This window comes from Vicia villosa, unplaced genomic scaffold (assembly GCF_029867415.1).
Source record: "Vicia villosa cultivar HV-30 ecotype Madison, WI unplaced genomic scaffold, Vvil1.0 ctg.000685F_1_1, whole genome shotgun sequence".
Taxonomy (NCBI): Eukaryota; Viridiplantae; Streptophyta; class Magnoliopsida; order Fabales; family Fabaceae; genus Vicia; species Vicia villosa.
In genome coordinates this window covers 126,965-199,053 of record NW_026705307.1, presented here as the reverse complement: position 1 = coordinate 199,053, position 72,089 = coordinate 126,965, and the positions used below count along the sequence as shown (strand labels likewise).

General features: G+C 34.4%; 5 protein-coding genes across 8 annotated transcripts in view; 1 reads left to right on the top strand and 4 right to left on the bottom strand.

Moving 5' to 3' along the window:
* Positions 1 to 1,906, bottom strand: part of LOC131630504 (uncharacterized) — a 2,755-nt gene extending 849 nt beyond the window's left edge. For 2 of the 3 annotated variants that reach the window (XM_058901282.1, XM_058901284.1), the window contains exons 1-3: positions 621 to 1,906; positions 294 to 545; positions 1 to 80 (exon numbers count right to left, since the gene is read on the bottom strand). The exon at positions 1 to 80 is cut by the window's left edge. In XM_058901282.1, coding sequence (XP_058757265.1) covers positions 1 to 80; positions 294 to 545; positions 621 to 1,343 — 1,055 coding nt within the window. In that variant the 5' untranslated portion in view covers positions 1,344 to 1,906. The remainder of the gene's footprint in view (positions 81 to 293; positions 546 to 620) is intronic. The other variant, XM_058901283.1, reaches the window with a different exon arrangement.
* Positions 1,907 to 26,259: 24,353 nt separating this feature from the next.
* LOC131630474 (probable serine/threonine-protein kinase At1g54610) lies at positions 26,260 to 30,509 on the bottom strand. The gene is made up of 7 exons (XM_058901244.1): positions 29,872 to 30,509; positions 29,493 to 29,777; positions 28,383 to 28,700; positions 27,681 to 27,908; positions 27,503 to 27,603; positions 27,307 to 27,424; positions 26,260 to 26,801 (listed from the first exon to the last, which is right to left on the bottom strand). Exons 1-7 carry the CDS (start codon positions 30,166 to 30,168, stop codon positions 26,478 to 26,480), a joined length of 1,671 nt encoding a protein of 556 aa, XP_058757227.1. The 5' UTR covers positions 30,169 to 30,509; the 3' UTR covers positions 26,260 to 26,477.
* Positions 30,510 to 51,081: 20,572 nt separating this feature from the next.
* LOC131630473 (ubiquitin-conjugating enzyme E2 27-like) lies at positions 51,082 to 55,804 on the top strand. Of its 2 annotated transcripts, XM_058901243.1 has the most exons (6): positions 51,082 to 51,208; positions 51,337 to 51,521; positions 51,629 to 51,677; positions 54,217 to 54,376; positions 54,582 to 54,671; positions 55,475 to 55,804. In XM_058901243.1, exons 2-6 carry the CDS (start codon positions 51,344 to 51,346, stop codon positions 55,574 to 55,576), a joined length of 579 nt encoding a protein of 192 aa, XP_058757226.1. In that variant the 5' UTR covers positions 51,082 to 51,208; positions 51,337 to 51,343; the 3' UTR covers positions 55,577 to 55,804. The 2 variants fall into 2 exon arrangements, with proteins under 2 accessions (XP_058757226.1, XP_058757225.1); XM_058901242.1 differs by lacking the exon at positions 51,082 to 51,208 and having other exon boundaries at positions 51,215 to 51,521.
* A 1,522-nt stretch (positions 55,805 to 57,326) lies between these two features.
* LOC131630472 (uncharacterized) lies at positions 57,327 to 58,508 on the bottom strand. The gene is made up of 2 exons (XM_058901241.1): positions 57,761 to 58,508; positions 57,327 to 57,668 (listed from the first exon to the last, which is right to left on the bottom strand). Exons 1-2 carry the CDS (start codon positions 58,469 to 58,471, stop codon positions 57,504 to 57,506), a joined length of 876 nt encoding a protein of 291 aa, XP_058757224.1. The 5' UTR covers positions 58,472 to 58,508; the 3' UTR covers positions 57,327 to 57,503.
* A 6,208-nt stretch (positions 58,509 to 64,716) lies between these two features.
* Positions 64,717 to 65,481, bottom strand: LOC131630503 (uncharacterized). Its single transcript, XM_058901280.1, has 2 exons — positions 65,327 to 65,481; positions 64,717 to 65,242 (listed from the first exon to the last, which is right to left on the bottom strand). Exons 1-2 carry the CDS (start codon positions 65,409 to 65,411, stop codon positions 64,968 to 64,970), a joined length of 360 nt encoding a protein of 119 aa, XP_058757263.1. The 5' UTR covers positions 65,412 to 65,481; the 3' UTR covers positions 64,717 to 64,967.
* Positions 65,482 to 72,089: the final 6,608 nt, after the last annotated feature.

Below are 72,089 nucleotides of genomic sequence, written 5' to 3'. Positions count from 1 at the left end.
TTTGTATCGGCTGGCATGTCACTTAAATCATAATTGCAGAGGAAGGTGTGAATCGGTGTTCTCTCTGGATTGCTGAGAACCTGCAGTTAGGTCAGTCAGTGTCCAACACAAATCGGTAATTTTTATACAACTTCAAATGAATTCAACGTGTTAATTGTGAACATAAGTTATGAATCAAGTTTGCAGCCATACGCTCAAGCGTTCTCTTGCTACATATACATGAAATCTTATAGACAAAACAGGAAAAAATATTCTCAACTCAACAATTTTAAAGGTCTTCTAGTATATAGTACCAGTTGAATACGCCCTTTTATAGGTATTCGTATGCGTCTCTTTTCATATCGCGGTTCATCCATGCTTAAGGTTCTCTGACATTTAGTTACTCGAGACTTGCTTGATAATGACTTTCCTGACAGATTAATTGAAGAATAATAAAGTAGGTATTTGTCTCCGTCTACACTCGTTACTGCAAACGGAATCTTTCGTGATTGAGGTGAGAAATTTCCTCCGGTTACATTCAGCATAGCAAGAAAGCCTTCAATTTTCTGCAACATTGTAGGTAGTATAAATAACAAGAGTAAAACAACAGAAACATCACTCCAATTTCATATAAGGCCAACCTGACTAACTTTCTCAGACAGTAAACGACCGGATAATAGTGATTCCTCGAACGAACCGACTAGAGACCTTCTAGTTGGCAGCCTACTCGCGGATTGACATAACCTAGCATGCCGAGGAGGAAAGCTAGCAGGATAAGTCCAATACTCATTCATATCAACAATATCATCAGGAGTACACAGTTTGACATCGCTCAAGACAGTAGCGAAATCTCTACATTCTCCCGATTTTTTATCTGGACAAGTTCTTTTACCCAAAGGAGATAAAGGGATACGGGGCGATGACGCCTTTCTTTGATAAAACTCACCTCCAATATCCATGCAATGATCACCCTTAAATTGATCTGCAAGCAACGTCACATCCAAAGGTGACAATAATCGCTTTCTTACATTAGACTTGGAAGCTTCATTTGGCGAATATCCATTTGCACCAAAACCATTAACACTAGAAGCTAATGCTCGTACTTGAAAACCTAAAGTCCTAGAAATCAGTGTCTGCATACTTTGCTCTGCATTGAATTGACCATCCTTATTACTCATATTTGAAATAGATGATTCTTTTGAAAGCTCAAAAACATTTGTATTGCCGAGTTCTTCTCCTCCAGCAATTGAATTCATGTCATAGTTGCTTACGCCAGCAATCTTAGGCGCAGTTCGCACAAATGTGCCTAATGAAGTTGCCACCTCCTCAGCAATGTAGGCTGAAGATACCTGTGGCAACCCCATATCAATTTCAGGTGTAGATTTCTTCCAAATTTTCACAAATACAAAGAAATGTCGCTACCAAGGATTGATTCGCACTCGTTTATCTCAACTAACACATATCAGTTAAGCTACCCCATTCACCCGGAACAAGAAACAAACACCCTTGAAGAAAACCCCCGATAATTAAACTCCTATAAACCCATATAACAAAAGATGAAAAATCATTTTAAAGGGTCATTGAATATATGATGAGAAAGACACACCAGAGCTGTTATTTCAAACGCCAATCCATATGAAATCTCAAAATTTTCAATCTTGTTTCTATAACTCACCGATAAAAGGAACAAACTTTGTAAAACCCACATCAAAATACATCACCATTGAGGAATTTTCATGTTCTACATTCTCTATGGCAAGTGTTGCCATGTCTTGGTTTCCAAGGGTGTTGGATTGAATGGATGATGATGATGATGATAATGATTGGTAGGAAAAAGATGCTAAAAGCAAAGAATTTTTGTGGGGCAAGGTTTAGCCAGAATTCTTTGGTTGTTTGTTTTGAATTGAAAACCACAAATTGTGTTGTGTGTTTGTTTTGAGTCCAAGTTGCGGTTCTATGACATGTGCCAAACCATGTTGACATTTTTTTCTTTATGTTGACATCTTAGGACATTTTTATATTTATTTATAGGATCATTTATGTGCGTCAACTACACTCATGGCTTTGAGAAACTTGATACACAACATTGTTTCTCATTATTAGCCATTAAGTGTGGTTGCATAACATCCACTTTTAAAATATTCTTTCCTTTTTATTATATTTTACTTTATATCACTAATCTTATAACAATATATGCATTTGATAACTCAAAAATGATTTAGCATTTGTTTGATTATATGGTGACGAAATTAATTTGGAGTGAATTTATTTAGTAAAATTGATTTAGATTGTTGTCTATAACTATAAAAATTAGATATAAGACTCACTTGTGAGACTCAACCAGTTATACTTGAATTTAACAATTTTATTACACGTGTGAGTTTTTATCCTATAAGAAAATTTATATTGGATAAAAGTACAATGAGTGTGACAACTCCAATAAATAAGGGCTGTCAGATTAGAGTTAACTCACACAATAAAGTGAGAAGCTCTGTATAGGCGGTTTCTCAGTGTGTTAAAGATTAGATCTCCCTCAATATCAAAGTGCAAATATATTTATAGCTTTACAGGGGCCTTAGATCGAACCAGCAAAGTCTCCCTATAATATAGCGACTCTCGTGAGAGTGGGTGGTTAATACCCAGAAATTCATGAGAGATAGTTAGACCCTATGACCTCCTAGGTACTCATTATTGTCTGAATACACGCAGCACACGTTATAGACGAAGGAATGGGAAGTTGGGCGACTGATCCTGGCAATGGGCGATTGAACCAGATGAAGGACACTCAAACTAATACAGTGGTGACTCGGGAAGAACAGCGCATACGCCTCTCGCCCTCACCCCTAAGGTCTTCCTAAATTATTCCACTACACAGTCTCTCAAGCACGAGTACTCGCAGAGAATGAAGTGTTTTAATCTTTCACCTTTGAACCTTTCGAGGATCCCAGACAAGGTGTTAACCCCTACCCTTAAGTGAGGAGTGGTTGCAACTCTCCTAACAAGGTCTTCTCGGGTCCTTTAGTCGAGACTTATTGAGTCTCTCTAACAAGACTTTGTTAAGTCCCTCAAGTAAGACTAGGTTGAGTCCCCCTCACGAGACTTTGTTGATTCCCTCGGGCAAGACGATGTTAAGTCTCTCATGTGAGAACTTATTGAGTCCCTATGATGAGACTATGTTGAGTTACTCTAACTAAGACTTTGTTGTGTCCCTCTTACGATACTTTATTGAGTCCCTCAAGCGAGACTATGTTGAGTCTCTCAAGCGATATTATGTTGAGTCCCTTTGACGAGGCTTTGTTGAGTCCCTCTGACGAGACTTTGTGGAGTCTCTCAGGTGAGAATAAGTTAAGTACCTCAGACGAGAATATGTTGAGCCTCTCTGACGAGACTTTGTTGAGTCCCTCAGGCGAGACTATGTTGAGTCCCTCAGGTGAGACTATGTTTATTCCCTCTGTTGAGACATTATTGAGTCCCTTAGGCAAGACTATGTTAAGTCCATCTGACGAGACTATGTTAAGTCCCTTTGATGAGAATTTGTTGAATCCCTCTTACAAAGCTTTATTGAGTCCCTTAGGCGAGACTATGTTGAGTCCCTCTGGTGAGACTATGTTGAGTCCCTCAGATGAGACTCTATTGAGTTCCTCAAGCGATACTATGTTAAGTTCATCATGTGAGACTATGTTTAGTCCCTCGTGGACGATTCCCTTAAGCATTTCTTGAAGCGAGTTCAATTATTTGTTTTTAGTACGTCCTTTGTAGTCTCCCCCTTTGTAGGACATTTTGTAACCCCACCTTTTAGGGGCTATTCTTTAATGACCATGTTCATGCCTTTGGTAGTTCATTTATGAAATTGGCAACATGGTTTCCTTTCTACTATTCACAACATCGGTGAATGAGCAACATATTAATGCGTTGAGGATTCTTCTATGAGGGTTTTGCGGTGTATTCTCCTCGTAGGACACAATGATCCTTGGGTGAAGGTCCGACATATTTAATCACCTTATGAGGTAGCAAGAATCTTCATTCAGAAGTCCATAATATAATTACTATGTAGGGAGACAAGGATCTTCTAGTGGAATTCCAGTAATATGATTACCACATAGGGCGACAAAGATCTCCCTGTAGAAGTCCATAAATATGATTATCATGTAATGCAGCAAGGACCTCCTTGTGGAAGTTCAGCAATATGATTACCCCGTAGGGCAACAAGGATCTCCCTCTAGAAGTCCAACAATATGATTAACTCGTAGGGCGGCAAGGATCTTTTCGTGGAAGTCCAACAATATAATTACCCCACAGGACGACAAGGTCTCCCTTTTGAAGTCCAACAATATGATTATCCAATAGGGAGACAGCGATCTCCCTGTGGAAGTACAGTAATATGATCACCCCATAGAGTGGCAAGGATATTCTTGTGGAAGTTCAACAATATGATTTAGTAGTGCAAATATAAAAACTTGTTGCAAATATTGTAACTCATTACAAAAAAATTTTACATGGGTGATTCTCCCTATACCACTTAACTATAATAATATCTTAGGTTGGTTGAATTCCATGTTTTAGGAATTAGTCGTCCATCCAATTCATCAAGCTTATAATCCCGATTAGACAGTTTATTACATACAGATATAACCTCTCCTAGTTAGGTTGTAATTATTCGTATTGGGCGGACACCACGACCCGTCGTAGTATTAAATTTACTTTTTACATGTCTCTTTGAATTACCTTGGAATTGCATCTCTTGGCTGCTATCCATTTAGTGGCGAGTTCTCGGATGTGAGCGAAAAACTTGGTTTTATCCACTAGGTCGGCGTAACATCCAAGCCTCTATTTTTTCTCCCTATTGAAATTGTGAGTGTCACTATGTTGGCGTGTCAATATGGACTAGTAGCATGGTGTTCGCCTCGTATACTAATGTGAAAGGAGTTTCTCCAATGGTGGAATGAGGGATTGTGTCGTATGACCATAATACTTCATGTAATTTCTCAGCCCACACACCTTTGACCTCATCCAGTTTCTTCTTAATCCCTTTCAATAATACTTTGTTGGCTGATTATGCTTATTCATTCTCTTATGGTGAACGACAGATACGGATTTTTTTTGTATATTAATCTTTTATAGAAATAAATCACAGTGGGACTAGCGAATTGCGTTCCATTGTCTATGACAATGACTCCTGGTAGACCAAACATGCACATGATCTTTTGCCAATAAAAACAGCAGACCCTTTTGTCGTTATCTTGGACACAATCTCTCCTTCTATCCATTTTTGTGAAGTATCCAACTCTGAATATCAAGAACTCAAGTTGGTCGGGAGCAAGAGGAAAGGGTCCCAAAATATCCACACCCCACAAATAAAAATGCCAATGTGTTTATATAAAATGGAGAAGCTCGGAGGACGCGTGATGTAGATTGGCATGCCTCTAGCATTTGTAACATCTTTTTGACAAAAGCTATGTAGTCCTTCATTAAATAAGGACAATAATAACCCGCTCTTAAAAATTAATGGGCCAAGGCTCGCCCACCAATATAACTTTCATAAGCCCCTTGATGAACTTTGGCTAAAACAAGGGCTGCGGTGACTCGTGAAGGACAATGCATGCGCCTCTCACCCTCACCCCCGACCCAAGGTCTTCCTTAATATTCCATTATGTAATTCATTATAGGATCTAATTCTTACTTCCTCAGCAAGGCAAACCATATATCTGATATCATTTGTTGGAAAAATAAACATTGATAAAAATGAAGAACACAAATATAAAGTAGAAATTCCAAAACCAAAGGAAAAAACTATGATTGTTATGTAATTTTTACAACGCATAGATTACCATCAACCACCCACAGTTTCACTATACTCACACTATCCAAAGTAAATATTTAATACATCCTTCACAACATTCTAACACGAGAGTATAAGAAGAAGAAATGAGATGTTAAATACACTTAAAGTGTTTCTAATCGGTGCATTATTTAACGAAGAACTTTTATTCATATATATAGTATTATCCTATCATATTCTTTTACAGTATAAGGTAATAGGAGACTTTTTCAACATGTGTTTTTCAATCAACGCCAACAATCTCCACTTTAACTGAAACTGATTTGTCTGCTTCTGTTATCGTCATTGACAATCATAGTTTGAAAGAACTATCATAATTCATCATAAATATTATAATCACTTGAAGTTACACCACTTTAATAATTTTTACATCATCTTCACTAGAAATATTTATTCAAAAAAATTATGATACTCCACAAAAAAGAGTATAACTTCACTTGAAGATAAATCATTCTATAAAATTTCACTTTTTAAAAATCAGTTTGAAAACTTATTGTGCAACTTTCATGTTGGCATGAAGCTCTTCAATTACCTACATAATTTTATATCACGCCTTACATTATTGTCAGTTGTTCTTGTTCTTGTGTTAATCTGACAGCAATAGTTCATTTATTTCCATGACAAAAGAAATATCATAGCGCGCGGTTCTCAATTTTCAAAAAATATCACCATCTTTCATAATGATTGGTTAAGTGTCACATCAATTATGAATAGCTGAAATATTTTATATATAAAATATGTGACTCATATACCTAATATCTTAATATTTTGAATAGAGGTGTGGTATCTTTATCTCTTGTGGTATAAAAGCATTGGATCATTGTTACTCTTGACTTTCTCGGATTCCTTAGCAAGTCGTATAATAGATTTGGTTCAGCTTGGTGAGCTCGAAGCTAGCCATATGTTGGATCTTGTTATAAGATGTATGAAATTTATACTTGTGGTGAATATTATTGGATTCAAGTGGTAAAGTCTCACATTGATTAGGAAATGATAAAATATTAGATTTATAAGAGAAGTGACTTATATATCCAATGTCTTTAAGTTATTGGGATCAAAATTGAAATTATTCCTAATAATTAATTTTAATTTTTAAATTATGTGGCTTTAAAAATATTTAATATTAAATAAACTATAAAAAATTGAATCTTGTCTATTGAATTTTTTATTTTGTCCATCCTTTTTTAAAAATAAAAACTTTGTATCTATAATATATTATTTAAAAAAAGTTCAAATGCATCTCGTGAATCGTCATTCTTTATCTTTAAGCATTTTAACATTTTGGTCGTTTAATTAAGTCACCAAATATTTTTCAAATTGGCACAAAAATGTTGACGTGGTTGTTAGCATTCTGATGTGGTCATTTGCACCATGCCAACACATCTTTTCTTGACAATGCGATAGATGACTTATCATCTTCTTCCCGTGACAACATTTTTCCTCAATATTTTGAAAACATAAAAAATTATTAAGTGACAAATAGACACTCCAAATCTTGTTATTCTAAGTCATAGATTCTAACTGTAATCATTTATCAAAAACAGTTACTCAATTCTCTAAATCTTATCATTCAAGAGTTCGGCTTTAAAGAATTTTGAAACGTACATGTTGGTGTGAAAAGAAGTTGTTCTTCGCACCATAGCCAAGTCGGGATCTAACATTAGGAGAAGATTTTGGGGTTGTAGATATGTTCTGTTAAGTTCTAAAAAAAATCATTTAATTATGGATATAAGAGTTTAAGATGAACTTGCACAATCACATAGTTTTTGTTTGCAACACGGTCTTAACTAGGGGTGTACACGGGTTGGGTTGGACTGGGTTTGGCCTAACCTGTTACCCAACCCGTTCAAACTTCAATGGGTTGGGTTCACCGTCCAACCCGCAATTTCATTATCAAAACTAACCCGAACCGACATGTTCATTTATGGGTTGGGTTGTGTTGGGTTCGTGGGTTGTTTTCAAATTAAAAAATAATAATTTTTTTCAATTTAAAAATATTGTAACACAATTTAATATATTTATACTCATTTCTAACACATAAAATGGATGAAGCACATCATATAATATCTGATAATATTCATCAACATGACATAACACTAGATAATAGTATATAATTCCACAAGACACATCATTGTTATAAAATATGTAAGTTCGAAATGATACAAAAGAAAATAAGAAATAACATTTAGTCTTAAAATTACGTAAACTCATTGATTTAGTAGTATTATTGGTAAATAATAAAGTATTTTTAGAAAAATTATGGTTAGTACAGAGCTAATAATTTTATATTTATATTTAAAATAATAATAAAAATAAGAAATTACTAATGTAACATCAATGGGTTGGGTCAACGGGTCCGCGGGTTGTAAAACTCAAACCCAATACCCGAACCAAAACTATATGGGTTGTTGCAGGTTGGGTTGGGTGTACCCGTAAATGAATGGGTTCGGGTAATTTATGGGTTGGTTCGGTTTGGGTTAGCGGGTTCGTGGGTTGACCCGCACCCATGAACACCCCTAGTCTTAACTTAAAGAACTATTTTGCTACAATTATTAAACTTGAGGACTGTATTTAATATATATATATATATATATATATAATACTTGCTAAAAGTATAATACGAGAAAATCCCTTGCAGTATAGAACTATTAGAGAATTTTAAAATTGTTGTCGTGTTCGAGCAAGCACACACAAGGATAGTGATGAGCTATGTATATTTTATTTTGGGTAATGATTAGGCTCTCATGTCAACCTCAGGGTTAATGTATTTATAAGAACCTTGTGGACTTGGGTCTCAGATCCAAAGAAGATAGATTTCACACTTTCCATCTTGGAAAGAGTGTAGTTATTTTTCTTGTTTGTTTGGAGAACGTGGTTACCTCCATTTGAATTTGTCTCTCATACCGTTAAGAATTAGGAAACTTACCTCCATGTTTCACAAGAAGGTGAGTGATTTAAGAAAGGGGCATCATAACCAAATTAAGGGTGTTTGTTCCAATAAACAGACGAATAAGAAGCTGGTATGGGAGACATGTTTCGTCGCCTCCCCTTAGCGAACATTCTACGTCATAATTTGTGGAACCTTTTGTCGCACGCTCGCGAAAAATGAACAGAGTCGCCACCAATATATTTATCCCACAAGGGAAAGGAATATCAGAAAACCTAACGAGGGAAGGAACAAGGTCTTGCGACCAGAGAATCAAGGTACGGGAGTCGGTTACGCAAGGGGAAGGTATTAGCACCCCTCGCGCCCATCGTACTCGATGGTATCCACCTATGTTTGTTTCTATCTAAAGGGTGTGTACTATGTCTATGTCTACATGCGAATGAATGCGAAAGAAATACGGGGAAAAGAAGGAATTATTTACAAGTGTGCTCGTTCAAGCCCCGCGACTTGATGCCTACGTATCCTTTTCAGGAATCAGAGCGCCGTAGTTCGGCTCCATATTTTCTGTTTGTTTTTGTGTTTTTTAGTTGGGCGGCGTTAACGTTCACGCTCTTGCACAAGGGGACAGCCTAGGATGCAATGGAGCGGAAATAACGGTGCCCTTAAGAAAGCGAGAGAAGAGAGAGAGAGTTTGAGTGTTTCGAGGAAATCCCTTAAGCAAGGGAAACTCGAATTACTCTTTGGTTTGTATTTTTTAACGTTGGGAACTTACGCCTGAATGGGACCCTTAAGCAAGGGAAACTCCAAGCAACTCGAACATCCCTTAAGCAAGGGAAGTTACGAGCTTCCATTCCCTTTTTATTAGTCAAAGTGTTTATTAGTCATTTTTTAGGAGTTTTCTTGGTGTTTTTTATGGGAGATTTATTCAAGTATTTTTAGATGTTTTAATGGTTGAAAAGGAAAAAGAAACTAGCCTAAGTATGAAGGGAATTTCTACCTAATGTTATCATGGTTTCTACCTAAGGTTAGGAGAAAGAGAAACATGAAAAATAAAGCGGTAAGGTAGAATATTGAAAATGACATGAAAAGGACAATTCAAAATATAGCACAAGAAATGAATTAACAAAACGATTATTATTTTTATGGTTTTATGAAAAAGTGTGGTAGAGATCAAGTAGAAAGGACCAAACAAATAGTCTAAAAAAAAACTACTATTTTTATGTTGATTTTATTGAGAAAATTGGATTAGAAATTAAAAGAAAATTAGTCCTAAACTAATATCTTTTTATGAACAAATTTTATGAAAGAAGTTTTGTATTAAAAGTCTAAGAAGAAATTTCAACTAAAATTGGTAAAAGGATTAATACTTTTTATGCATTTTTTATGTCAAAATTGTGTTAAAAGGTTAGTAAAAATCTCAAAATGATTAGTGAAAAGATTAGCAATTTTATAACAAGGGACTAATTAAAATCTAAATCAAAAGGAGATATGAACAGGGGGTGTAAAGGTGAATTTCGTGGTGTCAATAGAAGTTGGGGCGCAGGGCCCAAAATGGTTTTTTGTTACAGTTTTCCTTCAGCCAAAAAGTGAATGGCTCGTGGGCCTAGAGGGGGTATGAGTGGCAGTTTTGTGAGGAGGCCCAAGATTGGAGAATCACATTCACAGATTAGTGTTATTATTAAATTTCAATTATTATTCAGAACAAAACGAAATTCAATTAAAAATAAAAAGGAAAATAAAAAGATGAGAGCAATTGGGATTTAGGGTTTACGTGTTTGCGCCGTTTGGCCTCTCACTCTCAGATTCTTCTCTCTCCTTTTTCGTTCACGAGCGGCGGTGACATCTAGCCATTTTCTCCGATCAAATTTCGATCAATCCCGTGGACAACACAGCTCCCCCTTGTATCTCAGATGAACATACTACTTCCGTTTTATTTCCGTTCGGATCTTCCTCAATTCTTCGCTAAGTTCCCTCTCAGAATAACTCCTCGAATCCGAACAAGCGTTGGATGTCAAGATTGTTCGGTTCAGTGAACTTGAACGTGACGAGTTACGACGAAGGTGTGGATGCGTGTTATCATTCTTGAAGTCGACGATGACGATGATAAATATCGTCGTTCTCAGATCCGAGGTGAAGCTGACGATGATAGGAAGTCCAATCGGAGATAATGATGTTGTGCTTGGAGTGAGATGAAGATGAGAAGGGTGAGAAGATGATGAATGTGTATTGAAGGTTGATGCTTGATTGAGCTGTTGAAGGAAAGATCAATGATTCTGAGTTGTTTTTTTTTTGTTCTTGTAGGATCTGTGAAGTTTGACAATGATGAACGTGGAGGATTGAAGCGGTTCAGAGATTGAAGATGATGAGGGTGAAGATAGATGAAGATGTGAAAATGGTTGAGCTTCTGAATTGTGAAACTGATGGAGGAGAAAGTGAGAAATGGTGGAGAATAAATGAAGAGATGGTGAAGATGGAAGTGAATCTGGAAAAATGATGGAGGACGGTGAATGCTTGAAGGTGAATGGTGAAGCGTGTGTATGAACTTTAGACTCAACACTTCTTCTCTCAAAGTTTGCAAGCGAAACAATGAGAAAGTAAGTGATTGTGCCCTCCTTTTTTTTTGGTGTGTAGATTGTCTTTTTATATGAGCAATGGTTGGATAATGATAATGAATCCTTGAATGTGGGACTCGAAATCACAGCTTCCAATGAATTTTTCTGATTTCTTGAGTGTGGGACTTGTTCTGTTCTTCTGATTTTTCGCTTCTTTTTGTGTATGGGATTGATGTATTCTCTTTTGCACTATATGCAGGTTGTTTGGGATTTCTCTGAACAAGGCTGCAATCGTATGGCCTACTGGATGCGTGCATCACGAATATTGCAGCTCTGTAATCGTTGCCGGTATGCGCTCGATTGAACTTGGTTATCTGAGGCTCTTTTTTGTATTGTATATACTAGAACCCTGTTTAGAATTTGGAGAAGCTGGCAGTGTGGTTTTATGTCATGTGAATGTTGATTTTGTTTTTTTGTTAGGTAATTGAAAGTCTGCTGGCTGTTAGTGTTAATTGTATGAGCTTTGTTCGAAAATTCTGAACTGGTAGTTAGCTTAGGTGGTTGAGATTAGGTTGGAATATTAGGAGATTAGTAAAACATAGCTGTTAGTTTAATGTTGGAAGAGAGGGTTAATTCTGTGCAATGTGTGGATGTGTATGGATGAATCATAGGAATATGGATTGGTGAATTTAGGTAAATGAATATTAGCTTGTTTAACTGATGCAGCCTGTGACTTTGTAACGGATCGAATTGGATAAGGAGACTGAGACTGCTTCCTTTTGTATTGAATCGAATCGGATGAATGAATGATTTTTTTTGGAATTTTCTTTTGGTTTAACTTGGTGTGATTGTGATGGCTGAACATGTACCTGGCTTTATTTCTGTTAGAAATTTCTTCTGGTTTATATAGAATTAGAACTGATGTGTTGGCAGCTTTGGTTTTTGAATGTCTTGTGGATGGTTTAGTGTAGCATGAGGGTTCAAAATGTTGAATTGTTAGAACTGAGGTTGGAATTGAACTGGTTTGATTTAACTATGACAGCTGGGGGGTATTGTTAGAAATGCTAGTTAAGTGTGAATGTTTAGTTAGGATATAAGATGTTAGATGTGTGAAACTGAGTTGGGGTTTAGAAGTAGTTGCATAAGTGGTGGTTGATGGTTCTTGCCATGCTAGTGGTTAGGGACTGTTTGTATGTACTGATGCCCTTTTCTATGGAGATGATAATGTTGATTTGGAATTGAAAGTTTTGTTTAGCCATGTATGCATGCTGCAACTGATTATGCATGATTGCTAACTTGAAATACTGATTGATGCAGGTTGGTTCTAAATGCATGGAAGTCCAGAACATATGTGCTGCAAGTATCAAAGAGGTCTACTTTGGCATACATGGAGTCTTTGTAAAAAGGAGCCTAGTGTAATATGGAAGCAGCATCATGAAGTGGGCCACGGATGGAGGCTTGGAGATAATCATGGAAACTTTAAGTTTTAGGGACAGACTTAGGATGAGTTTATGATGATTTTTCTGTTTTTGTAATTTTGCAATGAAAGTTTGAATGGGATTTTGAACTATTAAATGATGAATGGTGTGATGGATCTTTTTAATTGGAATTTTGTTGAATGTTGAATGATATTTGCAACTTGGACATTTGAAATTGGTCTAGAACTTTTGAAATTGGATGAACGTTGGAACTTGGATACCTCGAGTTCCCGCCATACGACTTTGAATCATGAATCATGATAAACTTTGATTTTTTAGTCTGAACTCCAAGCAACTCACATCTTAATCTAATCGAACTTGTACATTAATAGCCTATGGCCCCAAGTAATCACTTGAAATGAATATTTCATGATGATGAATTCAATCTCAATTCAATCTTCGACGTCCACTTGTACCAAAAACAATAAGCGAATACCTTGATAATATAGAACTCACAATTTCAGATTTTACACCATGACAAAGTCCTTCCTCAATTAATGCCCTTAACATAGCCATAATGTCGTAGAGACTCTTTTGATGAAGATGAGAACTTAAGCACATAAGGACATCTTAACATGAGATCCAATCAACCTCTGCTAATGAACCAGTCTTGTACATCTCAAACCAGAATGAAACCCTGACTTTAATAATCTTTGATCCCCAGTTAAAATCTAATGATTAATGATGCATGATATGCTAGATGACCTAATGGAAGGTATGTACATGAATGCAAAGTCTAAGCCAGATAGAAATAACGGGGTAGGACAAATTTGGGGTATGACAGCTGCCCCTGTTTAATCGTCTTAAACCTGAAGGTGAGATTGGCGCTAGCCTTTCGAACATTCAAGGTAGAAGAAGATTAAATATCAAAGTACCAGAAATTTGTCCCGCAAAAAGTTGGTGTGATTGTTGTCCTTACCTCTTAATGTGTGAGTTAGTGGTTTTTTGTTTTTTGTTTTGATATCTGCTGGGGAAAGAGAAATTTATTTGGTTTTCTGGTGGAAGAATTTATGGTAGGCAATGGTTGAATGGTGATAGCTTGTAACGTGATAACGGTGCCAATACGGGGTTTTCAAAGGAGGTGATTGTTGTATGAAACTGTGATTTGAAAGTATGGGTCCGATGGAATGATAGGACCTACGATCCGTAAGAATGAAAAAGATGAGGATAAGGTCAACGGACCTACGATCCACAGGAAATGAAAAAGATGAGGATAAGGTCAACGGACCTACGATCCACAAGAAATGAAAAAGATGAGGATAAGGTCAACGGACTTACGATCCACAAGATTCGGCAAAGATGAGGATAAGGTCAACGGACCTACGATCCACAAGAAATGAAAAAGATGAGGATAAGGTCAACGGCCCTACGATCCACAAGAAATGAAAAAGACGAGGATAAGGTCAACGGACCTACGATCCACAAGAATGCAAAAGATGAGGATAAGGTCAACGGACCTACGATCCATAGGAAATGAAAAAGATGAGGATAAGGTCAACGGACCTACGATCCACAAGAATGAAAAGAATGAGGATAAGGTCAACGGACCTACGATCCACAAGAATGAAAAGAATGAGGATAAGGTCAACGGACCTACGATCCACAGGAAATGAAAAAGACGAGGATAAGGTCAACGGACCTACGATCCACAAGAAATGAAAAAGATGAGGATAAGGTCAACGGACCTACGATCCACAAGATTCGGCAAAGATGAGGATAAGGTCAACGGACCTACGATCCACAAGAAATGAAAAAGATGAGGATAAGGTCAACGGACCTACGATCCATAGGAAATGAAAAATGAGGATAAGGTTGACAGACCTACGATCCACAAGAATGCAAAGATGAGGATAAGGTCAACGGACCTACGATCCCCAAGAAATGAAAAAGATGAGGATAAGGTTAACGGACCTACGATCCACAAGAGATGAAAAAGATGAGGATAAGGTCAACGGACCTACGATCCACAGGAATGAAAAGATGAGGATAAGGTCAACGGACCTACGATCCACAGGAATGCAAAGGATGAGGATAAGGTCAACGGACCTACGATCCACAAGAATGCAAAGGATGAGGATAAGGTCAACGGACCTACGATCCACAGGAATGAAAGATGAGGATAAGGTTAACGGACCTACGATCCACAGGAATGCAAAGGATGAGGATAAGGTCAACGGACCTACGATCCCCAAGAAATGAAAAAGATGAGGATAAGGTTAACGGACCTACGATCCACAAGAGATGAAAAAGATGAGGATAAGGTCAACGGACCTACGATCCACAAGAAATGAAAAAGATGAGGATAAGGTCAACGGACCTACGATCCACAAGAAATGAAAAAGATGAGGATAAGGTCAACAGACCTACGATCCACAAGAATTAAAAAAGATGAGGATAAGGTCAACGGACCTACGATCCACAAGAAATGAAAAAGATGAGGATAAGGTCAACGGACCTACGATCCACAAGAATTGAAAAAGATGAGGATAAGGTCAACGAACCTACGATCCACAAGAAATGAAAAAGATGAGGATAAGGTCAACGGACCTACGATCCACAAGAAATGAAAAAGATGAGGATAAGGTCAACGGACCTACGATCCATAGGAAATGAAAGATGAGGATAAGGTCAACGGACCTACGATCCACAAGAATGCAAAAGGATGAGGATAAGGTCAACGGACCTACGATCCACAAGAATGAAAAAGATGAGGATAAGGTCAACGGACCTACGATCCACAAGAATGCAAAAGGATGAGGATAAGGTCAACGGACCTACGATCCACAGGAAATGAAAGATGAGGATAAGGTCAACGGACCTACGATCCACAAGAAAATTGTTGAAAAGCACTTAGACTGGGGATTGGGGATTGGTAAAACCAAGTATCGGCGCCGTGGTTGGAAGAGATTTGTGATGTAGTAGCAAATATCAATCGGAGTTTGTAAGGACAACTTTTTATGTGGGGAAGTATCATTGTCTCGATTGGGTGCTGATTTGTATTATCTGGCTTATGCTTTGTATGCATGTTTGGATTTTCCTATGGCGTAATGATCCGCTTTGACGAATATGCTACGCTTTTGAGGATGCAATGTTATATGCAGAGAACACTATATGCAAGATGCCAAATAAAGGCATTGGTGAGGTAAACACCAGGGAGAATCCCCTTGGTGTTAAGGACCATATGGAGGCGCCAATAGATATTGGACTTTGATTCGTAAGATGCACCTTCTTTGACTTGAAGAATAATTTCTGACTTCTCACCATGTGCCACTGCTTGAAGGATTTTCAACTTGAGGAGATTCCCTCGATTCACCATGTTGGGAATGAGAAATCCAGATAAGGAGCCTTGATTAGGGAAGTAGGACAACTCCTAGGAGAAATATACTCCTATGCTTGAGGAATGGAACAAACTCTCGGGAGAAATAAACTCCACGCTTGGGGAGAGACCAAGGTTCTAGGAGAAATAAACTCCTATGATTAGGGAGAGGACGATAAAACTCAGAAGATCGCGCCCCAAGTTTCATGACCCATGAAGGAAATTGCCCCAGTGGATCCTTGGAGAGATTTGTCAAATCTCGACGTAACTGCCCCAGATTGGTAGAATTTGAGAGAGATTCCTCGACTTGATTGCCCCTGATTATTTGAATTTGAGAGAGATTCCTCGACTTGATTGCCCCTGATTAGGTATATCTTACTAGAATCCTCAATCTTTCTTTGTTTTGAAGTCAAACAACATGGAAACAACTTTACCACGCTCAACGGAGTCTTCAAAGTCTTCCCCTCAGGGTAATCAAAGAAAGTATTAATTGTTCATGCCCAACGGAGTTCTTTGGATAACCTACACCTTGATGGTCAACATTTGGAATGATTAGCTTTTACTCCTCAGATTTCTCAAGTCTTGTTGCTTTGACATGATCAAGCTCTTCACCGATTCTCATCCTTGAAAATTTCCTTGATGTTAAGCACATATTTTGCATGCAAAAGAATGTTAATTCTAAGAATGATAATTCTAATGCAAAGCCTATGTTAGTCTTGAAGTTTTAAAACTTTTTATGAAATGAGGTTGCGACCTCTTGTGAATGGATCACTAGTTGACACAACCTCGATTTTTTCATATGGAAGATAAAGCAAGCCTACGATACCAACATGGATAGGAGTCTCACTTCACTGGGAGTCAGTTAAACGCTATCTCATCGGAGTGCGTTCTTGAAATAAACCCTACTTCAATTAGGACTTTTAAGGGTTGTAACTTGGCCGGGTTCGCGGTTTTTTAGAAAACAAAGGATTTTTAGGCTCAAAATTACTTGTACCCACCCCCTTCGTGATGTTCTCCATTCCTATGTTCAGTTAATTCGACACGAGTGTTCATCCCTCATAAGGAATTTGAAATGGTTGAGGAATCAATGAGGTTCTTTGGACATGGCGGTCGCTCACCTTTTATTCTTCTGATTCATTATCACACGACTTTGTTCTTGCTTGGCGATTTCATCATCTTTTTTCTTTTGCCATTTTCTTTTCATCTTTTTTTATTTTCATTATTTTTTCGCCATTTTTTTTTTTGCTCTCTTTTTTTTTTTGAACAAGTCGTGTGACCTCGCATAGTCTTTGATTCGTTGGAGGTGATTGCGACCGCCTCACTCCTTTGATTTGATGAAGGATTACCATTGTGGTATCGTCATCTCTTGATCTCTTGATGGAATAAGGATAATCATTGCGGTTTTGACATTCCTCAACCTTTTGAAGGATAACCATTGTTGTACCCTTAGATGCATACCTTTTTGGTGAGTTTTGAACACTCGATCAAGTTAACTGAACACTACCCTGCCCCAAGGTTAAAATAAGGGTTTTTTTTATGATTTAGAAAAGAAACTCCTACTTCGAGGCTCGAAGGGGTTAAAGAGGGTCTATCTCCCTTATATCTCCGGTGTTTGAAGATTTGAAACAATGCCTGTACATCCTCAGTAGGGTTTTTATTCAAAAACACATGATTAGAGATTTTGCATTTTATTTTTCATCATTCTCCCTCCGCTCTTTGCCCAAGCAAGCGATTAGTGAAGTTCGTATCGTATGCAAGCGAATTATTTTATGAGTGATAACGAATGGGTTTCTTCAAGACAAACATAAACAATGTATTTTATTTTCGTTCAGAAATTAACAAGTTTTTGCATGCTATAAATGCTTAAACAAACAATGAAATGTTACAAATGAGAATTCAATAAGGAAACTAAATGAATGCCGTTGTCGAGGAGACTTGACTCCATCTGGACTTATTGATCTTGAATACTTTTTGCAGTTCTTTCCAAACACTTCAGATTACTCCCAAAAGAGAACTCCAACGAAGTCACCCATGAGTCGTAAACTTTTGCCTTGCTTTAGGGATTCGAGCAATGCGAGTGATGCAATGCTCAAGATAAGAGTGCGTCTTGCTTATCCCTCGCGCGGGAGCCCCAAGCAACTTCCACACATGTACAGGAGATGATTACCAATTTAGCTTCAATATCCGTCATTAGGAGTGAGAGTGGATGATCCTTGCATTTCTTGATATCAGGCATTAGGCACAAACCAACAACATCTGAATCAGTGGAGTCACGATTTTTTATGGCTTTCAATCTTTTCTCCAAGAGGTGGAACCTTTTGTCAACTTCAATACTCGGGAACTTGAAGACCTCAATGATGTGAATTCTCCTTACCAAGAATAGGAATCTCAACATTATTTCAACATTCTGATTCATAAGACTTTCTCATGGGGGGAGATTAACATTTGCGTTTGGCCTCTGAGGAACTTGTCTCAATCCTTCTTGTCAAAGAGAAAAGGCTTGAATAACCTCCATACACTGATTCATGTCAGTCTCCATTTATGTTCTCATCTCACTCAAAAACCCCACGGAGTTGTTCCAATGCTAATTTTCAAGCACATAACGGTGAGAAGTCAAATCTGTTGTTGATGTCAAAGTCTGAATAGAAAGGGCTCCATAAGCTTCTGATAGAACCATGAAATGCATGATAGTATGAATGCATGTTTCATTTATGAGAGATCCTAAAGTCTTTTTATACACTTTCATTTTTCTTTTTTTGGAATCAAAGCTTCTCTTTTTTTGTATAGAATATCTTTTCTTTCTTTTTTTTTTTTATTTTTCTATTTCCTTTTTTCTTTCTCTTTTTTTTTTGGAAATAGACTTTAGGATCCCCACAAATGAAGTGGATAAAGCAATGATGTTATGCAATGCAACAACATGGGATCAAGGTCCATATAATCTGAGTAGCAATCTGTGCAATCCTCTGAATGACTGATGTAAAGCCTTTGTAGGTCAAATGTCACAGGATCAAAGGTTCGACGCCCTTTTGGAATACCAGAATATCAAGCACCAGGAGAATAGACCAAATAAAGGTCCAACCTCGAGTATGAAGAAGCAATGGTATGTAGGAGCCAAGGTTTCCTGTCCCACCCCAATCTCACGGGTATGAATTCTAGACACGGACAGGTGATCCCTAATGGTCACTAGGGTCTACAGTTCCCATGGGGTACAAAGTGTTTGAGGCAACAAGCGTGCCAGACACAGTGTTCCATGAAAGAACCTCGCCCAGTTGTGGTACCCCATATTGAACTCATCCATAGCAAGCGCTACGGTAGTCAACATGAGCATCCACACTAATCCTATGTGTCTCTGGCCTGGGTAGTGGGCCTTTTACCTCAAAACCCCCACCTGCAAAACAGAACAGAAGACCCCAAGGAACACAGAATATAATCCATATGCATGATGTGCAAACAGAAATAAACATGATATGCAAGCAGAAAATAAACATGCAAACATATATACAAGATATAGACATAAAACAAATAAACACCCAGTAAATAAACAAACAAACGTAGGCTAGGATCGACTCACTAAGGATGGACCAGCAACAGGTCTAGCAACATCCCCAGCAGAGTCGCCAGCTGTCGCACGCTCGCGAAAAATGAACAGAGTCGCCACCAATATATTTATCCCACAAGGGAAAGGAATATCAGAAAACCTAACGAGGGAAGGAACAAGGTCTTGCGACCAGAGAATCAAGGTACGGGAGTCGGTTACGCAAGGGGAAGGTATTAGCACCCCTCGCGCCCATCGTACTCGATGGTATCCACCTATGTTTGTTTCTATCTAAAGGGTGTGTACTATGTCTATGTCTACATGCGAATGAATGCGAAAGAAATACGGGGAAAAGAAGGAATTATTTACAAGTGTGCTCGTTCAAGCCCCGCGACTTGATGCCTACGTATCCTTTTCAGGAATCAGAGCGCCGTAGTTCGGCTCCATATTTTCTGTTTGTTTTTGTGTTTTTTAGTTGGGCGGCGTTAACGTTCACGCTCTTGCACAAGGGGACAGCCTAGGATGCAATGGAGCGGAAATAACGGTGCCCTTAAGAAAGCGAGAGAAGAGAGAGAGAGTTTGAGTGTTTCGAGGAAATCCCTTAAGCAAGGGAAACTCGAATTACTCTTTGGTTTGTATTTTTTAACGTTGGGAACTTACGCCTGAATGGGACCCTTAAGCAAGGGAAACTCCAAGCAACTCGAACATCCCTTAAGCAAGGGAAGTTACGAGCTTCCATTCCCTTTTTATTAGTCAAAGTGTTTATTAGTCATTTTTTAGGAGTTTTCTTGGTGTTTTTTATGGGAGATTTATTCAAGTATTTTTAGATGTTTTAATGGTTGAAAAGGAAAAAGAAACTAGCCTAAGTATGAAGGGAATTTCTACCTAATGTTATCATGGTTTCTACCTAAGGTTAGGAGAAAGAGAAACATGAAAAATAAAGCGGTAAGGTAGAATATTGAAAATGACATGAAAAGGACAATTCAAAATATAGCACAAGAAATGAATTAACAAAACGATTATTATTTTTATGGTTTTATGAAAAAGTGTGGTAGAGATCAAGTAGAAAGGACCAAACAAATAGTCTAAAAAAAAACTACTATTTTTATGTTGATTTTATTGAGAAAATTGGATTAGAAATTAAAAGAAAATTAGTCCTAAACTAATATCTTTTTATGAACAAATTTTATGAAAGAAGTTTTGTATTAAAAGTCTAAGAAGAAATTTCAACTAAAATTGGTAAAAGGATTAATACTTTTTATGCATTTTTTATGTCAAAATTGTGTTAAAAGGTTAGTAAAAATCTCAAAATGATTAGTGAAAAGATTAGCAATTTTATAACAAGGGACTAATTAAAATCTAAATCAAAAGGAGATATGAACAGGGGGTGTAAAGGTGAATTTCGTGGTGTCAATAGAAGTTGGGGCGCAGGGCCCAAAATGGTTTTTTGTTACAGTTTTCCTTCAGCCAAAAAGTGAATGGCTCGTGGGCCTAGAGGGGGTATGAGTGGCAGTTTTGTGAGGAGGCCCAAGATTGGAGAATCACATTCACAGATTAGTGTTATTATTAAATTTCAATTATTATTCAGAACAAAACGAAATTCAATTAAAAATAAAAAGGAAAATAAAAAGATGAGAGCAATTGGGATTTAGGGTTTACGTGTTTGCGCCGTTTGGCCTCTCACTCTCAGATTCTTCTCTCTCCTTTTTCGTTCACGAGCGGCGGTGACATCTAGCCATTTTCTCCGATCAAATTTCGATCAATCCCGTGGACAACACAGCTCCCCCTTGTATCTCAGATGAACATACTACTTCCGTTTTATTTCCGTTCGGATCTTCCTCAATTCTTCGCTAAGTTCCCTCTCAGAATAACTCCTCGAATCCGAACAAGCGTTGGATGTCAAGATTGTTCGGTTCAGTGAACTTGAACGTGACGAGTTACGACGAAGGTGTGGATGCGTGTTATCATTCTTGAAGTCGACGATGACGATGATAAATATCGTCGTTCTCAGATCCGAGGTGAAGCTGACGATGATAGGAAGTCCAATCGGAGATAATGATGTTGTGCTTGGAGTGAGATGAAGATGAGAAGGGTGAGAAGATGATGAATGTGTATTGAAGGTTGATGCTTGATTGAGCTGTTGAAGGAAAGATCAATGATTCTGAGTTGTTTTTTTTTTGTTCTTGTAGGATCTGTGAAGTTTGACAATGATGAACGTGGAGGATTGAAGCGGTTCAGAGATTGAAGATGATGAGGGTGAAGATAGATGAAGATGTGAAAATGGTTGAGCTTCTGAATTGTGAAACTGATGGAGGAGAAAGTGAGAAATGGTGGAGAATAAATGAAGAGATGGTGAAGATGGAAGTGAATCTGGAAAAATGATGGAGGACGGTGAATGCTTGAAGGTGAATGGTGAAGCGTGTGTATGAACTTTAGACTCAACACTTCTTCTCTCAAAGTTTGCAAGCGAAACAATGAGAAAGTAAGTGATTGTGCCCTCCTTTTTTTTTGGTGTGTAGATTGTCTTTTTATATGAGCAATGGTTGGATAATGATAATGAATCCTTGAATGTGGGACTCGAAATCACAGCTTCCAATGAATTTTTCTGATTTCTTGAGTGTGGGACTTGTTCTGTTCTTCTGATTTTTCGCTTCTTTTTGTGTATGGGATTGATGTATTCTCTTTTGCACTATATGCAGGTTGTTTGGGATTTCTCTGAACAAGGCTGCAATCGTATGGCCTACTGGATGCGTGCATCACGAATATTGCAGCTCTGTAATCGTTGCCGGTATGCGCTCGATTGAACTTGGTTATCTGAGGCTCTTTTTTGTATTGTATATACTAGAACCCTGTTTAGAATTTGGAGAAGCTGGCAGTGTGGTTTTATGTCATGTGAATGTTGATTTTGTTTTTTTGTTAGGTAATTGAAAGTCTGCTGGCTGTTAGTGTTAATTGTATGAGCTTTGTTCGAAAATTCTGAACTGGTAGTTAGCTTAGGTGGTTGAGATTAGGTTGGAATATTAGGAGATTAGTAAAACATAGCTGTTAGTTTAATGTTGGAAGAGAGGGTTAATTCTGTGCAATGTGTGGATGTGTATGGATGAATCATAGGAATATGGATTGGTGAATTTAGGTAAATGAATATTAGCTTGTTTAACTGATGCAGCCTGTGACTTTGTAACGGATCGAATTGGATAAGGAGACTGAGACTGCTTCCTTTTGTATTGAATCGAATCGGATGAATGAATGATTTTTTTTGGAATTTTCTTTTGGTTTAACTTGGTGTGATTGTGATGGCTGAACATGTACCTGGCTTTATTTCTGTTAGAAATTTCTTCTGGTTTATATAGAATTAGAACTGATGTGTTGGCAGCTTTGGTTTTTGAATGTCTTGTGGATGGTTTAGTGTAGCATGAGGGTTCAAAATGTTGAATTGTTAGAACTGAGGTTGGAATTGAACTGGTTTGATTTAACTATGACAGCTGGGGGGTATTGTTAGAAATGCTAGTTAAGTGTGAATGTTTAGTTAGGATATAAGATGTTAGATGTGTGAAACTGAGTTGGGGTTTAGAAGTAGTTGCATAAGTGGTGGTTGATGGTTCTTGCCATGCTAGTGGTTAGGGACTGTTTGTATGTACTGATGCCCTTTTCTATGGAGATGATAATGTTGATTTGGAATTGAAAGTTTTGTTTAGCCATGTATGCATGCTGCAACTGATTATGCATGATTGCTAACTTGAAATACTGATTGATGCAGGTTGGTTCTAAATGCATGGAAGTCCAGAACATATGTGCTGCAAGTATCAAAGAGGTCTACTTTGGCATACATGGAGTCTTTGTAAAAAGGAGCCTAGTGTAATATGGAAGCAGCATCATGAAGTGGGCCACGGATGGAGGCTTGGAGATAATCATGGAAACTTTAAGTTTTAGGGACAGACTTAGGATGAGTTTATGATGATTTTTCTGTTTTTGTAATTTTGCAATGAAAGTTTGAATGGGATTTTGAACTATTAAATGATGAATGGTGTGATGGATCTTTTTAATTAGAATTTTGTTGAATGTTGAATGATATTTGCAACTTGGACATTTGAAATTGGTCTAGAACTTTTGAAATTGGATGAACGTTGGAACTTGGATACCTCGAGTTCCCGCCATACGACTTTGAATCATGAATCATGATAAACTTTGATTTTTTAGTCTGAACTCCAAGCAACTCACATCTTAATCTAATCGAACTTGTACATTAATAGCCTATGGCCCCAAGTAATCACTTGAAATGAATATTTCATGATGATGAATTCAATCTCAATTCAATCTTCGACGTCCACTTGTACCAAAAACAATAAGCGAATACCTTGATAATATAGAACTCACAATTTCAGATTTTACACCATGACAAAGTCCTTCCTCAATTAATGCCCTTAACATAGCCATAATGTCGTAGAGACTCTTTTGATGAAGATGAGAACTTAAGCACATAAGGACATCTTAACATGAGATCCAATCAACCTCTGCTAATGAACCAGTCTTGTACATCTCAAACCAGAATGAAACCCTGACTTTAATAATCTTTGATCCCCAGTTAAAATCTAATGATTAATGATGCATGATATGCTAGATGACCTAATGGAAGGTATGTACATGAATGCAAAGTCTAAGCCAGATAGAAATAACGGGGTAGGACAAATTTGGGGTATGACACCTTTAAAAATATATCAATACACTGACTCTCAAGGACGAGGGGTTAGAAAGAGTAAAGTGACTTAGTTTGTTTTCCTTTCCTTATTTAGACGAGTCCCTCAAGTATGCCTGAGGTGAATCCATCAAGCATGAGGAGAATGCCTCAAGCATGGGGTGAGTCCCTCGAGCAAGGGTTGGGATATACCCCCAGGTGTAAATAAGTTAATTCCTCATACATCAGTTAAAGAAATCCCCAAACATCGTCAAAGGTGAAATGCACGCGCAACATTAAATGCGATTAATGACGATTTAGTCTTGGGATTCCAAACTGCCCTTAATCTTCCACACTTGGGAGAAGCATGCAGAGCCTTCCGCGTCTGATGGAAAACCTAGGGTGAGACCCTATATCACCCCTAGTAGTCTTTAAACCTCTATAAAAAGGGTTCATCCCTAACCTTTTTACCTTTTTGCACATTTTCATCTCAAAGTATTTGAAAGATTCCTCTAAATCCTATACAAGTCCTTCAGTCCTCTCAAGTTTGAGTCCCAATTTACAAGTACAATTTTGATACCTTTTGTTCTCTTGTTTCCTATTTATTGAGACAATTAGGGGTTTATACTATAATGGCAACATGTTAGAGCCTTCGTTTATAGAAGAGGTTTAAAAGGTGATCAACATCGCCCCATCCCAAATAAAGCCCAATAGTTGAAGCTTGATTCGGGTGTTTGGGGTCATATGCTGACAACTGAGGGTTCATCCTACCATAGAAATGTTCTTCTTTTTCAATGGCACCAAGACGGGCGTTGGAGTGGGTTGGGTGACCTTAGGCGCCTTTCCTGGGAGAATCCTGTTCAGACCATACTGCAATCATTACAAGATTTAGAAGGATAAGTTTGCAAGGCTGGGGGTACGTGATGGATCCTCTACGGTCACAACTGGGACGGATGGAGCCCCTTGTTTCCCTGTAACTTGGACAAACAATCTAGTGACAATCACTAAGTATGAATTTGACTACCTCACACCTGATAAGATGGAGGCGGTCCAACTCTTGGATCAGTTTGAGGTCATGAGTTGTTATACCATGATCGTCTTGGACTAGGGGTGATATGACATGGACAAACATATGAATAAGCTTGATATCGAATGGCCCTTATTTGGAATTTAGTAGCACATATTTTCCCTTCCTCTTTTTTGCAAATAAAATGTTAAAATTTTATTTGACTAAAAAGGAATGAACATCTGGTCAAGAAAAAGATCGAGCGCTTAGGCAAACAATAGATAAGACTTTAAGAAAGGCAATGAGGCTTTAGCAGCCAAACTTAAGAAAGCATGTTAGAAATTAAATTTTAAACCAACTGATTATACTTATTTAACTCAACTAGCACCTATCAGTTGAGCTAACTTATCCACCTATAAACTAACTCTTTATAAAAAGAACAAATAACCTCCCCCGATATAAATAATAATAACTAATTATTTATAATAATTAAATAAATTTGTTTATTCAAACCGAATAAAAAATGTATATGCAGTTTTTTAAATTTGTCTATATATTTTTTATTGTTTATGAAATTATAATTAATTCCTCATGGCTTTGTTCTCAATAACTATAAGACTAGTAATTAATAATTATTTATTCCACATTACATGTGAAAGTGGAGATGGTTTGGTTTGGTTAGGGTGATTGATTATTTATCTTACGCTAGTCTTATAGTTGGAAAGTGGAAGGGAGTATATCATGTCATGGATGACGAGTGCACAGACTCAATCCAAACATATGGATGAAATAGTGTAGAAAGCGAAGATTGAGGAGGCGATTAAGCGTTGGTTGGCTCATTTAACATAATACAAATTCTATATCTGGTTCAACAACCAAGACTCTATGATTTTTGTCCTTTATTCCTCATTAGACGTGACAGCACTTAAAAAGAAAAATAAAACCATTTTCTTGCTTGATGGAACAACATTTCCAAGGTCATGAAGAATTAGTGCTTCCCAAAACTGTACAGCAGTGGATTTGATCCTAAGATATACAAATATATCCCCATTGTAGATGATGATTATACAACAACAACTTTATGCAAATTAAATACCAAAAAATAGGAGAAATACAGGAGAGAAAAAATTGAAAGCCATGCCAAAAAAGATTATCAAGGCCTAAATCATTCTTTATCTCATTATAGGATGCTAAAATCAAATGAAACTGATTATTATTTGCTCCTAAATAATAAATCCATTGAAAGTCCAATTGTTGATGGTTTGAACGGCCGCATAAATTTCCATGATGAACCCATCTGAGACTCTTCTTTTTTAGTTTTTGTCCCTTTGTGAAGTCCTGTACCGTCATGATTTCTAGAAGAACCAGATGGTTTCATATTGAATATCCCTGAACTAAAGGATGTGTCTGGGGCACCAAATGAAACAGGTCCTTTACTTGATGAATCTTGTGGATATCCAACAGCTCCATCTTGATGAGGAGGTGGAAATTTCTCACTCTTGCTTTTTCCATTTGCGTGGGTCACAACTCTCCACCTCTGAAATTCAGTGAGACACACATGTCATGTTTGCTCAAGACATTATTTTAATGAAAAGCTCGATTCACTATGAGAGCATCATCAAGTCAACCAAATTTCTCACAAAGTTCAATGTCTTTCAATCAAAAGAAAACAAAAAAAAAAATCACAAGTAATATTTTAAATATCAGGGTAGACATGATCAGAGAATCTCATGTAAAGAAATGCTTAAGAATCTAAGTCACAAGTTCCAGGTGACATTATGATTTATAAATACCAGTGACAAGATTTCATGAAAAGGTACTTAAATTAGTCCTGAGTGTATGTCAGTCAGTACATGACTTTAACTTTAAGGTACTTAAAGATATTCATTATTCATGAAAGTGTGTGACATGCTAGAGCTTGGGTTGAAGGAGCAAGAAAGTATAATAACTACAGACAAATCGTGTAACATATGCTACACAATAAAAATTACTAGTGTCAAGTATGAGTATAACAGACAAAATAAGTACTATGTTTGACTTACATCTAAGTTTGTTTGGATCTCTGCATTGGCTTCTGGAGCCGGCATGGCACGACCACGCTCCCGTGCTCTGACTCTTTTGCCACCATCTGCATTAGCTTTTCCATTTAGTGCTTTTTGCCTGAGATTGAAATGAAAAACATGTGAGCAACTGACCAGAGTGAGTAATGAAGTTAAATACGAAAAAGAATAAGATAACCTTCTGGCTTCTTCATCTCTCATTTTTACATCCAATTCTTTGCTAGGAGGATACTTTGGTAAACTTGACGGTTCACACGCATAGGGCTCAGTGGTGAAAAACTGCAGATAGAAAACAGATGTGAAATGTGTTGCATCAAAATTCTCAGATGTAAGGTTAATCCACAGGGATTACTTACGTCATGATTTAGAGCATCTGAGGCAGTCTTACGGCCATCAGGATCGATTGCAAGAAGAGTTTCAATTAGAGGTAGTGAAGATTGAGGAAAATCCTTGAATGTTTCTGAGATACAACGTTTATATGGCTGCTGTGGCTTAAAGATAGTAGCATTTGGCAATTTATGCTTCCTCCAATATTCCTCAGCTGGAGAGCCACACAACTTAAAGATTTTGTGTAGTTGTTCAACCTAGCCCCAAGCAACCTAAAAGTCAGTAATACATCACACTGAAAAATACACATTTCTAGAGCAAGAAAAAAAAAAAGACATCCCGATGCAGATAAAGGAATTTGTGAGGTTATACTGCAACCCAAAAATATTTGTAGCATAAACTGAATATCATAACAACTGCCCTAAATGGAATGGTTCTCATTTTCTGTAATTTTTTTTTAAACCATCTCTCTTCAGCATTTTTTCTTTATTCAAAGTTCATGACACAGCCCAACATAAGCCTCTAACTTACCCAATTTGGTTGGTGTCTAGAAAATATTCCAATTAAATGGTCAGAAAAATAGATGTTACCTGCACACAAGACCTCAAAAGTGATACTCTTTTAAGGAACAAGATGAACCGCGAGCAAACTACTAAACCGATTACTTGAAATATTTGAAAATAGATGAAAGCATCACAATTAGGATCTATAAACAAGATGAAAAGCAATACCTCTGTTCGGCCAGGCATGATTGGCTTCCCAGCAAGCAGCTCTGCCAAAATGCAACCAGCACTCCAAAGGTCAATTCCCACACCATAAAATGTAGCTCCAAGAAGAAGCTCAGGGGGGCGATACCAAAGTGTCACAACTCTGCTCGTCATGCACTGCTTTTGCTTAGGATTATAGAAAGTTGCCAACCCAAAATCTGCAATTTTAAGGATTCCTTCGTTGTCAATAAGCAGATTGGAACCCTTGATATCACGGTGCAACACGCCTCGACTGTGGCAATGCTCAAGACCAGAAAGTAATTGCTTCATAAAGCATTTAACCTGTCATAGAGAAGACACTGAGAGACAATTTAGCCTTTCAGTATGGGTTTTCTTTTAACATTTTATCATAATATGACAGTCTTTCTTCCATCTAGTCTCACTCTCACCGATGATTAAATAAGTAGCTCAGCTTCACGTGATTTCACCAAGGATTTAATGTTCGAAACAGGTAATAAGCCCGGTATGATTTAATATTTATATTGCAGTTGTATACATGTAAAGTCAACCTCCCTATATGATGTGCAATCTCTGTTTTCTATTTGTAAGAGTAGACTAAAATTGAAAAAATATTTTCATAACAACCAAATAATATAGGAGACTAATCAACAAACACAAAAAAATTATTTTGTTCAAAATATAACAGCTTGCTTAAGTAAAACTCTTTCCATATAAGAGCAAAAAGCAAAATCATTCACAATTTTAGGCAATAAGTTAATAGTCTCACTTTCTACAAATAAATATATATAAAGGAAATTCAAAGCAGTTGCATCAGATAGAAAATGTCATTTAAAAGTATATAAGCTTGGACAATATAGATTCATGAATCATGAAATAAATAGAAAACTAAATATGGTAAGAATAGTGAAGGGACCCAATATCCCTTCAAAAAGCCTAGGAGCAGAATCAAAAGCCTACACTCTACAAAGAAAATTAATGCTAACCAAATGAAAGAACTTTATGTTATTAATCACATTAAAAGGAAACAAAATCAATAAACTACAACCTCTATTATACCCAAACTTGATCATTACTTAAGTATAGCAAGCAAACATGAGGTTAAAATTATAGTACCTGAGATTCAGTGAACTTAACACCTTGACCAGCTGAAAGACCTGCAAGATCATGTTCCATATATTCAAACACCAAATAAAGACTACATGACATTCTAGAAGTAACCAATCCTTCAAGCTTTACGACATTCGGGTGATCGAGTTTCCTCAAAACAAGTATCTCTCTTGCCATAAACTTGACACTCTCTGGTTCTAGATTATCAAATCTCACTTTCTTCAAAGCCACAATCTTCCCTGTAATAAGGTCTCTAGCTTTATACACATTACTATACGTCCCTTGCCCAATCTAAACAAACACAAACACATCAACACAGAAAAATCAGTGATTCAACAAAAAAGAAATGCATCGGTTTCTGAAACGGAAATGGAGTTGGAAGTACCTTAGCAAGCTTCTCAAAGGTGTTTGCACGACGAGGAGTCCAATCGCCGATTGCTTCACCGGCAACAGCCATCAACCACGACGGCCAACCCTGCTGATTCACCGCGCACGGATCAAGCATAGGTTTCCGGTTCTCCAACGCCGGAAGATTCCCCGGAAAATCTCCAGTATGACGACTCGTCTGCTTCTCTCGAACCCTAACGACATTATTTCTCCCTTCAGAAGAATCCTTACGCTGCTCTCTCCGTCGACGACGTTGATCTCCGTCACCGGCCGCCGTCCCAAGCACGCAACCCATCCGTTAGATGAGGCAACGTACAATAACGGCTATAGAGTTTAAAAAACACATGAAATCAAAGAGTTGCAAAATCGCCGTCGTGTGCGGCGGCGATAACGGTGGTTTCTAAAAAGAGTGAAAAGCGAAGAAAAAGGCTATGAACTTTTGGTTAAAAAGTTAGAGTGAATGAGAAAGTAATGAGTAGAGAAGCGTTGAAGAAACGACACGGCAAGAGGATGAAATAACGAAAATGCCACTGCGTCTGAAAGTCTGAGCTGGTGTTGTCAGTTAAATGGTGGCTGTGGCTATGAGAGAGAAGAAACTTCAAAACGACATGACGTCATTTGATTTTAAGAACTAGAAAGGTTGAATTTCTTATTTTTCGTAGAAAAATAAATTTCTTCCACTAGTTTAATTTTTCTTGATATTTGACTTTATGGTTTGAATTGAATTGATCTACTACGTAAATCCTTTTCATGAATTTAGGTGTGATTATTTAATATTGGAATTAATGGACTAGTACCAATGGTGAATGAAGTTAATGGTTTTGAATTCAATTCTCAAATTTCAGATTCGAGATTTTTCATCAAATCTGACACATGAGGTTACTTCCAACTACCATGTCTTGTGTAATAAATATTACTTACACCATATGGAGTAAATTTGCATTTATTGCTTTAAACAAGGAGTAAGAGAGGACATGAAAATGTTGAGGATAAAGTTACCAATTATATTTTCAGTTCGACACAAAGTTTGGTCTCAAACACACTAGTAATTTTAGGATTATTAATATTTGATTTTTATTAAATTTAAAATTGATTTTAATATTTTATTTTTATATGATAAATTATAAAAATAGCCATAAGCATTTGCCTCCATTCTTGAGTATACCATGATTTGCAGTGTCTTTAATGTATATGAGAATTCTTGTAACTGCAAATAAAGAGTATGATCTTGGTTCCTCCATGAATCTACTTACGAGACCCACGTAAAGGAAAATGTCATATATATATATATATATATATATATATATATATATATATATAGTTGCATAGGTACTTTAGTGAAGCACTGATTTGCTTGTACAAGGATCCATCTACCAATCTATCATATGTGTCCTTCAATTTGATGCTTATTTCCATGAGAGTAATTATAGTGTTGTAATTTCTCATCTTAAATGTCTTCAATATATCTTCTACATATTTCTTTTGGTGCAAAAAAAATTCATGTTTTGTGTTTAAAAATTCCATACTAGAAAAAAAGTCAACATTCCTAGATCTGACATCTTAAATTCATTCTTCATGTTGGTACTGAATTTTGTCTCTTCAATTTCATTTGAACTTGTTGTCGAGAGTTCATCCACATGTAGGCATATAATGATTTGAAACTTGGGGGCAGGGAAAGGGGTACCGACCCTTGGTCTGGCACAGTCCTCAGAGATGTCTAACAAAACTTATGGGTACAACCTCGCAAAATAGTGAATTCCCAGATAAACAAACTCGACGAATTAAAGCAACACCATAACGTGTAAAAAACAATGGTAAGTAAACAAAATAAGGGAATTCCATGAAGCACTAATTATGCAACTTATTTACAGTAAATGTTACATCAGGTAGGCTCATCTCGAACAAAAAACAACTTACTATAAGCCTGACTCATCTCCAAAAAAAATTGGTTTCCCATCAACCATATCCTAATCGAGACGGATTTGCTCTCTTGAAATGAGCACAGTGGAATGGAAAATTCCACATGATGCAATACATTTTTAAAAGAAACCTACATAATGGAGAAAATATCTTCCACTGACTTTGTATACTCTTTAGATAGCTTGAGGTTTTTTAGACGCATATTCCGAGGAACGTCTTCAGATTTCTTATAAACTTCTCGAGGCTCGCTCATAGATGCCTCTAACTTCTGCACTATCTTGCGCTAGGATTCAAATTATTGGTTCTCCTCAGCAAAAGTGGCCTTCGTTGTGGAAAGTGTCGACCAAGTGAATGATATAAAGTCATATTTCTGCTTTATCTCTTGCCCAAGTATTTGCACCCTATCGGCCAGCTGGTGAGGGTACTTGAAAGTCTTCACATTGATTCCTATCTCTCTCACCAAATTGTCCTCATTAGTAAGATCCTCAATAATGAAAACTATGATGTGTTCCTGAATCATTTCCTTCTCTTTTGTAATATGGTGAAGAAAAATATTTATCCATTTCCCATAGCACCAAATTCCAAGATGGCATATGTCGAACGCACTTGATATGCCATTTTCACAAACTCCTCTTGATGAACGAATTTAACCTTGCTAAAAAATAGGTATAATCTTCTTCATAAATAAGGTACCGAAATTCCCCAAAAATTCGAGTCACGCTGAACCTTCCTTAGGACTAGACTTCCCCTGAGAGCATTTCAACAGTCGGACCCGTGGGAGGAACTCTCCCAACCAACCTCGACAAGGTGCACAAAGCACCCTCTGTCACAAGCTAGTCAAGAGAATCCTAGTTGTTTTGTTGGAATCAAGACAGGAATGTGGAGGGAAGATAAACCGGAAGAGGACCCCGTGCCTAGTACACATCCAGTAGCTTGTATATTTATGACCTTTGTAGGTGAAAGGAAGACCCTATGGGTACTATTCATTTGTAGCATTGTCTGATGATATGTCATCTTATATACAAATAAAAAATAAGTAAGACAAGGGAGTTGTCCCCAAAAAAGCAGTAAGGAAAAGAAAATTTTCATATGTTAGTCCCCAAGTATGACTTGTCTCTTCTTTGGTAGAAATTTCCAACAGTAGGCGCGTTTCTATATATCGTTTATTTTGTTTCTTTGATGACGCCTCAAAAGGAGCAATTATGTCAACAAAACCCAACTCATCAAAGAAAGATAACAATTTCCTCTTCGAGATTCTTCCTAGGACAATTTGCTCATGTTGTAAACATAAGGCCCAACGTCCTTCAAAAAATGATTCTGACGCCAGAACTTTGAGAAATGACCCGAACATTGGGAAAGCGACTCAAACTCTATTTTTCATAGGCTAATGTGAGCCACCTCTATAAGGGACACAACTATGTAATATCGGTTCTTGAAGTTCTTCACTCTCTCAGAGTAAACCTCAAACATATTATTGTTCTTCTAAAGGGAAATCAAACCTTGACCACACACTAAATCAGCATAACTTTGTTTACATTCTTCTTACACTTACAATAATAATGGATTACTGCTGAAGCGATAAAGAGAAAAGAAAAAATAAGTATTTAATTAATTTTATCATATCATATCCATAGGGATTAGTGATTATCGAATTGCCATTTGACAAGTCTCGCGTTCTTGATTTTGGGTTTGAATGGGTTTAAAATGGTAAATGTGGGAATTAAACATATGAACATAAAAAGAATTTCATTCTTCGGAAAGGAGAGAATTATTGGGAATGAATTTCACATACCTATTAAATACTTAAACTCGTCACTCAGTTGTACTCAACCTAATTCACTCGCCAACATCATCATGTACCACTCACACCAAGATTACGTCTAACGCAAAGTGAGATATCAATCATTTAGATCTCGTCGGCGATGTCTCGCGCAACTCAACCAACACAGAGGCATTAAGAGTCGATACCCAAAGTGATTATTAAGCCTAAATATATAACTAGAGTATAGAACCTAACAAATATTCATCCAATAACAAGATTTGAGGAATTTATGTCTAAAGCAACTCAAATCCTAGCACAAAGCAAAAACAAGGATAAACATCAACATTGATTTGTAAAAGAGATTTCATACAATACCATAAGCAATAAATATACATACACAACAAAGTATACTTACATACAAAACCCCAACCCTAGAGGATTGCAAAGAGAAGAAAAGAGGAGAAACCCCAATCTTTCACGGTGTCAATCACGAGCAAAGAAGCTTTGACTCAGGATCATCCGATTACAACCTCCAAATGTTGTTTTCTAAGCTCTAACCTAAGAAAAATGAAGATGATGACTTTGGTAACATATACCCTAAAACATAACCCTAAAAATCTATTTACATTTCTATCTATACACTTTACAAAACGTGCAGACCCCGCTTAGCCCGCTCTGCAGAAACTTGAAATCTTGTTTCGGTCATAACATGAGAATCATAACTCTAAATTGCGCTCGGTTCGAAGCTTGGAAAGCTTATTCAATTCTCTATCTACCAATGAATAAATATCAATGCTTGGATACCTACAAAAATGAGAAAAAATAATTAAACTCAATGATATTTACACAATACACAACATATACAATATAACGTAAACTATACCGAGTATACACTAAAGTTGAGGTTTATTGACGAAAAGCAAATGAATTAAGTCGATGAGTGCTAATTATTCACACTCAGGTTCACAACAATTTAGCATTCATCGATTACTTACACCAAGGTCGGGACAATCTTCTTACACTTGCACCAATACTAGATTACTTTGACGTATACCCAACTCACCAGGTGTAGTTGTGAAGGAGCTATCGTCAGGCCATTTAGAAAATCCACCTTGAAGTTATTGAAAGGAACACAAAAACTATCATATAAAACAGGATTTCATGAAGAGGGATGATGCACCTGTCATACTTGTTTCACATCCTCTTATTCCCTTCGAGAGGAAGCATCCCCCTATTTTGAGGAAGAACCCACATCGGTGAAGTCATTATCCAAACCACCCTTGTCGACAAAGGCAGTGACAATATCCAACTTCTATTTATCCTCCCACGCGATTGAGTTATCTTTTATCACGTCCTAAGTTCCTTGATGAGAGTTGTCCATTTAAAAACCCTGCCAACATATTAAGAGAAATGAATGTAAGTAAAAAACATTAGGCCAGTATAGAAATAACTTTCACATATTTATGAAAATCACCTATAATCAATATGAAGCATGGTTGATGAGAGTATAAGTCCCTCAGGCGAGGAGTTGGACCTCTCGGGCAAGATTGCTAACAATCCCTCCGGCAAGACTTAAAACTAAGTCTCTTAGGCTAGACATCAGTTGCACCTCTTGTGCGATATTCAATTTTTTGACTTGCCTGAGGAAACTCTTATTCCCTCTGGCGAAGAGTCCAGCATACAAAATATTGCCTTCATAGGCGACAAGGATCTTCTCCATGAAGTCAAACATACAAAATATTGCCTTTATATGTGGTAAGGATCATTGCCATGAATTTCAGTATACAAAATTTTACCTTTATAGGCGGCAAGTATCTTTGCCATGAATTCCAACATACAAAATATTGACTGTATAGGCAGAAAGAATCTTCACCATGAAGTCCACCATACAAAATATTGCCTTTATAGGCGGCAATAATCTTCACCATGAAGTTCAGCATAAAAATATTGTCTTTTTAGGCTGCAAGAATCTTTGTCATAAAGTCCAACATACAAAATATTGCCTTTATAGGCAGCAAGGATCTTCTCCATGAAGTCCAGAATACAAACCATTGCCTTTATAAGGCGTCAAAGATCTTCACCATGAAGTCCATCATAAATAATATTGCCTTTATAGGAGGCAAGAATCTTTGCCATGAAGTCTAACATACAAAATATTGTCTTTATATGTGGCAAGGATCTTCGTCATGAAGTCCACCAGACAATATATTGCCTTTATATGCGGCAAGGATCTTTTCCGTGAAGTCTAACATACAAAATATAAAAAATATCATTGTTTATTATAGATATTCAAGAAGACCGCCTCATGATAAGGAACTCACCCTCATGCTGAGGGACTCACATTTAGCAAAGGTACCCGCCCTTATGCTGAGGTACTCACCTCTCATTAAGAAGACTGCCTTTGTTTAAAGGGTCCACCACTAATCACGAGGCAAAATCTGCAAGAAGCCTAAAAACATTTCGCCCTTTACAAGCCCCCGTGCATAAGGGTCGTCACCTCGTAAGGTGTCTCTTGGGCGCTGCCTTTGCGTAGTATAGGGGCTCGCCATCATAGTATACACTTTCACAATACCACTATCTCTCCATAAGTCACGTAGGCTGAGTCATACCATGAATTCCTAGAAAATAGGTTGCTAACAATCTCCCCCTAATCAAGGGGAGAGCGGTTACTGCTTCTAAGGGTTTCTTAAACCCTAAGCCCAAGGGCCTCTATAAATACTTCTCTTCTTACAGGTGATAGACATATCATACCAGTATTACGCATAATTCATAGCCTGTCATCTCACACAAGTTGACCTTTTTTTATCACCAAAAACACCATAATTCCATCATACAAGGCATCTTGCACCCGCAAACAAGCCTTAACCGTTATATAACTACTAAGATTTCATAGTATTCTCTACCTCCATAGAGATACTATGCACATCTGCATTTTTTGACAAGTAAAAAACTCATAAAACAATCAAAGAAAACAATTGTATTTGGTGCGAACTTTCAACTAACAAACAATTGAAATTAAAAATATTTTTATCTAAAATTAAATAATTATATTAAATTGTATATTTATGAAAATAAAAACCAGCATTTATTGCTAGATAAAAAAAATATTCTTTTAACAAAAATAAATGTATTTTATTTAATATTATGACATACGATATTAATTACACAATATTTGTCTTATCAAAAGTCTAAAATTATTTTTTTAGTATTTTTTATTTGGTTTAGTTTATTTATTTTTATTTTTTTGTATGAATAAAATTTGAGTTTATTAATAAAAAGTTAATTATATTTTTAATTATAAATTTTGTCACCCATTAAACTAGTCACCCTATTTAAATTTAGGGTTAAATATGTTTGTGGTCCCTTTAAATATTCAAACTTTTGCTTTTAGTCCTTCTAAAATTTTCCTTCAAACACTGGTCCTCCTAAAATTTTCCGTCCCTACCATCTATTTGGTCTAACGGGAGCTGATGTGGCACGTCACGTTACTGAATGTCAACACTACAAAAAACGAGACAGATTGTGGTGGTTTGAAATCCCCTTTAAATAACTGAAAAATAATTAAAAAAAAAAGTCTTCTTCCTCCTATTCCCCTCTCTTCCTCCATCAAAATCATCTTCTTCCTTTTCTCTCTTCAACTTTCTCATTATAAATATAAATTTTAGAATTCTTTGAATGTGAATGGAAATATTATTTTAGAGGATGCTATTTATATGCATGCAATATCACTGAAATGTATTGCTGAAATGTATTCTTTCAGCAATACTACTGAAATGTATCACTGAGATGCATGCAATATTAAAGTCAATAAAGGGAAAAGGTCTACTTAGAAATTCCAACCAAAAAAGATACAACATAATATTGCTCACATCATATAATATTGCTCACATCATGATTGCCCATCATCTAGCAAACCTTTTAAGCCTTAATTTGTTATGGGAAATGCTAACAAGTGCCCCAGGGGCACTCTTTAATAGCTTTAAAAAGTAAGTTTTTCTTGGAAATATGCGTAATTAATGCATCGAAAATTGAAATGGTGAACTTTTGAAATAATATTTTCTTTATTTAGAATGCTTAAAGAGTGCCCCTGGGGCACTCGTTAGCATGACCCATTTGTATTTTCAATAGCCTAGTTATGAAAGATCCTATGCAAGCACATACAAGCATAACAAAAATATGTTGTACTCCTTTGATGTTTATAAACAATTTAGTAGCAAGCTAACATTAATATTCCCAAACTGAATGTCATACTTTTATCACATTAAATTCCATTTGCAAAGCATGTCCGTCTACAACATAAAAAAAGATCTTTTGTCACTTTTATCACATTTATACCACGACAGAAATGGTAATGGGTGTCTCTTCTGTCTCTTTTCACTCTGACGAGTGTAATCGCAGCGCTTCCTCGGTCTCGCTGTGTCTGACTTACAAAGCATGATTCAATTTTTATGTGGATGCAGATTGGTCTTTTATTTTTCATTAATAGCTTCTGGGTTGTGTTGCCATTGTACAAAGTAATATTCAATTTCCTCAAGAGGCAACTATGTTGGAGAAAGAAAGATGTTCTGGAATGTATAGGCTTTCATATACTTCATATCAAGGATCATAGTTGACCCTTCCAGTGGAACTTATCCTCCCAATCATATACCTTATCATAATATATTTTATGATTTATGACAGGGTTAAAACTTAATGTGATCAACTTCTTATACACTTTGTTTAGTACATTTCCATCAACTATTACATATACAAGTTGTTTTTAGAATCTCAGTATGACATTAATGAATCCTACCCATGTTCTAATGGGAAGTGTTTGATTTCAAAGTTTCCATAAAGAAAATGAGTAAATTAAAAAGTGAAAATATAAGCATCTCTCAGTTTCAATCAGAGAATGATATTGTGCTCAACTATTATAATACAACAAATTTGAGTTTACTTTCTATTTCTTAGATTTGAGTTTACTTTCTATTTCTTTGAGGCATTTTGTCAAACAGTTCATGTTCACTTGTAAACCAAGACAAGCAAAAAGAGAAATTCACTGAGAGAATGCAAACAACCTTTCCATTCACATTCAAAGAATTCTAAAATCTAAATTTATGGTGAGAAAGTTGAAGAGAGAAGCGGAAGAAGATGATTTGAGTGGTGGAAGAGAGGGGAAGAGGATGAAGAAGACTCTTTTTCTTTTCTTTTTTTAATTATTTTTCAGTTATATAAAGGAGGTTTCAAACCCCCGTAATTTGTCTCGTTTTTTATAGTGTTGACTTTAAGTGATGTGGCGTGCTACGTGGCATTGCCACGTCAACTTCCGTTAGATCAAATAGACGGCAAAGACTAAAATTGGGGACGAAAAATTTTAAGAGGACCAATGTTTGAAGGAAAATTTTAGAAGGATTAAAAGCAAAAGTTTAAATATTTATCGGGACTACAAACATATTTAACCCTTAAATTTAAATAGATTTGCTCTCTATTTTTATTTTTGCAATAAAATTTGATAAAGTATATAAAAAAATATAAGTAAAGGGAATTAATTAACTAGCACAAGGGTGTTAAATTCATGGGAACAAATTACAAATAAAAAAAGACCAAGCAAACACCTAACGTGTAAATTATTTAAGGATTAATACTCAATTTGCAAGCAGAATAAACAAGGTTCTAGGTAGTGTCATTAGCAAGAACCAAGCTGCATTTGTTCCCGGGCAGAAGATCCACGATCACATCCTTATGGCGTATGAACTAGTAAGGGGGTATAACAGGAAAGGTGGACTTCCTAGATGCATGGTTCAGATGGACATTAAAAAAGCGTATGATTCTGTTGATTGGGTGGCTATGAAGTGTATACTGGCTGAAGTTGGCTTTCCGAGAAAATTTATCAAATGGATTATGTTGGCAGTGTCTACTGTATCCTATCAGTTTAACATAAATGGTAAAAGGTCTAAGGTAATGAAAGCGGCAAGAGGATTACGGCAGGGCGACCCTATTTCGCCTTTATTGTTTGTGATCATTATGGAGTACCTTCATAGAAAGTTGGATTGTCTGAGAGATACTCATGGATTTCAGCACCATAGCAAATGTAAGAAGATAAACTTGGTGGAATTGAGCTTTGCGGATGATCTTCTGCTGTTCTCCAGAGGTGACTGCAGATCTGTTCAGCTTATGATGGACAAGTTTAATGAGTTTTCTCGGTCTACTGGCTTGCAGATGAATCCAAGCAAATGTCAGCTATTTTGTGGAGGTATGGAGGATCGGGACATATGTAGCCTTGAAAGAATAATTGGTTTTTCCAAGGGCCAGCTACCGTTTAAGTACCTAGGCATTCCTCTGGCGAGCAGAAAGTTGAACAACAATCAGTGCATGGCCCTTGCGGAGAAAATTGGTGTCAAAATGAACCACTTGAGCTCACACATGCTGAGCTATGCAGGCATGGTGCGGCTGGTTAAGAGTGTGGTGTTTGGTTGTGCCAATTATTGGATGAGCTGCCTTCCACTACCTAAAGGGGTAATAAGGCACTTGGAAGCAAAATGTCGGTCGTTTGTTTGGTCGGGGACTGATAGCATTACGAGAAGATCTCCCGTGTCATGGGAAAAGGTTTGTACTCCGGTTAAGAATGGGGGCCTGGGGGTTATTAATCTTCAAATCTGGAATAAAATTTGCTTGAGTAGACTTTTATGGAACCTATGCTGTAAAGCTGACACACTTTGGGTCCGGTGGATACACATGTATTACATAAAGAATGCAAATGTTTTGCAGATGGGAGTTAAAGGAAGTGGTTCATGGATTACCAAACAGGTGCTGAATATTAGAAATGACAACAGGCTTGTGTACATGGGTAATGGCTTCCGAACCGATGCTTTGTATAAAAGCAAATGATGCATTTACCTAAAGTGGATTGGAGGGTGCTGGTATGCAGGAATCGAGCTAGACCCCGCACGGTGTTTATCCTCTGGCTGACATGCCAAAACAGGCTAGCGACAAAGGACCGTATGGGCAAGTTTGGTGTTGCTACTGATCTGAAATGCTTGTTTTGCAGGTGCAATGAAGATGTGCAACATCTTTTCTTTGAGTGCTACTACACTAAGAAGATATGGGAAACAATTTTGGAGTGGCTGAATGTTACTCATAATGTCCAAGGGTGGAGCCAAGAAAGAAAGTGGCTAGAAAGAATCTGCAGTAGCAAGAATTGGAGGAGCAAGTTTGTACAGGTAGCGGTAGCGGAAACAATCTACACCGTGTGGATAGAAAGAAATAAAAAGGTGTTTAATAGAGATTATAGGGAAGGTCTTGTAGTGGATAGTATTATAGAGAATACTGTTAATAGAATATGGGAGAGTCCAAAATATAGAGAAAGAATTGCTAATTTGTTAGTGAATTAGGAGGCCCCCTGCGTGGTGTGCCAGTTGCTTTTAGTTGGTCTGTTTTTGTCTTGCTTAGTTAGGCATTTGTTGGGCCCTATGGGCCACTTTGTACTTAATTGTTGTGGAAATTTATACAATTTCTTTTCTTCCAAAAAAAAAAACTCAATTTGCCCCGGTCATATATGTAAGAGGGTCTATCAAATGAACTATCAAGTTCTTAAAAAATTGTTGGAAATCCACCAAAATTTATGATGAATTTCAATCAATCTTGATGAAAAAATTGTTTTCACCACACAATACTAATGAAAAGAGAAAAAAATTTAAAAAAAGAAAATATTAAGGTTTCTGCTGAGTAACTCTCTGCCCACAAACTGTTGTTTTCCACTTGCAACTGCAAATTCTGTGAATACAACCTCTTGACTTGATAACAAAAATAGGGGTTACTCTCTCTATTTATAGATTTAGGTTAGCTTGCTCTCTAAGCCAATACCCAAAATTATAAAAGCCTAAAATACCTATTTTAGAACTAAATCAAATCTAATATATTTTAGATCTAAATCAAATCTATCTAATTTAAATTTAAATCAAATATGTGTGCAACAAACTGTTTTCACACTTCTAAATCAAATCAAATCTTCTCGACACAAGAAATTATAATTTAACAAAAATCACTCTCAAGTTACACACTTATTTTAAATCATTGTCAATGTTTTAAAACATAAAAAAAAAGATTTATTATATTAAAATGGACTCTTTTTAACATACTCCCATATAACATAGTTAAAACTTGCAAAATAGAGAAATTCATCATATATATTTCAAACAACATTCATTTAATTAATACAATATTCATTTAAGGTAACACATTATGTTCTCTATATTCAAGAAGAACATTTATTAAAATTAAAAATATATACTATATTAATTTTTATTCCATGGATAGCAAGCAGGCTTTTGTACAGGTGATTCTCGTTCTTGAATTCTACATGGTCCTGATTTATATATATTCCAATTGCAATAATCACAAGCAGCTCTACCATCATCACCATGAATGTATATATCAAACCAATGCAACTCATTATTCCATACAAATGAACAATAGTATTGTGTTGTACCAATTAAAGTAGGTTTAAAATTCCAACTAAATACTTCACCATGATGTAAAAGATGAACTCCGAGATCATCGTCTTTGGATTTGCAATGAAGAGTTAAATCTAAATTGCCTTCTAAAGTGTTAAAAACATTTATATAATGTCTGAAAAGATGATCAACAGAGTTAACATCATGTACATGAACTCCAAAAATATTATGTATTGATAAAAACAATAAAACACAGAACAAAAAAACTTTTCGAAGAAATGGAGACATTGCACCTTTGGGTAATTAATGTTTTATTTAGAAGTGAGAAAGATTTGATATACAAATGAAGAAAAACATATATTTATGAGATTTATAGGAAAGAAACAGAAAAATAATTAACTATTGATTTGTTTTTTGTAAAACACTTTTTTTAAAAAAATCTTTTTAAATAATTGTTTTTGTTTTTATATCAAACTAGCTAATCCACGTGTTCAAATCCAGAAAAATATGTCTAGTCTGGATTTTTTTTGACATTTGTCAATTGAACTAAACGATAATAGTCACGTGTCAATTTAAAAATATAATTGTTTGACACTATTGTTTAGTAAACGACACTATTGATAATAGTGTCGTTTACTATTTAAATGATACTTAGATCAATAATAGTAAATTTTCTGTATGGTTTTAGAAAAAAAGTGTAAATTTTCGTATATAAAAATATTTCGATCAATAATAGTTTTTTTTCGTATATCTTTTTTGAATAAATTTTTTTGGATCATAAATACCATTTTTCATATATAAAAATTTGGATCATAATGGTGTTGTTTACTATTTAAACGATACTTAGATCAATAATAGTAAATTTTCCGTATGGTTTTAGAAAAAAAAGTGTAAATTTTCGTATATAAAAATATTTAAATTAATAATAATTTTTTTCGTATACCTTTTCTGAATAAAATTTTTTTGGATCATAAATACCATTTTTCATATATAAAAATATTTAGATCATTAATAGATTTTTCCATATACAAATATTATTTATGTTTAGGTATCGTTTACATAAAAATATTTAGATCAACAATAGTGTTTTCCCCAATATACCTTTTTTGAATATAAGTTTTTTGGATTATAAATATCATTTTCGTATATAAAAATATTTAGATCAATAAAATATTTTTTTCCCGTAAACAAATATTATTTTTGTTTAGGTATTATTTACAAAAATACCATAATCAATAGAATTTGACTATAAATAATAGTAGTATGTTACAATTGAATAAGTAATACATTTCTCTCTCTCTCTCTCTCTCTCTCTCTCTCTCTCTCTCTCTCTCTCTCTCTCTCTCTCTCTCTCTCTCTTTTATATATATATATATATATATATATATATATATATATATATATATATATATATATTCTATTTACATTTTTGATAACATATATTTGTAAAATGACATCAATAACAAAACATTTTTCTAATATTTAATTGTGCAAACAATATTTTAATTGTATAAACTTCATTACATATATTAATATAATAATATTTTGAATCATATAAATTAAAGTTAATGATAAGTGACACATATTTTTGTATTTTATACAATAACACACCTTTTCAAGTATATTTTTAAATTCATTTTAATAGAAATAATTTTTTAAAACTAAAATTATTATTATTTTCTTACAAAATATTGTATCTTAAAATAAAAATTATTTCAAATTATATTTTTTTGTTATTAATATTCAATTACTAAAGTTAATTTTTAAAAGTTATATACTATTTTAAATGTAAATTAATAATTAGTTAAAATGATCACAATAATCTTTTTATTAAAAAATAATTTATTGAAATATTTTGATTAATAATTTATTAGAAATAATAATAATAAAATAACAAAAAGTGAAAAGTGAAAGTGAGTTGGAAAGTACGAATTGAAAAAAAATCAACAAAAGACATTTTTTGCTCTTAAATTATTAATTTAGACTAAGATAATAAATGAGTATTTTTGTGATTTCTAGAACAACAACTTTTCTTATATTATAAATAACTTTGATTCAAACTTTGATGTAATATATACATTTTTTTTACTTCCAATTTTAACATGTAATATATTTCATCCCAAAACATTTGATAAACAAAGTTTAAGTGAAAAAAATTTAAATTGTTTAAAAAAAATCAAATAAGTCATATTTATTTAGGTCCATTCTTTAGACAAAAAACAATTGACACAAAAATGTATTGGATTCAAACTCCAATATAGTTATTTTAGATTATTTATTTACAAAAATAACCACAATACAATAAGATATGCAAATTTTGATCATTAAAACAAAATTTATATATATATATATATATATATATATATATATATATATATATATATATATATATATATATATATATATATATATATATATATATATATATATATATATATATATATATATATATATATATATAACGTATCATATGAGAATGTCATTTTTACTTGAGAAAATGAGAATGAATCTGAACCATTAGATTTTAAAATAAATAGTGGAGATTATACGTTATTATTATTTTCTCTCTCCTCATTCATTTACTTTAATAATGGGCGAGAGAGAAAAAAAGAATGACACATAATCTCCACCATTTATTTTTAAATTTAATGGTTCAGATTCATTATCATGATCTCACATAAAAATGATATGAGAATGTCATTTTTATGTGAGAACATGAGAATGAATCTAACATAATGAAAATGACATTTTTATGTGAGAACATGAGAATGAATCTGAACCATTAAATTTTAAAATAAATGGTGGAGATTATCTGTCATTCTTTTTTAACGATCAAATTTTGCATATCTTAATGTATTGTGGTTATTTTTGTAACAAAATCCACCATTGGATTGAAAGATATTATCATATAGATCATGTCTATAAAATTTAACATCAATAAAAAAACATTTGACATGTCAACGAGATGCATAAAAACTAACGTCTTACAAAACTTTATGAAAACCGTTAAATTTTATCATTTTCTTTAACATATCTAATGATTTTTTATTGATGCAAAATTTTATAGGCGTGATCTATATAATAATATTTTTCAATCTAACAGTAGATTTTATTATACAGACATGTGGTGAAGAGTTATCAAAGATGTCTGTTACTAAGTTTGACATTTTGATGTCATATATATATATATATATATATATATATATATATATATATATATATATATATATATATATATATATATATATATATATATATATATAAGAACACATAAAATATCAAAGAAGTCGATTTTTTTGTTGCTTTATGCACTCTAATTTCTAGGAGAAAGGGGTGCTAGTAATCCAGAGTTCATGTCGAGAGGTCATAACACTGGTCAAATATTGTTCTCATCAAAGAAGTCAATTTTAGTTGTTGTAAAATTTCAACGTAAAACATTTGAAATAAAAAATATAATGATCTCAAATTAAATATTTATATTAGATTGTGTATTTATGAGAAAAACATCATTTATTGCTAGGTCCAAAAAAAATACATATTCATCTAACCGAAATAAATGTGTTTTGCCCAAAACTATGAAATAAGATATTCACCAAATAATATTTGTCTTATGTAATTATTCTTTTTTAGTATTTTTTGTGTGGCTATGATTGAATTGATGGAACACAACGGAGCGGTGCAGAATGAAATATAAATTCTAGTCTATTGTTTGATTATTTTATTTAAAATGTCACACTTCATTACATACACCCCAAATTGGATGGAGCGAAAATTGAAGAATTTGATGGAATGAGATGAAATGCATTCCATCATATCCCGTTTCATTTCATCCTCTTTTTATCAATCCAAACATTGGAGCATTATGTTATTCCATTTCATTTCGCTCCGCTCCGCCGTGTTCCATCAATCCAAACATATCATTTGGGTTTAGTTTATGTATCTAGATTTTTTATATGAGTTTTTTTTTAGTTTATTAATATAAAATTAATTAGATTTTTAATGCATTTGTTCCCGGTTAAAAGTTGCTTATAAGGAGAAATACAATTAATACACATGTTTTCAATGTTGCTAATGTCACATCGAATCCCATCCCTTTCTTTAAGTTGAAATGTGTGTTTACCGGTATTTTTGGTAAACAATCACGAATTTGATGAAAGTAGTGAGATTAATTTGAAAACTCTCTAAAGCAATTTGTGCAACTAATTTGTATGAAAACATGTGCGTGTGATTTAAATGTGACCGTTTGTACCAAGACGACGCAAAAATAAAGTTTAAATAAATACAAATTTTAAAAATGACAAGGAGATAAAGTGCAATAAATGACATTAAATAAAGGTGAAACCTGAGACACAAAAAAAATATTTTGTTTAATGAAACAAGAAAACAATGAAAAAGACTGGATGCAAACACATACATATTTCTTGCGAATTGTTTTGCTCTTTGACTCGGGTACTCCAGTTGTATGGAGAGAATGTATGAAATTTTGCGACTCTTAATACAATGTATGAGTTTGCTATTTACTTTGGTTTATTATTTTGTTCTCGGGAGGTTAATGTTAAAGCCATTATGGGTCAGAATTTGTTCGACTGTATTGGTAATATTATTTTACCTCCAATATTATCTTATTGGGCTTGCCTAAGAACCCGATTGACATCTTGGTTTCGTTGAACAACTATCACATCCTAGCCATTTGGCTCTTGGCCGTTGTCGACAATCCTAGGCTCCTGGTTGTTCTAGACAACCCTCACTTCCAGAGGGTTAACCCGTGGAGATTGTTTGGTGTTGGTTCTACTGGCGCTGGTGGTGCACCAAAAAAATCAACCATTCTAGCCATTTGTTGGGCCAATTGGTGATAACATTGAGTCATATTTTCTATTAGCGAGTTAAGCACAGTGTGTATCTGCTGCGTGAGCATGTTGACCATATTGTGGTTACTCTCGTCCATTTGTTTTTTCATAACTTGGACGAGGTTATTGGTCAGAGGCAACATACTTGGGGGAAATATGCCATGCCTCCTGGTGGTTGTCCCACCTGACCAAAGTTGTCCATGGTAGGGTGTATGCATGCCATCATTATAGTTGATATTATCGTAAGGATGCCTTATGCAAGGATGCTCTTATGTAAGGATGCCTTTTGTCTTCTATGTTGTATGGCGATGCATCTACCAATCTGGCAGTATAGTATTTAACTAATGAAAATACGTTTTTCCTCAATAGAAATTGGGACCCCAGAATTACCAACACTCGTCGTTATCGGTTGATCTCCAGGGTTTGGAGCATTACCTTGGGAAGGGGTTGATTTCTACGAGACATCTCAGGAATTTTCTTACCACTCTTAAAAACCATAAACCTCGAAACTCATAATTTTTTATGTGTAGGGAAAAAACATTCAAAAGAAATGTAAGACACATTTTTCTACAAAAATATTTAGAAATATTCGCATAAAATGGTCCCACCACGTGTGCCAATTTGTTTACCGGAGTTTTTGGTAAACAATCACGAGTTTGATGAAGCTAGTGAGATTAACTTGAAAAGCCTCCAAAGCAATTTGTGCAAATAATTTTTATGAAAACAAGTGCGTGTGATTTGGTTGTGACAGTTTGTACGAAGACGACGCAAAAATAGAGTTTAAATGAAGACACATTTTGATAAATAATAAGGAGATAAAATGCACTAAATGCTTCGTTTAATGAAACAAGAAAACAATGAAAAGAGTGGATGCAGACACATACATATTTCTCGCGAACTGTTTCGCTCTTTGACTCGGGTAAGGGTGTACATGGGTCGGGTGAGTTAAATTTAGCCAAAACCATAACCCAACACATATATGGTACACCAGTTTGAGTGAGATAAAATAACCACCCACGATATTATTGGATCGGTTGGGGTAAAACTACAAATTTGTGAGTTGGATTGGGTTGGGTAGTGGGTTACCCATTTTTTCTTTTTTCTTCCTTATATAATTATAGATGACGTGTCAAATTTTTTTCTTAATAAATAATTTAACTTTTTACCGCAATTTTTTACATCAAATGTCTAAATGCACGATAATATTCATCATAAATATATTTACAAAAACCAAAGTCACATTACAGTAATGCCTAGAATTTTATAAAATACTTGCAACTTACAAGAATTAACATCAAAATAATCAAAATGCAACATCATAAATAAGTTAAAATCATTACTTACAAAATAAAAGATATTCAAAAGGTTGTAATTGAAGCAATCAAGATTAAAGACATCAAAGTTATCACTTATCAACTTACAAAACATAGTCACTCAATAACTCATGGGTTTTGTGGGTTGGTGTAGATTTATCCATAACCGAATTATTTTGAATGGTTTTTCATTTTTAAAAACCGTATTCACCCAATAACCAGACTCAACCCTTTTTTTGGATCGATTTGGATGAGTTTCATTGGGTTTACCCTACCCGTGTACACCCTAGACACATGTACTTCAGTTGTATGAAGAGAATGTATGAAATTCTGCAATCGTTGTTATAATGTATGAGTGTGTTGTTTATTATATGTTTAGAACTGTCGATGACAATTCTAAACACTAGGAGACTGTTGTGTTTTATGCCACGTTTAACCTTCAAGCTTCCACTAGCACATACAAGTGTCACCCGCGACCTCCTGCTTGTTTACCACCCATGTTATAATAATTGTTTCAAACTTCCCCATAAAATCTTGATGATAATGTGAAACGTGTCGTAGACATCATCTCTACTTGACACTCAATTTTTGAAGAATTCGCTAAGTCTTGAAACTCTTCGTGGCAGTCGATTAACATCCTCGTCGACTCAAAATTCATGTTGGTTGTCATTCTCAAGATTTTGGACATGTTTCCAAGTGATTCTGATCTTGTGGATCTATATGTTTCAAGAGATTGTGTTTCCTCATTTATTATAAGATTCTCTCTCTATCTCTCTCTCTCTTGGTAACATGCTCACACTTATAGACAAAAACAAAAGAGATAGATGAATTAAGTTGCTAGAGGTTAGACTCACACTCTAAAAACATCACAGACAAAAGGTTTTTATTAAATCATAAAGTAAGGATTTGAATCAGTGAAATAACAACTTGAATCAAAGGTTGGAAAGAAAGGAAAGGAGGCATGATTCGAGTCATGTGTATCTCATGATTAGCGTAAATTAGAGTTATGATTCGAATCACACTATTTTATGTTTTGACTCAAATTAGACAGAGCCAATTCCCAATTTTCACAAGGCTTCATGATTCGAGTCACACTATGCATGATTCGAATCACGCATCCTTACAACCTTGATTCAAGCATTATAACTTGTGACTCAAGTAATACTTAATATATTTTTGATACAAAACCAATTTCATGGATACAAGAAATAAAACAATGAATGAAGAGGTTCTTAAAGGTACGAATACTAATTATAGCCAAAGCGAATAAATACAAATTATTCAAAATGAACTACAACAATAATGCAAATAAATTCATACAATGCAAATAAACTTCAAAGCAAACAAACATGCGATAAATCAAATAATGCATATACACGCAAATTGAAAAATTGTTTTTAATAGTATCTAATAAACTTTAGAGCAATATTCCATTGTTTGAATTTGTATATAATTGATGGAGTGGAATGAAACATGATGAAGTTCATTTCATCATATGCCATACAATCTTTCAATTTTCTTTTTTTTTTTTGATAATGAAGAGGGCTTAAAGCCCGAAAGAAAAGAACAACTACTTAGCTACAACAGGAACGACAATCCCAGTAGCATTAAGATCTAATGAATCAACAAGAAAATTAGGAGCCCTGTCGAAATAAATATATCTCTTGTCAATGCATCCATGCTTTGTCAAGTAATCTGCGCACGCATTAGCACTCCTATAAATATGCGATATGATAACTGTCTCCAGAATTTTTAATTGCTGCAAAATCTGCCTAAGAATAGCAACGCATTCCACATGACCCACAACGCCTTGCTCTAGCGCTTCCACTACTTCCATGGAGTCAATATTGATCTCCACTTTCTTATAACCCAACCAATTTATGAGTTTAACACCTTCATACACTCCCAATATTTCTGCCAGAAGTGCACTACTACTACCAACATTCTTTGAGAAACCTCCTATCCACTTCCCCATTTCATCTCTAATTACACCTCCACAACCTGCGATACTATCGCTCCTACTTGCACCATCAGTATTGAGTTTGATCGTTCCGCTTGTTGGCGTCTTCCACCCCACATACTTGTTTCCACTTCCATCTTCTTTAATGTTTTTGTACAAATTCATGGCCTGAAGGTATTCATCACGCCTTCTAAGAATAGGGTTGATAGGATCAATAAGCCGCGCATAATTATCATCGTGCTCTTCCTGATTTCGCAACGTCCATAAAGCATTGCAAGCAACAATCCAAGTATTTCTCCCATCCTTATTACTATTGTTCATGTAGTTAAGATTCAAACTTATCCACTTTGCCAAGTCTGCCGAAAAAAACTCCAGCATTAGCTCACTAGGGACTAAGCTTTGCCAAACTTTCACGCATGCATGGCAATCTCGCTGCGCATGCAGGCTGGACTCACAAGCAGCTCCACACAAATTGCACCCCACGCTTCCCAATCCTTTGTTATTCTTGCTGAGATTAGTAAGCAGTCAGTTATGCTTAAGCAACCACATAAAAGTTTTGCATCTCTTCATAATCGATGCTTTCCAAATCTTACTCCAATCTCCATCAATGTCTTCAGTATTATAACCTTCGAGTCAATTTTCATTTCAACCCATTATAGATATATGTAATATAATGAACTAATTTGTTTTATTACATCCCATCAAGTTATAGAAAACACAAACAATAAAATAAAATATCTATTTTATTTCGTTCCGTTCCACTTCATTCTATCCTATTTCATCCTGCTGCTCTGAGATCCGACACTAGTTAATCCAATCACTCTTTATCATGGTCCGGACTCAATTATTTAATTACTACTCTACCATAGACGTCACTATTAGTTAGATTCCAACGTGTCTTCAAAAATCAATACTAAATTTCCAATAAAAATAACTAACGAAGTATAGTTTTCTATAAATAAATAAATAACAAAAAAAAAAAAAACTGTAACCACTCGCTACTACTACTATAGTTCTAGTAATATTATCACGAGCAAGTAAAAAGTGAAAAGCAACAAACGCGCTTTATTCTTAGCTTCTTCTGTGCCGCACCCAACCAAGGTCCCAAACCGTTTCTTCTTCTCCTTCTCCTTCTCTTCATTTCTTTATAATCCCAATCCTTCACATTTCTTTGTTAACTCTCGCTCACGCGCTCTGAGTTTTAGGGTTTTTTTCTTTCATTCTTTCAGATTCAAGATGATAGACTTTTCTCGCGTTCAGAAGGAGCTTGTCGAATGCCGTAAAGACGCTGCGGGATCGGGAATTCAGGTTAGTCCGAAAAGCGATAACCTCGTTAACTTGATCGGAACCATTCCTGGCCCTACCGGAACGCCTTACGAAGGGGGTGTTTTTCAGATTGAAATCACAATACCTGGTAATTAACTATTCGTATTCGGTTTCTTTTTGTTTATCCCTAATTATTCTTTTTCAATTAGAATTAGCTAGGGTTTTCAATTCATTAATTTGTTACTTTTGTTGCAGATGGATACCCGTTTGAACCTCCAAAGATGAAGTTTACAACCAAAGTCTGGTATGGGATATGTTGTTTCTGTTCTCTCTCTTCTGTGATTAATAAATTTTGTTGGATTACTGAACATAGTGGTTAAGTTTTACATGAGTATGACTATGGAGTATGTGATAGGCAGTGTTTTGTGTGCAATTCAGTTCTCTCTCCTTAATGATGCATATATTTATCGGACTATGGAAAACCTGCGATGTTGTGCGTGACTGAATGTTTGGCGGTTAAGTATCAACACGAGAATAACGTAAGTGTAGCAGAGATGAGGATGTTGCGTTGAGTGTGTGGTAAGATTAGAAATGACAATATTAGAGAGAGTGTTGGGGTAGCACCTATAGTGGGAAAGATGGTGGAAAATAGACTTAGGTGGTTTGGACATGTAGAGAGAAGACATGGAGATTTTGTGGTGAGGAGAGTAGATCAGATGGAGAGAAGTCAAAAGCCTAGAGGTAGAGTAAGACCTAAAAAAACTATAAGAGAAGTTATTATGAAAGACCTCGAGATTATCAATTTGGATAGATGAATGGTCCTAGATAGAACATTATGGAGAAAGTTGATTCATGTAACCGACCTCACTGGGATTAAGACTTGGTTGTTGTTGGTTGGGAAATCTTTGTATTTCATTGATTGTTTCTGCGTTTTCCGTTTTAGTTGAGTGACTGTGGAGTATGTGATGTGCAGTGTTATATGTTCAATTTAGTGGATTGGCGGCCTGATAAAATCTGCCGCTTGCTGCACCCTATTAAATCTCCTAAATGATTTTGATCTATTGAAATCTTTGTTTTTCATCGATGTCTACTGCAGTTTATTCTTGCTTTTTCGTTTGTAGTTGAGTATGACTGTGGAGTATGTGACAGGCAGTGTTCTTTGTTCAATTAAGTGAATCGGCGGCCTGCTAAAATCTGCCGCTGCACCCTATGGATTCTCCTTAATGATGCTGATCTATTGGGATCTTTGTATTTCATTGATGTCTACTGTGGTTTATTCTTTATTTTCTTTTTTAGTTGAAATGTTTTTACTCATAACCATTAAAATGCTACTTTGTTAACTATTTTCAAGATTGTACATATGAATGTCTACATTTCCTTTAGAAATTCTTGAAAACATGAAACTAGATGGAAATATACAAGCAAACCAAACACACTGTTCTAATTTGTTAGTGTTTAAAACTATTGCTTTTTGTTACTTGACATGCTGTTATTTTCCTGGAAATCTATAGTATAATCCCATGATACAATTTTGGATTTGGTTGAAGATAAGCTCTTCTAAGAACATCTTTTTTTTTGTTGATAAAGACCTGTATATTCCAATAGAAAAGATTGATAGACAAAAAAGAGTGGTGGATTAGGCCAAAACCCACTCGATAAGACTTGAATCTAAAAAAAAGGTAAACCTAGCCTATTCTTTACATAGTCGTCCCTTACTCCCTTATATTCAAAGGAATGAAATCTAAACTAAAGAATTAGATGTGCAGCCTATGTTGGCAAAATTCCGCACAACTATTTCCTTCTCTAAATATGTGTGAAATGATAAAAGACATGTTAGCAATAATTCTGATGCTAGAATTCCATCTATTCCTTAATAGCCAAGACACTAAAAACAAAGTTGGTATTAGCAAAAGCCTTGACAACTAAAGAAGAGACTGATTCCACCTAAAGCCTCAACCAACCTTTATCTCTAGCTATCTCGATAGACCTCATGACACCACAAAATTCAGTTAAAAGAGAGTTATCCCACAATAAATGTTCAGCCAAAGCAAAAATGAAAGAACCATTATGATCCCTGAAAATACCTTCACACCCTGCAGAAGAATTATTAGAAGAGTAAGTTCCATCAACATTGCACTTGATCCAACCTAAGCAAAGGAGGACTCCAAATCACTTCTTTGATTGAAGGGGCCTTGGGAGGATGGATTGATGTGTTGAAAGCTTTAAGAAGGACAAAGTCCTCAATAGAGGCTCTAGAAGTTAGAGTAGATTTACCGCTAGTAAGCTTAACCTGTGCCAAAAATTTGGAGCAAATTGAGTTGAAAGGAATAAGGTGATTTGAAGATTACACCATTCCTAGCTTCCCAAATTGCACTAGGATATAGAATTTGTTCTGATATTTTATGCTTAGGTTTCAATCGGTATTGTATTAATTATTGAATATTGATGCCAATGTAAGCTCTAAACCTATTAAAGAAGCTTAATATGCTGGTCCTTTTAATATAGTGTAGTAATATAATGCTGGTCCTTTTAATGTAGGGTGGTATTTGGCCTCAAAATATTGATATGATGAGTTTTGTATGTCATCTTTTGTTATTCTTTGCCTTTCACCATCTCTCCCCGATTACCAATCTGGCAGTTATGCTTCTAGTGCTTGTTTCAATTGCCTCGTCGTTAGGTGTTCAGGCTCCTAAAGAAGCATATGATTGTTGAATGTATTTTCAATCTTAGGATTTATAATATGAGCAATTTACTTATGCACTGAAAACATGGCACTTAACGCATTATTGTTGAGTAAATATATGTTTGGTTTATTAATTTCGCGATGCATATAACCATTGAAGGCACCCAAATATCAGCAGCCAAAGTGGGGCTATTTGCCTGGACATCTTGAAAGATCAGTGGAGCCCGGCACTGACTCTGAAGACTGCACTACTTTCTGTGCAAGCACTTCTTTCTGCTCCTCAGCCTGATGATCCTCAAGATGCTGTTGTGGCACAGCAGGTCTGATTCATTCTTGTGTAGCTGTATCTTTACTCTTTGCTTATTCTCGTATGTTTTGCGTGTGGAACTAACAAAGCCCAATATATTGAATACTTCTATGCTTGTCTAAGTTTCTACTATATCAACTTCTATTGGTATTTGCATATTTTTCTTGAGTCAGTTATGTCATTCTATATAAACCATTGTTTATCTATGGGCAATGCAGTATCTCAAAGACTATCAGACATTTGTCAATACTGCTCGCTACTGGACTGAAAGTTTTGCGAAGACATCATCCCGTGGAGTTGAAGATAAGGTAACAAACTTGATGCATTTATTTTTTGGAATTTGGAAGCACAGCATTAAGTATGTGTGTGGTTTCACGTTATAAAACCAAATCACGTTAAAAACCACATCCCAATGCAATAAAACGTGAAAATCACGAAGCTACTATTTGGAGCTTTTGAGTTGATGTGGTTTTTCAACGCGATTTTGATCAAGTAGATGGGCATCTAAACATACACTAAGTATATTTTAATTGATCTTACCTGCCGTGACCTTTTTAAAAGTGGACATATTTTATGTTTTATTCCCTTGAAGTAGTAAATTGTATATTACTTTGGTTATTGAAACTCTGTTTATATGAATTAATCTTTGAATATGCCAACTTATTTAAAAATCCATTCTTTTGTCATGTAGGTAACATGTAACCCTTGTGTAGGTAGTGTGCCATGTGAACTACTCCTTAAATGTAGTTGATGAAAAAAGTGATTTTGAAAAAAAAAAGAGAATATATTTGTGAAATTTGGTTTATTAGTGACCAAATTGTATAGTAATTTATGTCTTTTGTTGTTAAACACTTTAGTGAAGAAAATATGATAATGCTCTAGTTAATACTATTATTGTATTACACTGCTACTTTTATACCATATTTGTTATTGATAATATGCATAACCAGTTTAAGAAGATTGATGTTGTGCTGTTTATTTGGTAAGCATGAAAATATAAAATTTAAGCTACTTTATAGGAATGATATTATTTCCATGGGTAATGTATTAATTATGATGATATTTGTTTGAAGAAGTTTCATAGTGCAATTTCTATTCAATTTTGTTTCAGGTACAGAAACTGGTTGAAATGGGATTTCCTGAAGCTCAAGTAAGGAGTATTTTGGAAGCCGTTGGTGGTGATGAAAACTTGGCTCTTGAAAGACTATTGTAGGGTGATGATCATTGTGAAGCTTATATGAAATGTTGGAAGCACATAGATAAAAAAAGGTTCATTGAATATAAAGATATAATAATCCTATATCATATAGTATTTCGGGTTAATTCTGCCTTTTTTTCTCTTTTAAAACTTTGTACTCGACATTGTCCTAATTTTCTCGTAGCAGGTATAAAATTGATGAAAAACCTTATTGGCAAGTTATATTTGCTTTCGTTCAACTTATGTTTTTGTTCCTAAACTTTCTGTTTGATGTTTGGTCTAAGTAACATGGATAAATTATGTTAGGTCATGTGATGATGTAACTCTAACCGGATCGGAGGTTAGTCGATTTAGGGAAAATATTGCCCAGACCATTTCATGGTAGTTTTGTTTACGAAAATGAAAATTTTCTTAAATACTGTAAGAATCTAAGAGCGTATTTGGATATGGAATTTGAATGAGAAAAATTTAAAATGACATGATTAAAATTTTGGAATTAATGAAGGATTGTTAAAATGATTATTATTAATCTTCATAATGCTAAATAATTTATATTTAAATTAAATAAAGTTCAATTGTATAATTTAAATTGTTTAAAGTTATATTGACATTGTTTGGCACATGGCTTTTTCTATTGCATAGGTTGAGGTGTGGTGTAAATTTCATTCTGATCCCAACCTCATTCTCTTTTTGGTGTCCCAACCTCATTCTCTTTTTGGTGTGGTCTTTTCCTCCAAGACCACGGGCGCATAGTTTTAGGTTTGAGGTAGCTTAGATCTCACACTCGAAGTACTCTAATATAGTCCAGATTGCTTGGAGAAATCTCGTATGGTATTGTAACTTATCTTTAAAATGTACACGGTTCTATCTTTTTTAATAAGGAAACTTTTGGTAATATCAGTAAACTAAAGCACAACATTGAGAGGAGATTAGAAGTATCCAAGTAAACTAAAGCACAACATTGAGAAGAGATTAGAAGTATCCAACGCTCTTTAGAGAGAATAGGTTTGACAAGAGTAGTTTCATCTTTTTCCTTTTTTTAATTTTCTACTAATTTATTTGTTTGTTTTACATAATATTTTTAAATTTTGATTTTACAAATGATTTTGTTTTAAAACAAAATTTTTAAACCTTCACACTCCCCTAAATTTTTACTCATTTTATAGGCTTATTCTCAATAAGGTTCCCACAAGATGAGAACCTCACATCTTAAAGTCTTCACGTAGTGTTTTAATGTGATTTGTGTCGTTGTGTCTTAATGATTCTAATAATAATTTAGTGTAATATTTCTCATTTTCCAACTTATTATACTTGGGAAAATCATCCGATTAAAATTGACAGTCATTCGTTCCATCTCTTTATTTTAAGCATTTGTCAACGGTGTTGGGCCAATCAGTGTATATTGTCGTTTTAACTAGTGACTAATGATTTGACATTGCAGGAGCAATCACAACTCACAAGTTTAAAGGTGAGAATATTCTTTGAAAGTGTGTCATTAACATGGTTGTTTCTAGTTTTTCCTTAACATACAATACAACCCCTATAATGTTACTTCTTCATCTATGCATTAGTTTCCAATTTTTTATATTATATTCATGTAGTTATGTTTTTATTTTCTCCCTTTCTTTCTCAACCAAAATTTCGTGTGAGTGAGATCATTGATGTACTACCTTTTTACATGTATTATGCAACCATATGTAACAGAGAGAAATAAATCATATGAATAACACTTCAATAGCACTTTACAAAGGCAATCTCTGGTTTCATTCTAATAAATATTCCATATATCTAGCTACACCAGTATATGTTAATTCAAAAGAAATTGAACAAAAAAGATGCCTAGAAAAGCCCAAACAAAGAAGAACTCTTAGTTCTAGTTAGTTATTATATGATTAAGATGTGTCTTCAATATTTTCTCTAGCAGCATCTAGTGCATTCTAAATCAGTTATCCTCAAGAAGACTTCTTCTGTCATTTCCCGCGCAACCCATCATTCGATTCATTCTATTCTTTTGTATATTCTTAACATTCAGTAGATTTTTCTTCATTGCCTCCAGCTTCTTTCTCTTGTTATGTCCTTTTTTCTTCGGAGTCGTCTCCTTAACAACCTGAACAAAACCGATTTATAAAGTCAAGTGTTACATTTTTTTAATACCGTACGGGAAATTCAAAGCAAATGAATTAAAAACCATTTACTTACATCGTTCGAGTTGCTTGCATTCTCCGATTCAGATATCTCACTTTCATCGCTATCGTCAGTACTGTGTGACTTGTTGTACACGGCAATGTTTTGATCCTCTTTCTCAGGTATTTGCTCGGCGCTTGCATGTTTGTCATGTGATTCTTGTTCTTTTTTCTTGTTGCTCGCAACGCAATATATTTTAAAACTCGGTGATCCAGGACCTATACGTCTTCCATCATCCTCGTCTTCCTCTTCCTCTTCGTCTTCCTCTTCCTCTTCCTCTTTGCTTTCTCCTTCCTCCTTGTCATGTTTTTCTTGCATGGACAATCCACTATTTACCTCAGTTGTTGTCTTCTCAACATCTTTATCTATCGGTCCTTTCGGCCCTTCTTCCTTCTTCTCCTTCTTCTCTTCCTTAATTTCGCATTCAGAAACTGGCAACGGAACAACTTGAGAGAGTTTGTCAATAGCCAATGCATGTATTATTGCGTGCTGTTCTTTTTGCGGTTGAGTTTCTTCCGAAACTTCATTTTGATCCGAACACTTCCCATCAGAGCCTCCATCATTGTCCTTCAAAAGTTGTTTCTTCGAAAGTTCATTGTCTTCTGCTTGTACATTATTCCTACGTTTTCTAAACTCTTCAAATCTTTGTCCAAGAAGAGGACGAATCTTCGCAGGCAATACATCGCCGCTATTTGGATTAATCAACCTGGAATTGTTACCTCCCATTATAAAGAGAAAATAAATTATTACAAGAAAAGTAATAATTAAATTCTCTTTATATTGGATTACAAGGTTATGGAGATGTGAAAGTTGGGGGGATTATGAAGGATTTTGAGAATGTGGCAGTTGAAGATGAAGATGATTAACTAGATACAGTCTGTGTTAACAGATGTTGACATTCAATTATAGAATACACACAACAATAAGAAGAACAGAAGAAAAAAAACTAAAATATTGATCAACATGTACATTGTATCTCTGTCTTAGTATTGTTGGAATTTTGAAAGTGTCAATTTTAGACAAGAAGGAACCAACACAACCTGGACAAGTTAACAGTCTATTTTGTCTAAATAAGGTGTAGGAATTTTAATATATGAGTTTAATTGTATACATTTTTAGTATAAACTAATTTTAAAATACATTTAATGAGAGATTTTTTATTTTTTATTATTTCAGTTTAGGTCTTTTTTTATTTTTTTTATTTTTATACTAGATTATAGCTTTTTAAATATAACTATAAAAGCGTAAAAATGCAGTAAAATAGTAAACTTTCATTTTTTTTAATTATTTGTACAAATAAGATCTATGATGATAAAAATGAGATTTAGCAAATTACAATCAAACTTTAAGTATTTTTTTAATTTAGTATATTAAGGACTACAATTTCACTCTTTACAAAAAAATAAATGGATTGTCACATTGAAACATATAATCAAACGTCCCTACACAATATTAATTACAAATAAGTAAATATATTGTTGCATATTCAAAATGTCTTTCTATAATAACTCAAGAGCATTTGGATTAAATAAGATGCGATCTCCTCCAATTTAACCAAAAGTTTTAAGTTCGAATTCAGTCCTGAACATGCTGTAGTATTAAATTTTCTTCAGAGATTTTTTTAAAAAAATGTTCCCTCCACAATATTGATTAAACTTTTTTAACATGACAAATAGAAATTAGTTTGTTTCTTTTAATAAAAAGTTTTTATGAGACATATGATAAGTTTTAATTGCCAACATCAAAATTTTTAGATGAGTTATCCTTTAATAAATTGGATATAATTTATGACATCAATAAAATATTATATTAGTAGAAGTATGCATTAGAAAAGTTTCGAGTAATGAAGAGAAATATAACATATTTTAAGATAGTTAAAAATCAGAATGCTATAAAGCATTAGAAAAGTCGACAAGATGACGGGCTGCAAGGCAATCCTACGGTTGGCCGCCATCAAGGGTGCCAGGAGCCGCAGAGACGAGGGTCCAGCGGTGTCGGGGGAGTTTGGCTGAGGCGAGTCTGGTCTAGGCAATTCACAAGTATCAGGTTTAATCGTTTTGATTTTGGAATCTATTTGTTAATATTAGAATATTATAAATATCTTTTATATTAATTTATATTAATTTAGAGATCCTTTAAATTAATATAATGAATATTATAAGACATCTATAATTTTTTATTCAAATAATTAACGAGCTGGTTTTTGGGCACATTAAGGTTTCGTTGGCTTTTAGAAGTTATAAATATTATTTATTATTTTTTTCATAAAAAACCTTTAGAATGTAGTCTATAAGACAAAGGAGGTAGGATGTGAAATTTAAATAGAGTAGTCTATATAGATATTTGGAGAGATTGAAAAACACTTGGAAAAAAATATGGTTTGTTCTTGAAAACTTGAGTGACTATTTTCTTATAACTCTTTTGTAATCTCTTGTAACAACTTTTAAAGAAAAGTGAATCAAATAGTTGGTTTCTCCCCTAGAGTAGTTCTTTTGATTGAACTGGGTAGCCAAATTATTGTGTTTCATGTCTTTTATCTTTTATCTTTTTGTGTGTTTGTCTTCACTCTTGACGGGTTACTTTATTGTTTAAAGTCATTTATTTTTGTTTTCATTGTTATATGTTTATACACATCAAATTTTTTTGGTGTGTTTGAACTTTGAATAATTCTACCAAGTGCATTTAATTATTCCACCATTTTTTACAATGAGTGGCGCCAACCGTGGGGCAAATGGATTTTTTTACAAGTGAGCACAATGTGCTCTAAATTGCAAATAAAAAAGTTTTCCAAAGAGGATGATTGTGGGTCGTGGAAAGTGAAGATGCATTGAAGCATTGAAGGGTGATACATTGATGCTTGTACACCTAACACATGCAAAAAAAAACTGAGATGGTGGATAAGACCAAACGTGTCATTATCTCGTGCTTCGGATATAAAATTCTAAAGGAAGTCTCCAGGGAGAAGACTGCAGCTTCAATATGGGAAAACTTGAATCATTGTATATAACCATGTCTTTGGATTATAGGTTGAATATGTAATAACAACTCCAGTCATTTAGAATGGCAGAAAACAAATCCATAATGGAGCAATTGACAAAATTTCACACGATCATTGATGATCTGGAGAATATTGTGGTGATGAATGTTGATAAGAACAAGGCTTCACTCTTGTTAAGTTCACTATCCATATTTTTTGAGTACTTTAAGGATGACCATAGTTACGGTAAGTAATGTACAATTATTTTGGATGAAGTCTACGCGGTTGTGAGATCTAAGAAATTTTAAAGGTGAAAATTTTGAATATTGATGGTAACAGTGAAGACTTGAGTGTCTTAAGGAGGGGAAGCGAGTGTAGAGGGATGTCTAAATAAAATAGGTTTAACCAGTCAAGATTAAAAGGCTTTACTTTGTGGAATCTTGTTTTGCAGATGATATGCTTTTAACAAGGATATTAATTTTTGATGATAACAACTAATGTCTATTGAGAAGTCAAGCACAAGTGGTTAAGCGGATAAAGATACAAACCTAAGTATTAGGATTTGATGGACTTGACTATCCGATGATGACAATCAAGTGAAATGTAACTCAAATCTTATCTCAAGTAATCTTAAGCAAATGTCTACATAAGAGTATCTGATAGAGTCTTGAAGCGCAAGAAAGCCCTACCTAAGTTAGTATGAGTGAATACTATAAAGGGCGTTCTCGTGAAAGTACATGACTAAAGTGCACACACACACACACACAAAAAACATTTTTAAAACTGATTTTCGGGAAGAAAATATCTTCAAAAATATCTTGAAATTGTGTCAGATGAATTGGGAGCTGCCAAAATAGCTCTGGACAAACTTTTGACTTATCTAATTAATTAACACTTTTATCTAATCGGTTAGCTCAATTCAAAATTATGTACCAAGCAATTAGGACAACACCTTAATAATGTGAACTAACCAAATATATTTTGAACATCTAATCGATCGGAATCATGTGCTAATTGATTAGATTGTCACAAAAAAGAATTTATTTGAAATTCATTTTTGGGCCAATCTCTAGCCTATAAATAGAAGTCTCTTCCCTAATTTTATTTCATCCAGAATCGTGTTTTGACACGACTCGCTCTCTCCCCCTCTCACTCTCTGTAAACTTTTGTTTACTTTCTTTCATTAAGATTTTAGCTAAAGTACTTCTGCGAGAAAGTTCTTTTTATGAGTGAGGTGGATACTTTCAAGACCAGTTCTTGGAGAGAGTAGTAGGTCATTTTGTTTTGACTTAACCTATATAACTCTCAGTGTCTTCTCTTTTCCTCTACTCTTTACTTTTCCGTAATTTATTTTCTGCAAATTATTTTTTCTGATGTATAATACTTAAAATGTTTTTAAACTCTAATTTTATTTTGCAAAGTTTTTCAAAATCACTTTTTTCTCTACCACACAATTCACCCCCCATCTTGTGTGTGAAGTCTCAGATCCCACATACTTGTCAAAAAAAATCAGTCACTTCATAAGGGATTGTACCTTGAGAAAGAGTAATGATGATTTTGTTCAGATAAGAGCTGGCTCAGATGAGGATAATTATGAGAGTGCTGGTGCACAAATGGTGTCGAGTTTGAAGATTGAAGAGAGTTAGGTCATAGGGTGTTGAAGATTTTGTATAGTGGAGTGATCATGACTAAAAGGTCTAAAATATGAAATATGTAATTTAGAAGGTTCTTGTGTTGTTGTTCATTCATCATCGACTAATAAAGACTTTCATGAGAAGAACAAACTATTGGAATTGAGATCAAGGCGTGGTGGATACCTAAAGGTTATTTCACACCGCTTTAATGAGTTTTGTAAAAGAAAATGGATAAAACGTTGACTATTGAGTTTCCATGGAGTTTTTAAGGTAAGGATGATTCCAAAATAGCTTATCTGGCAGACAAGTGTTCTTTTACATGGATATACTTCCAGTTCCAGATACCTATGGTGGTTTGTAGTAGGAAACTTGAAAACTAATCTTAATTAAATTTTGTCAAAATTATTGATGAAACTAAGATAATTCAGCTTGATTATAAAGTTGAAGATTATGTCTTCAATGACTATTCAAAAGGTGTAAAAGGTTATGAGTGATGAAAAGTGGAATATAGAGGATCAAAGTTTCTCATTTGCAAATGTATTACTTTCAGTGAGTCCTATTCGAGATAAAAGAGTAAAGATCCAGGGATGAAGTTTTTATAAATTGTGGCGAAGAATACTCGATTTGAGGTGGAGGTTCCTGTTATTGAACAATTAGTAGTGATAGAACGATTACAAAGACCTCTAATTATCATTTGATTCATGATAAGATAAGGAGAAAGATTGAACCATTTCAAAGGTAGAGTTATATTAAACTTGATTGTTATGCTTTGAATGTGGGTGGCTGGTTGCAAAACTAAAAAATAAGAACGTTCAGTGAGGCATTCAAAAGCAAGTGAAGTCAAGTATGGTTAAAGAACCATGTGTGTGAACTTGTTAGATTAGTTAAGCAAGAAAAGGTGGTCGAAAGTAAGTAGGTGCAAGAGGCAAGATCAAGGTTGTTGAATCATAAGTTAAATATGGTAAAAACCAGCAAGATGGTTCATGAGTAACATGATCACCGTAGTTTAAATTTGTACTGTTATATTTGCAAAAGTTATACAGGAGGTGACACAAGATTCACCAGATGCGCAATAGACCTAGTCAATGAAACCCGAGTTGTCGCCCACATCATGGAGTTCATCCCAAACAAAAGGCGTCTAGAAGATACAACTCAAAGATAGTTCTAAGAGAGATGCAAGAGAGTGACCTCGTGCTCAGGCAAATGATTGTTCTGACTCAACATGGGAAGCTACAATCTAACTAGGAGGGTCCATATCATGTATGTTAAAAACTATCCCATGGAGCCTTAAGCTCGAGAAGTTAAATGAGCAACTCGTGACAAAAATGGTTTATTATAGAAAGAATACGGGCACAATGGAGCCACTCCTTCCCACTTAAGTTATGAGGATGAGATTTATAAGGTGGACCCACTCTTAAAGTGAGACTCACCATTTATTTTGGAAAAAAAAAAGAAGGAAAAAGAATAAGAAAAAAGAGTTTTTTTTTTGTATTGTTTTAATTGGGTCAAACCAATGTGATAAATGATTAAAAGAAATTTTTTAATCTTTAAAGCAACACAACATTAAAGCAATCAAACAAGGGTTTTAGAGAAAACTTGAAATAGAGAAGGCATGACGATTGTTAGGGGGGCTACCAGAGCGCTTTCAAAAGCGCTTTCGTTACCTACGGCAGCGCTGGCTTTGGCAGCACTTTAAAGCGCTTTAGTAGCCCAAAAAAAGCGCTTTGGTAGCCCTTTTCCGTAGTAGTGGTTGTGAAAGAATAAGAGAAAATTGGCTTCAATTGATAGATAAGTAGCAAATTTTATATGTTTGAGCAACAAATTCAATAAATGTTGAGTAGTTTAACATTCTTTTAAATTTGTTTCGGTATTTTCACAATTATGAGGAGGTGTTGTTTGGAGTAGAGTGTGTTTCTCACCTTTACTATTTATTGGTAAAGATTTTTATCTCCTAGTGTTACTAGGAAGACTCTTTGTATATCTATTATTTATATAGTAAAAGTTTTTTATTAGACTAGATCTTGTGGTTTTTATTCTCTCACTTTAACGAAAGTTTTCCACATTAAAAAGTCGGTATCTTTCTATTTAATTTTTCTATTATTATTATTATTATTATTATTATTATTATTATTATTATTATTATTATTATTATTATTATTATTATTATTATTATTATTATGTAATTGATTTTGTTGGTTATCTGTTTAAAATAGATTTGGAAATATATTCTGCTTTAAAGATATCGAATATAACATCTATACTATTTTATGTGCTTCATTTTTCCATATTTATATTCAATTAAAAAAATCTTGAATATAATCATCATAGTAATTTAATCCCTATTGAGTTTATAATATGATAGAAAATATGAAATTAAAGCATCAAGGTGAACAAAATGTTATTTCATGAAAAAGTGGTACTTCTCATCCCTTTAACTATGATAATAAAAGTTGAACAATATAAGTATACATGGAAAATACATTTTAATTTAAGGGAAAGATGTTCATCCTCTTAAAAACTAAGCATGAAATGTGATAGAGTTTCTACTTGTCTTTTACATTTTGCATGGGATAAGAATGTTCACATGCATGTAACTAGTTTTCATGAATGTTTATGGATGTGCTTCTTTTTTTTCTCCACCTCCATCTCTTCCTATAGGTTCACCTTTTTCTTCTCTTGAATGTTCTTTGTTTTCTCCTTTGCTTTCTCCTCCAGGTTTGTTGCTTTTTCGTTTTTCGGGTAATCCTCCTGCCCAACCTCCTTCTGTCCAACTTCCCCAATATCCATCACCATACTCTCTTCCTTTGTCTCCATGGTTTCCACCTTTTCCCCAATATTCATTCTCATTCACCTCAATTCTTGTTTTGAAGTCTTCAATTACATCAACTACAAATCAAACAACATGTGTTTATTAAACATAATAAAGTAGAGAGAAATTTTGCAAACAATTTATAAATTGTAAATTTTTACCGTCTTTGAGTGGCTCCATTGCCATAATAAAGATCAAATTTAATGCACAAAGAAAGAACACAAAGATAAAATATTTAGTTTTCATCTTTGATCAATTAAGAGTATAATTGTAGTTAAATGTGAATTCTCTATGGATCCAGCCAGTATCTATTTATAGTGATCATGGGATAAGATAAATAAAAGAAGTAAAAAAAAACTTGATTTGGATAATATTTTGTATAGTAACCATTTGGATGATTATAAGAGTATCGGGTCATTATACCTATTCAAGGATAAATTGGAACATGTTTGTCTAAGAGGTAAGAAAATCTTTTATATTTAAATATAAGGTTAAATTACTCCCAATGTCCTTTAAGTTATTTAATTGTAACAGTTTATTCCTTTAAGTTTTTTTTGTAACAACTTGGTCCTTTTGGGTGATATCTGCCTCTTTTTTCTCTCATTTTAATCATTTAGAAATGTTGGTTGATTAACGTAGAAGTAGAATGCTCTACGGACTGTGTGTTCATTAACGTAGATGCAGGCTGTTTTGAGGAGGGGTGGATGGCAATGAGCTTGGTGATTCGGGACAGCAAGAGAAAGGTTATCCTGTCGGCGTGTTGTCGTAGAAGAATGAGTGTGGAACCGGAGCTGGCGGAAGCTATGGCGATAGAATGGGGGATTTCGATGGCGCTTCATCTTAACCACAAAACCATTGTTCTGATTTCTGATGCCAAAAGGGTGGTTGACAGTTTAAATGGGCTGGAGGTTATTGCCAACATTGAACCAGTTTTGGTGGACTGCAAAAAACTCCTAGAACAGTTAGTTTGTTTTTCTGTTATTTATTGTAATCGCTCTTTTAATGAAGATGCCCATAGATTAGTTGGCATTGGTAGACAATTAGGAAGTAAGACTTGGCTGGATTTTATTCCGCCTTCTGATGTATCCTTGTTTCCGACTTCGGTCTCTGTTTAATGAAGTTCGTTGGATATCAAAAAAAAAAAAAAAGAAATGTTGGTTGATGTGTTTTTGGAAGCACTTCATCATTTTTACATCCCTCAAAATAATTGCATCCACAATTAGCACATTTTCTCGGTTAAAAAAGGATAATGATGCACACATATGATAACATAAAGGACCTAGTTGTAACGAAAATAACATGAAGGACCAAACTGTTACAATTAAATAATTTAAAGGACCTTGAGTGTAATTTAACCTAAATATAAAGATAGATTACTAACAAGTTATTCGTGCTTCACTTCCATTTCTATAAATATTTAAAAGAAATTTAATACAAAATTGGATTTTTATATTTTAAAATTTTGTAGAGCTATTAATATTTTCTCAAAAATATAAATATTTTCATAATTTTTCAATTACATATCAATTTTGTAAAAACCTTCATAATTTCTCATTTACGTTCAATAATTATTATTTTTCTTAACATATGTGAAAAGTTCAAAATGATTTATAATAAAAAAAGGAGGTGATATATTTTTAGAAACTGAATTATATATTATATATTTCACTTTATTTCTGTAAAGTACAATACATATATAATTGAAACCGTCAAATAACCCTTAATTATTTGAGGCTATGTTGTACATGCACAGAGCTGAATATGCTTGTATCCATGTCTCTACCTCTTCTAATACACACTCTCTCATCTTTATTTACCTATCATTTTCTACCCTTTGCACTTTTTTCTTTATAAAATATCTAAAATCATTAAAAAGCAGAGGAAACAAAATTAGAGAATAACAATCCTTTGAAAGATCTAAATGTTGTTCAATTTGATGTTGGCTTCAATAGACATTTAATTGAATAAAGAGTAATTGTTACCATTCGTTTGATTCAAAAGTTTTGTCCAATGCCATAATTTTAAAGTTTAAAATTTTGGATTTAAATAGCATGTTTTGCATTCATGGAACAATTAGCCTTTGATGAACATGAGATTATGAATGACCCCATATTTAAAATGATAAGTTTAAATTGATCCCAAAATTTAATATTTTAGTTTTGCATTCATGATAACATTGTTAATGTTTATGTAAAAGTGGTTTTTGGTTTGTCTATCTAAGTGGTTTTCACCCATTACCAGTGTTTTAAAAACCGGACCGGTCATTAAACCGGTGAGAGTACTGGATCACTGATTTATTAGTTAAACCACTGGGTCACTCGTCCAACCGCATGATTAAATTGGATTAAACCGGAAACTCGGTTGAATAAACCGGTCTATATTACAATACTATATATTTATTAAACTGGTCGAACCGGATGACTTAGTCTTTAAAAAATATCACAACACCTACAAAATTTTACAATTTTAAAATATCGTAATTTCACATGTTTATTTTTTACATTCAAATTCTAAATATAAGGATCACTCACAACAAAATAATACAAAATATAAATATAAATAAAGTTTAAACCAAGTCTAATTAAAAAAAGAAAAAAAGTTGTTCCAAATAAGATTTGAATAAAGTCTATTATATTTTAATTATATTTTTTATAAAACAAATCATGAAAATTGCGTCGTTTTGTGCGGAAAAAAAAGTATACATTTGAACCACCGGTTTTCTAAGATCGCCGGTTCATCGGTTTTTTCGGTTTTGGCCGGTTCTTACCGGTTCAATAATATATCTGGTCCAACAATCAGACCAGACCGCGGTGACCCCTCCAATTCCCGGTCTAACCGGTCCGACCGGCCGGTTCGATCCGGTTTTTAAAACACTGCCCGTTACACATCGTCAATTCATAATTTTTTAAAATTATCTTACTTAATAAATTAAATACTCATTCACTTCAACTCAACACTAATAAAAAAATATTGAATAAATTTCATCAATAATTATATATCATTTATATTATACCAAATTAATTGAGAATAATAAAAGTGGAAAATGATCGGGAATTTGTATAACTACTAGAAGTCACCAATAGCGTTTTCTCTTCAATGAAATACCTAATAGATTGTGTGTTTTTTTTTTTGATATGATAGGATGATGGTTGAAATTTCACATTTTAAAATAAATAAATGGGATGTCTCGAATTCATACACACGCCCTTGCATCTATTGTTATTACATAACTATTAACTAAGTCAGTTGATTTAATATTGTTATGGTTGTAGTCCTTAATAAATAAAGAAAACTCTATTGTACACTCTTATTTGATACACAATTTATTATTTAATTAAAAAAAAATTAGTTGTTGATTGACTTTTTTGTTTTTGTTTTTGCACTCCGTTTCTCGGGTGAATGAGCCTTAGACCATCTCCAATGGTGCAACCCATTTTTGAGTTCTTTATGGGTTCCACCAGCCATATCATCTCAAAATAATTTATTTAATATTTATTTTATTGGTGTAATTTAAATGGGTCCCACAACTTTACCTCATAAATTAATTTGATTGGGTACCACAATTTTTTACTAGTTGCATTGCAATGCAACTCTACTATGACATGGCATTTTGATTCAATATTTAATTATTATATTGATGTCTAGTTGGAGAACTCATTGAAAAATACCACCATTAGAGATGCTCTTAGTAACCTAGAGCTCGTATCGAAAGATCGTGACACTGGCTAAGCATCGTTTCTATCATAAATTTAACTTAGTAGGAGCTCGTTTATCACTCGCAATTAATTCACTTTACTTCAGCCAAATGCTACCAAGTGTCAAATTTCTATTTGATATCTTTTCAACTTTCAATTTTTCCCCCGCTTCTCACTCTTTCACTCGTCATCTCATTCTTTTTTTTTTCTTTCATTTTACTATTTTATCTTTTCTACCTAATTATTTTATCTTTATCATATTAAATATTTATTGGTGTATGAATGTATACAATATAGACATTTAGTTTTTTAATGATAAATTTAATTAATTAATTAAATTTATTTATTATTGTTAAAAAATTAATTAATTAATTTTTAAATTTTAATAAAATAAAGATTTTATTATATAAAAAATAGATAATACTTAATAATCATACACACCATTAACTTTTCATCTAATATATCACTATTAAAAAAATTATTCTATTTTAATTAATAATTTTTATTATTTTAGATACAAATTTTTATTTTTAAATGTAAAAAATTCTCTTTTTTTCAGAGATCACTATCAATAAAACATTTATTTTATTTTAATTAATAATTATATTTATTTGAGACATCAAATTCTTATTTTCATTTGTGAAAATTTCTCTTTTTCTCACAGGACACTATCAATAAATATCTATTTTATTTTAATTAACAATTATCGAGACACAAAATTCTTAATATTAAATGTCAAAATTTCTTTATTTCTCATAGACCACTATCAATAAAATACTTATTTTATTTTAATTAACAACTGCCTTTAATTGAGACATAAAATTATTATTTTCAAATGTCAACATTTTTACATTTTTTTTTCACTCTCCATTTCACGAGCCCCTTTTCTATTTTTATATGATTATTTAACACAATTGAGTTTATATTATCATTATTTATTTTATAATTAAAAAAAAATCATTTCAAATTTACATGTATATTAAAATAAAATTTAAATCGTATTAAATAAATTTACTCATGCGACGCACAGATATTTTGATAGTTAAAGTCTAATTTTACTACATTCATCTATTGTCTATTTAATGTTCATTTACGAGAAACAAACACAAATAATACATTAGTTGGATCTATTAAAGAAATCTACTTACTAAATTAATGGAATGCATTTATCACTTGTTTTATTTCTTTTATAAATAGAACCAAAACAAATCCAAGTCAAAGGTTACATATATTGCTATGAATATTTTCATACTATATTTTTTATTAAAGGGAGGGTCAGAGTCTAAAAGAGGAAATTACAAACTACTAACTCAAGATTGTTAATTTGTAATTCCTTGTGTCGAGGCAGGTTGTTACTCGAACACAAGGTGTATCGAAGTGTGTAACAGTTTGTTACACATAAGTTTGTTTTAAATCTAGATAGATTTGATTTAGATTTAAAATAGATTAGATTTGATTTAGCTCCAAAATAGGTATTTTGGGCTTTTATAGTTTTGGGCTTTGGCTTAGGGAGAAGACTAACCTAAATCTATAAATAGGGAGTAACCCTCATTATTTGTAATCAAGTCATTAATCTTGTATTCACAGAAGTTGCAGTTGCAAGTGAATAACAGAATTTCCACAGTTTGTGGGCAGAGAGAAACTCTGCAGAAAATACTTCCTTCTTCTCTTTTAATTTCCGCAAACCCTAATCCTAGTTTTGTTCCTATTTTCTTCATTGTCATCTTTAACGATAAGGAATTACTCAAAGGTTTGAGAGTCTAATTCCAACATCTGGTATCAGAGCTCCGGTTAATCGATTCAAGGCAAGAAGAATGGCGATGGCAATGAATCATCCGAATGGGCATTTTCAGCAACACTACCAATTCTGAAAGGAGATAACTATGAGAATTGGTGCAAGCAGATGAAGGTTGTATTCTGTTGTCAAGATCTTTGGGATCTTGTAAAAGAAGGGGTAGAACCGCTTGCAGAAGGTGCGAAGGAGGAAGAAAAGGCTGCTTATAAAGAATTGAAGAAGAAAGATTATAAAGCTCTCTTTATAATCCATCAATGTCTGAGTCCAGATAATTTTGAAAAGGTTAGTGATATAGAATCTTCAAAAGAAGCTTGGGAGATTCTTGAAAAATCTTTTGGAGGTGCAGAAAAGGTGAAAGAGGTGAGGTTACAAACTCACAAGAGAACATATGAATTGCTTCAGATGGAAGATAGCGAAAGCATAACTGATTTCTTCACTAGGATTACGAAACTAGTGAATCAAATCAAGATATGTGGAGAAGTATTAACAACAAGAGCTGTTGTCTCAAAGATTTTGAGATCTTTGGCTCCTAAGTTCGACCACATCGTGGTAGCCATAGAAGAGTCGAAGGACTTGTCGAAATTGACAAAAGAAGAGCTTCAAGGGACACTTGAATCTCATGAACAAAGAATGGCTGAAAGAGCTGCAGGCAAGTCGAAGAGCGAAGTGGCTCTGCAGGCTCAGTCAGCAAACGAAAAGAAAGGCAAAGGAAGCTGGACTGGAAATAAAGGTAGAGGTGGCTACAACAATTCGACTGGTCGAAATCAGCAAGAAGGAAATTGGTCGAATCAGAGAAAACCTTCTTACCAAGGATACCAAAGAGGTGGTGCTGCAGGTAGAGGAAGAGGTGGTGGTCGAAAGCCTGACAAGAGTCACATTCAATGTTTCAACTGTCAGAAGTATGGTCACTATTCGACAGTTTGTCCAGAAAAGAATAAAAGTCAAGAAAGTGATGCAAAGTTTGCAAAACAAGAAGAAGAAGAGATGTTGTTGATGGTCACAACAAAAGATGAACATAAATTCAAGGACCAATGGTACTTGGATTCAGGATGCTCATCACACATGTCTGGAAGAAAAGATTGGTTTGTCAACATAAGACCCTCGATGAAAAATATGGTGAAATTTGCAAATGACAATACTCTAGCAGCTGAAGGTATTGGTGATGTAATGATTACGAGGAAAGATGGAAAGAGGTCAGTAATTTCCAATGTGTTGTACATACCAGGCATGAAGAGCAACTTACTCAGCATTGGGCAGTTGGTCGAAAAGAATTACAAAGTTTCGATCGAAGACAAGATGATGAGAGTTGTCGATGCAAGTGAGAGGTTAATCTTGAAGGCTCCTATGTCACAGAATAGAACCTTCAAGATCGAACTCAATGTGATGGAGCACGAGTGCCTTGCAACTGCAGCTAGCAGAGATGAATGGATATGG

Bases quoted from the DNA above. Each gene is read 5' to 3' on its own strand.
- LOC131630474 (XM_058901244.1), bottom strand. From the start codon at position 30,168: ATGGGTTGCGTGCTTGGGACGGCGGCCGGTGACGGAGATCAACGTCGT. The intron at 29,778-29,871 runs GTACTTCCAACT...GTGTTTGTTTAG, and splicing joins CCTTTGAGAAGCTTGCTAAG to ATTGGGCAAGGGACGTATAG. The intron at 26,802-27,306 runs GTAAGTCAAACA...ACTGAATTTCAG, and splicing joins AGATCCAAACAAACTTAGAT to AGGTGGAGAGTTGTGACCCA.
- LOC131630473 (XM_058901243.1), top strand. From the start codon at position 51,344: ATGATAGACTTTTCTCGCGTTCAGAAGGAGCTTGTCGAATGCCGTAAA. The intron at 51,678-54,216 runs GTATGGGATATG...TAACCATTGAAG, and splicing joins AAGTTTACAACCAAAGTCTG to GCACCCAAATATCAGCAGCC. The intron at 54,672-55,474 runs GTAACAAACTTG...ATTTTGTTTCAG, and splicing joins CCCGTGGAGTTGAAGATAAG to GTACAGAAACTGGTTGAAAT.
- LOC131630472 (XM_058901241.1), bottom strand. From the start codon at position 58,471: ATGGGAGGTAACAATTCCAGGTTGATTAATCCAAATAGCGGCGATGTA. The intron at 57,669-57,760 runs GTAAGTAAATGG...GGTTTTGTTCAG, and splicing joins ATGCAAGCAACTCGAACGAT to GTTGTTAAGGAGACGACTCC.
- LOC131630503 (XM_058901280.1), bottom strand. From the start codon at position 65,411: ATGAAAACTAAATATTTTATCTTTGTGTTCTTTCTTTGTGCATTAAAT. The intron at 65,243-65,326 runs GTAAAAATTTAC...TTTGATTTGTAG, and splicing joins AATGGAGCCACTCAAAGACG to TTGATGTAATTGAAGACTTC.